Raw genomic sequence first — 70988 nt, 5'->3', positions numbered from 1 at the left:
CCTCGGAAGATAGTAGTGCTCCGCACCTCAGACACTCGGCAATAAATTGAGACTAATGTGCGACCGAAACTCTACAGTTATGCGAGATTCTGGCCCACAGTAAAGTGTAATTCAGAATAACATAACGGCACTACTACTCTTGAGATGGACAGATATTTTGATTACTTACCTAGCATATTATTATAATCTAACTAGCGCAACATCTTTCTATGCTATGGTACGATATATAGTCCGTTCAGACCAGATAAGTACACAGTTCATGCCTAAATCCTAAAGGCAAAGGAAGGCTAGGGCTTCGATGCGCCACTTCCATTCCTGCCATTAGGAGAAATCGGTCGCTTAATGTCAGTGAGGCCAATGAAAGGTATCTCAAAATATTTTAAGTGTCCGCGGGAGGTGCAGGGGTGCAGCGAGTCGTGTCCTTCGATTGCGTACCTATAAAAAGGTTTTTGACGCAATCCGTGGAATTTTATTAACCGCTAAAAGGGGTTCTATTCTTTTGGGTACAAGGCGCAATTCGAGTGGTCGAGACGCAGTTGGGCACCCGGTGCGCCGGGCAACCGGTTGCCGCGCCCCTCCCTCCCCCGCGTGGCCCGCACGCGGTTCCACAGCCTACTATTATAATAATACAATCAGGTGATCATTCCGTCTCCGCGTTCGTTAGCATCGCTTTTAAATTCCTCCGGAACGATGTAACGTGAGCTCGTGTTGCGCCCGTTGACGCCAGTTACACACGTGAACACAAAAGTTCTAACAACTTTCTTCTTTAATTATTCTGTATTTATGCCCCACAATATTTTATTAGTCTGAGGGCTAAGTGTGAGCTTACATCAAACGTCCTCACTAGTGAGCGCGTTAAAATAATATATGTATGAAAATTTTAGTTCTTTAAAGTTTCCGCTAGGGGCGCTGTACAACCCGACATACATTTAATATAATTTTTTTACGCGCTCCTAGTGAGCGCAGTGCGCAGAGCGTAGGACGTTTGATGTAAACTCACTTGTGTGAGTTGGCTTGTGCCCTCTGTTCATTTCATTTAATACTTCCACGACCATAGGTTAGTTAGTTTTGCAGGGCAATCGAAGCCGCACTTAGCCTCTTGATTGTGCTATTTTGCGCGATTTGTGGTTTAAATACGACCATAGGTTATGAAAAGCCTTCATCAAGAAAGCGCCCAAACATGGTAGGTAAATTATGGCCTCTGTGGCTTTTGAAGGCCTGTGTGCTCTGCAGCATTAGGTCCACAATGTCAAGAGTTGTAACTAATCTAGACCCGGTATGAGTGCCGGAGCTCATTGTAGGAGTTGCCCTGAGTTGCCCATCCTACTATTCATCACCTGTCAATCAATACGTGTCATGCAAATAAATTACATACTTATTCTGAAATAGATTATTTATCACCAGATCAGGGGCATCGTTGAAGAAAATAGTGATGACCGCTGGACGTTGTCACCGTTGTTGTTTAAACGGAAATCGACCACTAAGTGCATTGCAGAATAAACAATTTGCATTCGAATGTGCACCGTGTAATTACATCTATAACATTTTTTAGACGCGTCATCGTCGAACGAGGCGGTGCACCTGCAGCGACGGCTGCTGAGCCTCAGCTCGGAGCTGGTGACGCTCCGCAACCACCTGCACGTGGGCGCGGGCGCGGCAGCGGGAGCGGCAGCGGCAGCGGGCGCGGGCGCGGGCAAGGCGCAGCCCGCCGTGCCGCCGCGCGCGCCGCACCCGCCGCCCGCGCACCTCGCGCCGCCCGCCGCGCACCCGCACCCTCCGCCGCCCGGTCAGTACACGACGCCTCATCAGCTCGCACCTCAGCTCGTTTCCCGAACCCTCTCGGATGATCCCCGCTCAGGGGATTTCTGAGACTTTCGTGCGCGTACCCTCCGCGTTGCCGCAGGGGTGTTTCGAAGGGCTCGCTTCGCGAAGCTCCGCTTCTCGCCGGACGAGGCTGGGAATCGATCGGAAAGGGTTCCGTCGGATCAAAAGAGACGTTTGCTCGTTTGCAGAAGCGCGATGGCGCGGGAGCGGCGGCTGCGGCGGCGGGGGCGCGGGCGCCGACGTCGACGACCTCATCCACCTGCGCGGGCCGCTCACCGAGGACGCGGTCGTGCGCGCCCTGCAGGCTAGATTTTATCACAACAAATTTTACGTATGTATCTATTTCTGGTGCCCCGGATCGGATCGTTTCGATCGGTACGACGAGCGGACTGAACGTTTTGCAAAATGTACAACGTTCAGTCCACTCGTTGAAACTTGAGAAGAGCCGTTCTCGTATCGTCCGAACGAATGTGATTCCAGACGATGATCGGGCCGATCCTGGTGGCGGTGAACCCGTACACGGACGCGAGCAACTCGCTGACGCTGGCGGCGGCGCGCGCGCAGCGGCCCGAGCTGGCGCGCCTCGTGCACGACGCCGTGCGCCACCAGGCCGACACCGGCTACCCGCAGGCCATCATCCTCTCAGGTGACGCACCCCCCTCCCCACCCCACCCCCCGCATGACGACGATCACACTACCGCCATTATGACAAAATGCCACCTGCTGTGCGGGTAGGTGTGTGTGTCACCGTAAAATTGTGAATTCCGTCAGATTATAATTTGATGTCATATCAGTCACAATCACAATTTTAGAGATGTCCCTCGCATCGTGACCCGGTGAATGCCTCGACGGCCCTCGGTTCCCTCGATTGTAGGTTACCGGGTATGAGCAATTATGTTTCCAGCTGGATAACTATCCCGGCGTTCCTCGGGGATCTATCCTGGGCCTGTTGTTGTTTGTCATCTATAAATAAATAAATATCTGATATCACATATCTATAAAAGTTATCACAGCTGAGGTTGACCGCTCTGAACTTCTAGCTGGCTCTCTTTAACGATTCAAATATATATATATATATATATATAATATAGTGTATAATTACCCTAACATTGCAAAAAGAAATGCTGTGTATACCTGTAATTGAGGTCATATACGTATCATGTGTTAAACCATGTTAAAATGTATGAACTGTATTGTGTATGTGACTTTGTTGGTGTACCTAATAAATAAATAAATAAATAAATAAAAATAATTCTGCGTACCAGTGATCCGCTGCACATTCCCAAGGTAGACCTGAGGTGGAATCGTGTAAAGCAATCGTAAGCATTTGACAGTTCATAACGTACGATTATTCTGTCAAACGCTTTGTTTAACTTATCGTACTTATGAACTGTCAAATGATTACGATCGCTTTACACAATTCCACCTCAGGTAGAAACAATAGCTGTTTTAAGAATCGGCAACACCGAACAGGCGTTTCGGGTTCCGGGAAGACGTACGCGTCGATGGTGCTGCTGCGGCGGCTGTTCGACGTGGCGGGCGGCGGGCCCGAGACCGACGCCTTCAAGCACCTGGCCGCCGCCTTCACCGTGCTGCGCTCGCTCGGCGCCGCCGCCACCGCCGCCAACTCGCACTCCAGCCGCATCGTGAGTGCCCTTGCAGCCCCCGCCGGGGAACAGAGGGAATCGTTGCTCCTTCTCGTTACTTAGAGCGATACCGTGCATATTATTGATTCTATGCACAGTATCTGCCACTAAAATAGAACAGAACTCAAATATTATAATACAGGTTGGGTCAAAAACCTTTGCAAATAGCCACGCTTCATTCACATTCAAAACCGGTCCGAGGTAGGGACCGATGGGTGATGGAAAACTGTGCTTAATACTATACATTTTTAGTCACTATGAAGCACTTCATGAAACGACATCCTAGTTTTTGTGTAAAATCTCCCCTGAAACGCTGAAAACGGATTACGCTTAGTATACAAAAATAAAAATATATGAAATTATGCATAGTTTCCCATCACCCTCGTGTCCCTGCCTCGATCGTTTTCAAGAAATCAAGCGTTGCCATTTTCAAAAATTTTTGGCACACCCTGTATATTGCATTTATTCTCCTTCGTTTTCCCATCACAGACGTGACGCGTCACTCTGAATTTCGATCTCAACAGTAGTGCGACTGTCTAGGGTCACTTCATCGAAGTGCAAGTGACGGACGGCGCGCTGTACCGCACCAAGATCCACTGCTACTTCCTGGACCAGACGCGCGTCGTGCGGCCGCCGCCCGGCGAGCGCAACTACCACATCTTCTACCAGATGCTGGCCGGCCTGGCGCCCGACGAGCGCGCCCGCCTGCACCTGGACGGCTACGCGGCGCAGGACCTGCGCTACCTGGCCGCGCCGCAGCACCGCCGGCCCGAGCCCGAGGACGCCGCGCGCTTCCAGGCCTGGAAGACCTGCCTCGGCGTGCTCGGCATCCCCTTCCTCGACGTCGTGCGCGTGCTGGCCGCCGTGCTGCTGCTCGGCAACGTGGGCTTCGCCGAGGGCGGCGCCGGCGCCGAGCCCGCCGGCGAGGCCGAGCTGGCCGCCGCCGGCGCGCTGCTGGGCGTGCCCGCGCCGGCGCTGCTGCGCGGCCTCACCACGCGCGCCGCGCCCTCAACACGCGCGCCGCGCCCCGCGCGCCCGTCGCCGCGCCCGCCACCGCGCCCGCCGCCGCCGCCGCGCGCGACGCGCTGGCCAAGGCGCTGTACTGCCGCACCGTGGCCACCATCGTGCGCCGCGCCAACTCGCTCAAGCGCGGCTCCACGCTGGGCACGCTCAGCTCGGACTCCAACGAGTCCGTGCACCACCCCGAGCGCCGCGCCGCCGGGCGCTCGCGGGCCGGCGCGCGCTCCATGGCCGCGCTCAACGACGCCGTGCGCCACGCCACCGACGGCTTCGTGGGCATCCTGGACATGTTCGGCTTCGAGGACGCGGCGCCGTCGCGCCTGGAGCACCTGTGCGCCAACCTGTGCGCCGAGACCATGCAGCACTTCTACAACACGCACGTGTTCAAGTCGGCGGCCGAGTCGTGCCGCGAGGAGGGCGTGCAGTGCGCGCTGGAGGTGGACTACGTGGACAACGTGCCGTGCATCGACCTGGTGTCGTCGCTGCGCGGCGGGCTGCTGGCGGCGCTGGACGCCGAGTGCGCCGCGCGCGGCGAGCCCGAGCAGTACGTGGCGCGCATCAAGGCCGCTCACAGGTGACTCCGATCGGGCCCCGCTTCGGTCGTCGACGAACGCGGCGTTCCGACATTGTTTTGAATCCCACAACGTTCGATCCGAACTGACGATCCTCGTCGGTCTCGCAGGGGCCACCCGCGGCTGGCGGAGGCGCGGCCGCCGCACGCGCGGCGCTTCGCCGTGCGGCACTACGCGGGCGAGGTGGTGTACGACGCGGCCGAGTTCCTGGACGCCAACCGCGACGCCGTGCCCGACGAGCTGCTGGCCGCCTTCGACACGCGCACGTGCGAGTTCGGCTTCGCCACGCACCTGTTCGGCGCCGAGCTGAAGGCGCTGGCGGCGCACGGCGGGCCGGCCGGCGCCGCCTTCCGCGCCTCGCCCACCGCCGCCGCCGCCGCCGCGCCCGCCTCCACGCTCACGCAGGACTTCCACACGCGCCTCGACAACCTGCTGCGCACGCTGGTGCACGCGCGCCCGCACTTCGTGCGCTGCCTGCGCGCCAACGCCACCGAGACGCCCATGCTGTTCGAGCGCCACACCGTCGCCAAGCAGGTCGGCGTGTGACCCGGCGGCCGGGAGACCGACTTTCGCTCGGCCGACGGTCGGGCCCGATTCCGATTCGCGTGAAGATCGGCCGACACCGAATCGGTGTAACGTGCGCGCTTTCATACGTGTCCATGTTGATCATCGGCCCGACCCGACTGTCGGCCGGCAAAAAGTCGGTGGTCTGCGGCCGAGCTGGATGCTTATAAAATTTTGCTCAAATCACTTAAAATTCAAAATACATTTATTTGCTTCGAGACCATAAACAGTGAAACGGTCCGCACGAATGCCACATCACCACTGGCATTTATGTAAAATAGCTCACAACGGATTTCGTGTCGCAGGTGCGCGCGCTGCAGGTGCTGGAGACGGCGCAGCTGATGGCGAGCGGCTACCCGCACCGCATGCGCTTCCGCGCCTTCGGCGCCCGCTACCGCGCGCTGTACGGCCGGCGCGCCGCCGAGCGCGAGTGCGCCGACGCCTGCGCGCGCGTGCTGCGCTCCGTGGCCGCCGCCGCCGCGCCGCCCGCGCCCGCCTCGCCCGCCGCCGTGCGCTGGGCGCTGGGCAAGCGCCACGTGTTCCTCAGCGAGGGCATGCGGCAGGTGCTGGAGCGCGTGCGGCGCGCGCGGCGCCAGGCGCGCCCGCGCGCCCGCGGCCCGCGCCCATCGCCGGCACGCCGCCGCCCGAGCCGGCCGACGAGCGCGACCCGGCCGTGGTCGAGAAGACGTGCTCGCTGTTCGGCCTCGACCTGGTGAGTGGCGCCGCGAGCGGAGCGCCGCGCCGCGCGCGCCGCCCGACTGACCCGCGCGTGTTGCAGGAGCGGCCGCCGCCGCTGCCGCCGTCGCGCGCCTACACGGTGGCGGGCGGCGTGAAGCTGGGCTACCCGCAGCAGCGCGCGCTGGCGGCGGACTGGGAGGAGGCGGGCGTGCGGCTGCGCGCCGGCGACGCCGTGCTGGCCGTGGGCGCCGCGCGCCGCGGGCTGGTGGCCGTGCAGGTACGGGCCTAAAATTAATCGATCGCTCGTGTCACAAAATAGAAATGAACAGAAACAACATGTTGCTTCGCTTTGCGTACATATTAAGTTTTCATTTGTAAATTCTTTAAATATCTGCTCTGAGAACAACGGCGCAGCGTATGGTCTGTTTGCTTCTGTCTTCCATTTACGATTACCTGTAAATGGCTAAGCAGACACATAGTTAATTTAAGTTACATCAGTTATGTTGTTTGCTCTTGGGTTTCCAATGGCTAAGCAGACACATAATTTAAGTTTCATCAGTTATGTTGTTTGCTGTTGGGTTTCCTAATGTAAAATAAAATAAATAAATTTATGCTCGACGGTCGCGCTAGGGCTGACAACGGCCGCTGTGTGGACGGTCGGCTCGTCGACTAACTAGTCGTTTATAAAGTGGAAGATGACCGTTATTTTTTAGTATACATATACGTAAATTCGAACATGCATAGGTACATAGCATACAGCCTGAACCATTAACCAGCCAGCCTAACCACCTAAAACCATTTTGAACATATAAAAATTGGCCAAGTGCGTGTCGTGCTACGCGCAGTGTAGGGTTCCGTAGTTGTCCGTCGTTACCACAATATTTACATTAGGATTACAAACCAGTTTTACATTATCTTGTGTAGTTTTTAATATTATGTGGCTGTACCAAATGTATGGAAGCTTGAAACATTGAGGGAGGACAGATCCTGTTTATTCTGTAACCTATTATTGATGCCGTCTGAAAGAGCTCGTGTAGCACTTTCAGGATCAGTAATTAGATTTTTGATATCTTGTATAGTTTAGAAATAATCGAGTGAGATCACATCGTTTCCACCCTGTATAGATTTTGATGTGATCGTTTTGAATTTCAACTTTGCGACCTCGTACGGTTGCCGCTCGCGCCGCTACTTTGATTTTACTTCTTTCCTATTTGATACATGATAAAATTATTTTATACTAAAATAAAAGTAGACAAAATTCCCTACATTTGATGTTTACACAACTTTTTTGTAAGTCAAGTTTAGGAGCAGGAGCGCCGCAACGCAAAGTATTGATGTTGAACGCGAGTCGCGAGCGGTGTCTAAGTATGCGTTAGTCGAGGGCGCTTCGTATGTAGATTGTCTGTTCATTTCTATTTTGTACATACACTAGGTCGACTTCCGCAAGTGTATTTTTATGAATGAAATAAAAATGAGTGCATGGTATGGTAAAGCAGTCGCCACGTTGCAGGTGGGCGGGCGCCGCGTGTGCGTGCCGCACGCCGTGCTGGGCCCGCCGCGCGCGCCGGCCGCGCGCCCGCCGCCGCCGCCCGCGCCGCCCGCGCCCGACGCCTGAGCCGCGCCGCCCTCCACGCGACCGGTCACGTCCGTTGATTATGAAGCGTCTGTTTTCGTTCACGAATTCAGTTTTGGATTTTGTGACAGGTTTTGAATGTCCGTATCGGGCGACAGGACTCTACGTTCGATTCGATCGACGGCTGAAGTTAAAAAAACACACCGACCGAATTGAGAACCTCCTCCTTTTGTTGGAGTCGGTTAAAAAGCCAAAGACGAAAGCCTCCCGTTGCTTCTCGATTCTTCCGCTCTTCCCTTGATTTGAGTTCGTTGCCTGCTATTTGTTTAATCTGATCAGGGGGCTTAGTGTGAATACAAAATGTCGTCACTTAGCGAACACGTTAAAAATATTTTAGTTCTTGAAAGTTTCCACTAGGGGCGCTGTACAATCCGTCATACATTTAATGTCACTTTTTTACACAGTCGACATCGAATGCGTTTGACGTAAACTCGCACTACGCCCCCTGTGGGTCTAGTCAAAATGCCATCGCTAACCTTTCGATAATTTCAGTCGCCGCGTTACCAGTAATTCGATTCGATCGTAAAATGGCAGCCAAAATGCACGTTGAACCACGATCGACGCGTCGTTTTGTAGTTCAATAAAAGTTTTAAAATGTCTATGACTTTGCGATTGTTTTTACTTTTTTGAAGCTTTTTTTAAAATTAGTTTCTTCGGAACAGGCTAAGATCAAAGACTACGCTGCCTAGTTAGTGTATATTTTTTTTTACCAATTGTCAAATTAAGAAACTTAAATGTCAATATCTGTCTGAAAACTTTATTTTTTTTTATTTCGATCGAATCGAAACTTAAATCACCGGGGTTTTGGTAATCGCAAAAAAATGGCGGGTGTTTCGATTCGATTCGATTTTAATTGAGTCTTAAATGCATGTTGGGTTGGCTAAGCCTTTGTATGGGAAATTTCAATCCAGTCTTTCGATTATTGAGAGGTAGGGCTTTGCGATTCGTTTTTTTGCCATTTGGCTAAGCCTTTTTTGTTATCTACCACTTTTGCTATTTTTTTATTTGTTTGAGACTGGTTTGCGATTTTAAAGTGCATTTTGACTAGACCCACTGTTATGTCATTTGTCTATTTATTTTTACTGTCGTGGCGGTGGGTAGGGATTTACTACAACTTGACCCCGGAACAACTCAACTCTGACAAGTCGACCTCGTCAATGAACCCTTTTTTTGTCGGGGAGGAAATGCTTTGCGAACCGTCACCACTGTGCCGGGGGAAAGGGTGATGTGTGGGACTCCCGGCGCCCTGAAAAGGACGGGGTATACCCACTAAAACCTCCGCGGCTTTCCGTCATCGCCCGAGTGGGAGTGTCGCGAGTAACCGGCCGTAGTCTAAGACTTGCGCGACAGTCAATTCAATTCAACCCTACGACAATTCAACCAACTGCTATAAGTCGTAAATTACTTACTTTCCAGCATGACCTTTCGCCGTTTGAAGGTCTTCATATGGCCCTGTTTAGCGGTATATTGGTAGTAGGTACCTTTATTTTAAAACTTATCACAAATCCGTAACAAGTGGGTTAAGGAATTTTAATTTAACGTAAGGTTTTTTCTTAAGAATTGTCCTGATGGAAAATAATTTACGATTTCAATGTAGCAATAGGGGTTGCAGTAATATTATTTTACTGAAGTTAAACATGCGTCTACCTTCCAAATCATCGAATTAAGCGTAGGGTCCTGTCGCTCATACAGATAATAGGCTTTGAAGCATCCGGGGCTATTCTTCCCTGTTTCGACTGACGTCCGGCTAGCAGTTTAATTTGAAAAAACTTTACTTACCTACCTTTTTGTGAATTGCTAGTAGGTCGAGGATTTACGATATAAATTGGTGCCTTATATAAATAATAATCAAGTAATAATTGTAAATAATAGCTGTAAGTATTTATAAGTGATTCTGATGCAGCGGCCCGAAGCGGGCCGGCCCACAGTATTATTGTAAAAAATCGACTGATACCACAACGCCACTATAAAAATATACACAAACGAATTCATATTTCTTCATCTTTTAAGTGATGAAGGAGGTAGGTAATAGGTATATATCGTCAGTTGCAGGTTCACTTGGGGTAACTGACAAAATACGGTTTTTGAGTTAAATATACAGTTTTTCTTAGTTTTTTCTGCTCTTTCGAATGGTATAGGTAAAAAAATTCTAGCTTTAAAAAAATTACAATTACGCGGACATTTTCAGGTGTGAACTTTTCAGATTTCCTTCACAATTTTGGTGTAACTGACATTATTATAATTTTACCAGGTTGAATTGGTGTATCTGTAATAATGTAAAAATTTTGCTACAAAACTTTGCAATTACACTGATTTGCTAAGGTTTATAGCATGAAATAAAATAGGAATTTAGAAAGTTTTAAGGCATATTACATTATTATTATACCAGCAGTATCAGTTAAAGAAGTTAAAGTTAGCTCAACAAAAAAAAATTGAAATTGAGCAACAATCCAGCCAACCAGGCGTCACTGCGTGTTGTTACTCTGTTACTTTTACTGCTGTAGTACTCATGAACTTAAATCAACATTGCTATAAATAGGTGGGAAATTAAATCCATTTTGTTTTCAGTTTAAGTTGCCCCGTAGATCTAAATACGGTATTGGTAAGTAAAAAATATTGAAATTATTTAGTTTCACAGTAATACTTTAGTTATTTCAATATTTCTGTCTTAAAAAATTAAATACACATATTTTCTTGATTTTCATGGCTTTTTTAACATTTTTTGATTAACAAAATAAAAGTTACTACTAATAAAATTATAAAATAATAAAGAAAACGACAAAATGTTATTTTTTTCGTGAATTCTCTTATTTTTAAATACTTTTACATAAATTATACAGCAACTAAGTAAACGAACCTGCAACTGACGATATTATAAAAATGTATCTTTCAAAACAAGTGCCTGTTTTCAATGACGTTAGTAAATACATACAGATAATGTCAAATCCTAGAAACAGCAATATTAAACTTTGTCCAAATTTTACTTAGGGATGATAATTTCGACAGACCCAGGTACAGGTGGTGTAAAGTATTAGTCGTTAGTGAACCTATGTTACCATGTTTGACAACAATTGAAAGGGTAAGTGGACAAAGGTGTTATCTGACAAAACTGAAGAATCGACTTTTTTGCATGAATATAGGTTTTAAGTGATGATAAAATCGACTAATGAGCTCAAAACACGCAATTTTGTCACGTGTCAAACCTTAACAAAGGTTTTATCTGACAAGCATTCATACATTTCAGGATTTAACTGTGGTATGAGCAGATTAACATTTTCAAACACTCATAACTCATTTTGTTAGTTAAGACCTTTGTCCACTCAACCATTCAATTGTGACAACAATTATCAAGCCAGCAATTTAAGAAATAATGGTTACATTTGGAGCAATTTAAATATTTTTTAGGGTTCCGTACCCAAAGGCTGTAACTTTGTGTACGGAACCCTCTAACAGGCTTTAAGATTTCAGCTCGTTATTAATAACGGCAACAGGTACACGCTTGAAATATTAACAGAATATTTAAATACATTTTAAAAATAAATATGTAATTAAAATAATGTAAATATTAAAATTAAAATAAATACAACAACGCTTGTACAGAACTCTTCGTGTGCGAGTCCGACTCGTATTTAGCCTGTTTTAATCACTATTTAAACTTAAACATTCTTAAGAAAAGTAAGATAATAAGTAGTTGCGGTTTTATCGTTAGAACACCAGCAAGCAACCTCGCAGAACTACATAGATAACTTCATACTCTACACTACATTATTTTGTCGTAGAATAAACAGTTTTAACTTATTACGGCCGGTTCACACACGTCTCCGTTTTACTGTTCCGTTTTGTCGTGTACGTTTTTTTTTCGTCGTACGTTACTGTATACAGAATACTGTGTCATGTGTGAAGTCACTCATACAACTACATACGCCATCGACGAAAAAAAAACGTACACGATTAAACGGAACAGTAAAACGGAGACATGTGTGAACCGGCCGTTACATAAAAAAAAAAGTTTTTATGATATTTGGTACATTCGGGTTAACGTCTTTAAAATGACGACACGTAGGATGCGTATCATCATAATCATTTAGGTAGGCGTTTTATCGATTTTACGCCTTAAGCACATACATTTGACGTCTAAAATTATGGATATGATTTTGTCACGACACGCAACGCATCCTAGGCCCTAACCCGGCGAATAAATGCATTGGAGCGGTATACCCAAGACAAATCTTCGGAAAAAAACCTGTAACTATACATTTTAAAAATAAATTAAATACTGTACATTATCAGTAGTTCCAGAAAAAACCCGAAACTTAAGGACGTAAGCTGTCAAAATTATCATCCTATTTTAAAGCTGCCTGTCCCCCACCGGAACGGAGCGAGGAAGTAATGCGGAGTGGAGTTGCGCCGTGTGCGTACGCGGGGCTGAGCCGCGTTTGCGTCAGAATACTCAGAATGGACGGTCACTACCCATATTTTACATCGAAACAAATATTGAAAGTTGCTGCCCAGTTGTTACCAATCGTTAGATAGTTGCTACCCTCTATTTAAAGAAAATAATCTACTTTCTTGGAGCTTAAAAGCTATGAGCTCCAACACGATGTATTTGAAGGTAAAGATCACTCAGTCCACACGCACATTAGCAACTGTTGGTTAAAAACAAACTCTTAACTAGCGCAGTTTGTTCTCGCTGGATAGGTGACCAGCCAGGATGCCGCGTCACCTAAGAAAGTAGATTATTTTATTTAAATTGAGAGTAGCAACTATCTAACGATTAGTAGCAACTAGTAGCAACTGGGCAGCAACTTTCAATATTTGTTTCGATGTAAAATATGGTAAGTGACCGTCCATTCTGACGCACACTGAGCCACGAGCACGCGACTTGTCACTCGAGTTTACTTCCCTAGTTAATAAACTAGTTCGCAGCTCCCTGTTCACTGAAGAGGAGCGAAGTTTTTATGAAATTATGTTGTTAGATGTTTGCTTCCCCACTCACCACTCCGCTACTGTGGACAGCCAACCTTACACGAGGTAGTCACTTACCTTGTTCGCACTAGTCGAGTGGCGAGAAAGGACGATGTATCAAAACGTCCCCCCAAACAATAGAAAACTAACAACAAACACAAACAGAAGGTGACATGTCAGTGGCCAGGTCTCTCATACTAAAGGCGAGTTACTTACTAAATTACTTGCCTAGTGCGAATAAGGCTTTACTTCTAGTTCTATTGTCAGATGGCTCTACGACACTGTCAACACTGTAAGTGCCTTGCCACACTTTTGATTTTGAGTTGTGGCCCGCCCTTAGGGCTTGTTCCCACGGAGACATCCCGTTTTTTGCAAGATTCCTTTTAGTAGTGTACGTGTTTTAATACATATTAACATTCACACGAACATCTCGTTTGTAGTGTCCCGTAAAAAAACTATCCGTTCGAATTTGTCATTCGAATTTCAAACACACTTAACGTGTGTTCTTCTCCACACGACAGTCGTTTTGAAGGGTTCCCGTAATGCAGGGAGGGAATTGCCGTGGGAACGAGCCCTGTCTATTTTGATGTTATCCAACTGATACTAAAGTACGGCCAACGAGAAGCGATACAAAAGGTCGATTCGACTGTCGAACTGACAATCTATTCTTTCTCTTTCCGTCTTGTGTATTTGTCGTTATGTCTCGTTCTCCCACCAAAATATGTCAAAGTCAAACCTTTAGGCTGGGTTGCACCATCTTACTTTAACTTTGACAAACGTCAAAAATCTGTCAAATTCCATACAAAAAGCACCGATTATCGTCATAGTTACCGTTAAAGATAAGTGGTGCAACCTACCCCTACTATTCCAAATTACCATTAGACCATTACATTGGGTTTGTTTACATTTGATATCGCTTCTCGTTGGCCGATGTAGAATGCAAAATTATCAGCTAGTAATGGGGATTATTGAACTTTTTAGTTCATTATTCCCCATTATAAGCTCCAATTGGCGTTAACGGGGAATAGTGAACAAAAAGTTCACTGATCCCCGTTGACAATCCCCGTCAATGGGGGTAAAATAGTGGAATAAGCCCATTTTAGTAGCGAGTAAACATAACATGAAAAGATGCTTATGCACCTTATAAACGAATGATCCTCGCGCCCCGTGTGAGGGAGCCGCCGGCGCTCCCGAGCCCCCGTGTGCAATGTCTTCGCGGTATAATTACACACAATTATTTAAGAATTCGATTGCTACGAACTTGCCAACATGAGTCTGACTGTATCTTTTTTTACTTTATCTAAATCAAAACGATGAAATTATTATAAGAATATAAATATATAATAAGGTAGTAAATAAGTATACGATTTAAAATAGTTGTTTTATTCTACAGTAGTAAGATGTAGATACACAAAATATGTTTACTCTGGAATGTAAGAAGATGCTTAGCTGTAATGATTTAACGTGTGATTCATCTCCGGCAACTTCTTAATTTCGCCAATATAGATGAACTACACTGAACCCGTGACTGAACCGTCGCACTCGTTTCATTGACAGGGGGGCGCCACCGTCGATACCGGATCGCTGATTCAGATTTCAGATTTATGCCACGATGGTAGCGCCCCCTGTCAATGTGTTTGGTGGGACAGTTTAGTGTAGTTCGTCTTTATTATGGCAACTGTCTTTAAGGAATTGCCAAAAACGACAACTAGTATTTATTGCAAGCTACCGTATAGATGACCCACGCTGAACTGTCCCACAAAACTCAATGACAGGGGGGCGCTACCATCGTTCAACTATATGGTTTGGTTTCCAACATGGCAAAAATCGGAACCAGCGATCCGGTATTGACGGTGGCGCCCCACTGTCAATGTCATGCATAGGACAGTTCAGTATTTTGGAACTATATCAGTTGTGCTAACTAGTTTAGGTCACTCTAGTAAGAAGAGTGGCGCCAATCTAATGCCATGATGATGAGGAGTTCGAGGAGAAGCTTTATCTGCTAATCTTTCCTTTTTAATTTTTTTGGTTAGTCGATAGTGGCGCAAACTACACATTTTATTATATGGTAGCTCTCAATATGCACTTACCAATAACATAGATAAATAAGGAAGGATAGATTGCTAACGTTCATACATTAGTACAAACCTTGCGCAACAGAATCGCTAGATAGCGTGGCGTTACTAGGCTCGGAAAAAATAAAATTATGTCCAAATCGACAAAATGTCATATTTTAGTGTTCTGATTTATAATTTTTTTATATCATAAAAATACTAAATTGTCATAAAATTTTACTTGAAATATCCAATTTCATATTCAACAGGCTGTAGTTATAATAAATTCCGTTAGGTGGCGCATATTATCCCAATATCCCAACTAATATTATAAATGCGAAAGTAACTCTGTCTGTCTGTCTGTCTGTCTGTCTGTCTGTCTGTTACGCTTTCCCGCTTAAACCTCGCAACCGATTTTGATGAAATTTGGCATAGAGATAGTTTGAGTCCCGAGAAAGAACATAGGATAGTTTTTATCCCGGTTTTATGAAACAGGGACGCGCGCGATAAAGTTTTTCTGTGACAGACAAAATTCCACGCGTGCGAAGCCGCGGGCGGAAAGCTAGTGTAAATATAACTTGATAAAATATTACCAAAACAGCAGATTGTCTACTGATTTGTAACGATTGAATAATGGTTTTATTAGCACTCAGGTGACATTTCAAAATCGATCCCCTGTAGAAAATATTTTAAGTACATTCTAGTCGTCACATCAGATTTGTTTTTTTAACTGTTCGGTAGATGGCTCTAGTTATCTAACATTATAAGTCGGAGTACAAGGTACCGGCTACGATAATAAGTTTTACCCGACGCTTTTACCTATGTATGACGTTAGCAATCTATCCTACCTTATTTATCTGTCAATAAATGCGTAAAGACAGTTTAACAGTTATGTTACATAAGTTGAACGCATACCTTTCTATAATAATACAAAATGCATCATCAACAAGAGTCGAGCGAAAATGACAAAGAGGACAATAAGGCCCAAAACAGACGGTGAAACGCAACTGCAACGAAACTGCAACTGCTAGTTACTTTTGAGTTGCATCTAAGTTTCTGCCATAGCGTCCGTTGAGAGGCCACATATGACGCGACCAGTTTGAAACTTTCAGTTTCATTCATAAAAATCATCAGAAAGTTAGTTTCGTTGCAGTTGTGTTTCACCGTCTGTTCTGGGCCTAACAGTACAAATTAGCTCGCTCATCAGGGGGCGTACATTAGACGTTTAAAAAAACGCAAATAATATTGCCAGAAAACTGGGTTATTTTAAGTAAAAAATGTCATATTTATCTTCTTTGGCGGTGAAAATGAGCTTTATAAATAAAAGCTTATTAAACAGTACATTTTGTAGCCAATTCTAAATGGACCAAGTACGAACCTAATCAGAAATTGCGAAGAACAGGGCCCCGATTGCGCTAATTTGTAATGTTTCCAATTCATTCGTGTTTCATCTCTAGTCCACACTCCAATTTCATTCCACCTGATGTGCAATTCGGTATCGCGGTAAAGTTCACGCGCAAACAGAGACGAAACAACTGATTTAAGCACTTTCCATTAAAAGCCCGAACACCTTATTTTTTCACTAAAACACAGCAAATGTTCGTGAAGCGTTTGAATTACGTTTGAGAAAAAGTAGTTAGCTTTCTTTACGCTTTTACACAAAGAAGCAGTTGTATTTCGTTTTCGTTTGAACTAGCTGTCAAAGCGACACCGCGATACGAATTTGTGCAAACAGCAGATTTTCGTTCGTCATACCACGTCATACTACGCGTTCGTTTCGAGTTTACCGCTCCCACCCTCCCAGCCTCACAGCGTTCCTTTTGTGTTGTGATTCCTGACCCGACCACGACATGGAATGGAGTTTTTACTGTGGCACAAAATGGTAATTTTAATTGTGTTTTACTGTGCCACTTATCCCAAGAATTTGTGCCTTGTACTTTTTGAGTAATAAGAGTACGATTGTGGTCGGGCTGGAGATCACGGTTCCTGGCCCGACCACAAGCAGATCTAATAAAATATCAATAGTGTGAAGTTACTGATTATGCCAAAAATATGTGTCAAACTGTGCCTATAGGAAACGTAAAGCATTTTCTATTATTTCACAGAATAAATCTAGATTCGGATTAGTTAGTTTTTAGCATGCTCATTTGAACACTTTGATCGTGACAATTACGTCGTCTAGGTGGTCTAGGTAACTTTAAGTAATCGATGTTCACCGATTACTTAAAGATTTCTCGTCCGATTTGAGTGACTCTTTTTTGTTCAATATTAGATACTTGCCATTTGGTCCCATATACAATTTAATTTGGTTTTTTATTTTATGAGCAGTACGTTTCTTGAGACAGACTGGCACCGACTCCGAGAAATCAATCATGGTCATAATAATTGTCCTAATTAAATAAATAACGTAAAATTATTTTTCTACTTTTTAGTGTAGTACTTTTTTGGAGTCAGTTTAATTTTTAAAGTCGGTTTTTTTAAACGCAGTTTATTTTATTTTTGACTTTTCAGTGTTTGTAATTTGAGTCTTAAAAATTCTGTTCGAAAATCATGCTCATAAAATAACTATAAGGGTTCCGTTTTCTATTTTTAAAGTCGGTTTTTTTAAACGCAGTTTATTTTATTTTTGACTTTTTAGTGTTTGTAATTTGAGTCATAAAAATTCTGTTCGAAAATCATGCTTAAAGGCACTGGGTCTCTATCAGAAGGAACTCTAGGGGTGGAATCTCCATTGGCGTGGGTTAACGGGCAAGGAGATAATATCTTGGATTGTTTGACAATCACTTTTCCTACAATTTAACGTTCCACCAAACTCAACACGCTTTCAAAGATAACCTCGCAGCCGCCTGCTCACACTTGACATGACACAACTGATTGACAGTTATCTTTTTCTGCGCATCAGTCGGGTGTTACGTTTAGGAATCACAAACCTTCTGCTCTACAGATTTCTACAGATAACATGATATTAAGATTGGTACTATTAATCATCAATAATAATTTGCAGCATCTGTGTCCGGCGCCGACATGCTCATAAAATAACTATAAGGGGTCCGTTTTTTGCCATTTGGCTACGGAACCCTAAAAACGACTACATTAAACTAAATTAAATTGTGTATGGGACCAAATGGCAAGTATCTACTATCAAACAAAAAAGAGTCACTCAAATCGGAAGAGAAATCTTCAAATAGTCGGTGAACATCGATTACTTAAAGTTACCTAGACGACGTAATTGTCACGAACAAAGTGTTCAAATGAGCATGCCAAAAACTAACTATTAATCCGAATCAAGATTTATTCTGTGATATAATAGAAAATGCTTTACGTTTCCTATAGGCACAGTTTGACACATATTTTTGGCATAATCAGTAACTTCACACTATTGATATTTTATTAGATCAGCTTGTGGTCGGGCCAGGAACCGTGATCTCCAGCCCGACCACAATCGTACTCTTATTACTCAAAAAGTACAAGGCACAAATTCTTGGGATAAGTGGCACAGTAAAACACAATTAAAATTACCATTTTGTGCCACAGTAAAAACTCCATTCCATGTCGTGGTCGGGTCAGGAATCACAACACTTCCTTTTTTATATCTACGAACTTAATAAACCAGTATCGCTTGCTATCTTGGTTTAATGCAATAATAAAAAATATTGCTATAAAAATACATTATTTTTATAGACAGTACCAGTTGATGTGCCTGTGACGACATTTTTTAACGGCCATAGACAGCCAACTCGAAGCGAACGGGTAGTATATACACACGTACGACATCAGGTCGGTGAACAAGCAAGCGGCACAGCCCGCGGCAGGCCTTTTGAATGACCGCTTTACGTTCTTTATAACTATCCAATAATTGTCTCTACTTACTCTATTCTATTAATTCTCTCTCTGATCTAACAATATCATAATAATATGTATATATAAAAATGCGTTCACACAGATAACTAGGATAATAAATGCATAAATTTATCATTAATATATAAGGCGATATTAAAAATTTACACAACAAGATTCAACATTTAAGGTCCCGTTAATAAACACATGAAGTATTCACAAATATAAGTCAACATCATCAATCCTTCGTTGATTCGTATCACCGCAGGCTCCGTCACATTTGGGCTCGATTCCGCTACTCAAGGTGAATGTTACCATTCATCGCTCTTTAATAGTTTCATTATTTTAAATCAGATCGTCGGAATCGGACCCACTGAGCAGATTGAAACCAGCACTTTATATAACAATTTACAAAAATACTGTAACTTTTCCTGGTATTCAATAAGAATTACTGCGTTCAAGCAGACGAACAAGCGAACATTATACAGAAAAGAGGTAGATATATTCACGACACGACACAATCGGAACTTGATATCCGATAAAACTATACAAAATTTGGCAACAGTTAATCGTAAATATTTACATAGGTTACATTATATCTTAATATATTAATTAAAGCGCCTTCGGCGATCGTAATTCAATGATATAAGAGTCCCGTATTGTTGATAAACTCTTTACCAATTATGTATATGTTACGGTTAATGTGATTAATATTCATAGTTTTCACATTTATCACATTGACCGTAACATATACAGCACTGTCTGTAGTGCCAACTTCATAACAATTTTTATAATGTGAAGACTTAGGTTATTAAAGCTTAGATGGATAGTAAGCGAGGAAAAGTGAGGCAATTTTGAGTGGACCATTCTGGCTCATTCGAAACGTCGAAATCATTCGAAAAATTGCCTTTATTGTACATTTTTCACAGTTCATGACAGTGAATGACAATATTTTTGCCTCACTTTAGACGAAGCGCTACTATCCATCTAGGCTTGATTAAACTAAGTGTGAAGGCAGACATCCACTGTTATATTATACACCTTGTATGATATTATCGGCAGCGCGTCTGGCGCAGGAAGAAATATAGGTACAACATTGATGTGTATGCGCGTCTACGCACCTAATACTACTCGCTTATAGTGCACGTAATACTGCATAAAAGTAATACATAATAGTCGATAACACTAAACGAAACATACAGAACGCTCAGAGCACCGACGCAGCGGGCCCATAAGTAAGATGCGCGAACTTGTAAAAAGATCCAAAACTTATCGTCAGTGAACCAGCTCGCCGCGCTGAGGGCCGCGCGCGCGCAGTGGCCAGAGTAGTACTACGAAGCAAATGCTAATTGAGTTACACATAATGAGCTTTAATGTTGTGGTTAACGCCAGAAAATATAATAACCTTAATAGGCCTTTTGTCTTTTAACAGACATTTATTAAAATACTCGCTCGCCGTCCGGGGTTTTCCCGGAAATTATTCGATTTTTTCTTGCCGTAAAAACCATCCTTGGACTTGATTTCAACGAACATTTAAAAAAAGAATTAGTTAAATTGATCCAGGCGTTGTTGAGTTACTTATATGCGCTTTTACCAACACATTTTGCGATTCATTTTTAAATTACAGAATATGTTAAGAAAGTTATAGCAAGAAACTACTTAATATCTTGTATAGAAAACATTGAAATGTACCGCGTCTGCCATCGAGTGGTCTCCTGTCGGCTGTTGGTGACTCGGCAATACTCGGCATTGGCAATCTTCCGCCTGCACCCAACCCTTAGCGCGCCATAAACACAACAAGTACGCAGAAACATTATTTAAATTGTACAGTACAAAATCTTAGTTCATTATGTAAAAATAAAATAGGTAGGTATGTCATCTTAATTTGAATAATCCTAAGGCAAGATATAACACACATAAAAAGCATTATCTAAAACATTGCAATTTCATTTCTGGATCTTAAGTTTTTTTTTCTTAATACATAATAGCGTAGCCTTAAATCGTAACATCGATAAATACCTACGTAAAAATACGATAGCGACATGATTGGGCAGTTTGCGCAAATTGAACACACGCGATAAGGCAGTGCTGGGCACTCCGAGCTCGGCCTCCGGCGCCGCTCGCCGGACATAATAATCATCTCGAGCGTTGCGGCACTACATGCCCATCGATTACAAAATCATAAAACACAAGTCGAGGTCGCCGGTAGCGCCAGCTCGAACATCACAGGGGTCGTTTTATTTGTAGCTTAATTCACACATAGGCTGTATTCGAGAAAACGGCGAACAGTCGGTATCGCCACGCAGATGCGCTCAGCCGGCAGCGTTTCTCGCACATAAGATTTAAAACCAAAACCTACAGTCTTAGATTTAGATCTGTTAGATTCATACGTTCGGCGGCAGCCGCCGACGCCGTTAGTCGCGGGCGATGGGCGTGCTGCAGGCGGCCGAGGGCGCGCGGCGCTCGAGCGGCGAGCGAGGCGAGGCGGCGGCGGCGGCGGCGGGCGGCGCGTCGTCGGCGGTGCGCTCGGCGGCAGGCGGCGAGCCACTGGCCTCGCACATCGACGTGAATACGCTGGAGGAAGACACCTCGCGCACGCACCGCCGTTGTTCGGCTGTATGAATCGGTAGATTAAATTAAGACTTGATTTTTTATAAGTACCTAATTGGGTGACGGTATCTACGGGGACGTGGTCGCTTAGATCTCATGAGAACGTGCTATGCTCGAAGTATTCCAGGATAACCAAACCAAAGTAACCGACATAGCTCGCAGAATTACCAAACTTAAGTGGCACTGGCGGGGACCATGGCTCGTAGAGCTTAATGGATGGCGACCGGCCACAAGCCGGAAGACGTAGTGAGAGCAGACCTCCCACAGGGTGGACGGTCGATCTGGTGATGCTCGCGGGGAGTACCTGGATGAGGGCAGCACAGGATGGGTCGTTGTGGAAATCTTTGGGGGAGGCCTTAGTCCAGCAGTGGACGTCATATGGCTGAAACGAATGAATAAATGAAAATTGTTTGACATAATCAAACAATTATACTGGGTTGCACCATCTTACTTTTTTTTTATGTAACAGGAGGCAAACGAGCAGACGGATCATCATCATGCGCAAACAGAAAAAAAGAGGAATAAATTCCATGCGCGATACAAGCTTTCGGAATTATTTGAACTTTGCATACCTACCTACCTACTTACAATTTTTTTTTTTCGTTTTAGTACAACTGCATTTCAGAATAAAGCTTGTTTTTAAAAAAAAGTTTTTGTTTTAGGGCTGATTTTTCAATCGTCGGATAACTTTTAACTGAAGAATAAGTTTGTCATTTTGGCATATTTCCCATACTAACGGCCGAATACTGAAACACTACTCAAATCTGTCACTCAGCTGACGGGCTCCTAAATTTAAGTATCCTTCAATTTTAAATGGTATTCTCAAACGCCACTCAACGGATTTGAAGCCGTGATCAGCTAAGCAGCTCTCAAATGTTTACATAATGGCAACATTTACCAAAAAAAGTATGTTTTCATTTACACGCTCGGAATTGCATGTCATTATAATAATATTTTTCAATAGCGTTCAGCCTTATTGCGTTCCTGCGATTAGATCTAGGTATTTCCTCGAGGCTCGAAAGAAATGATAACGATGACACACATTATTTACCACTATTTAGGTCGTTTTAGGTATAACAATAGGATTTAAGATACCGCCCAAGCACTCTCAAATTTAACAGCTGCTTAAGACGATTTGACAGTTGTTTGAGTAATGCTTAGCGTTGAATGGCGTTTCAGTATGCGAAAATTCATTTAACCTTTGGCGTGCTATTGAGCCGCGCAAAACTGCATCCGCCAACTGCTACGGTTTTCAAATGATGTTTCAAAATCACAAAATAGTCTTGTCTTAGATCTGAGACATAGCAGTTGACAGAGGTTGCACAGATCTGAGACAAAGCATAGGAGAGGTTAAGTGGCGTTTGAGTGCAACTTAATTTGAGAGGTGCTTAAAAATTGAGAACTGCTCAGATATTGTTTTGAGTATGCGAAATGTAAGTTTAGGAGCTGCTTAACTATTTGAGAAGCCGTCAAATATTTAAATGGCGTTTCAGTATTCGGCCGTTATTCTTTAGTTAAAAGTTATCTGACGATTGAAAAATCAGTCCTTATTATAATTTTTTAAAATCGACATTATAAAGCCTAGATAAATGGTACGTAGGATCTGTTAAAAAGGTTTTACACAATTAAAATTGAATTAATCATAACATACCACTAGTCTGACCTACTTGAATAATAAAAAAGGTTTTAGAATAAAGTATTAATACCAGAATTTATTTTAATGTAATAAACAAATTTATTTTTATTTTATTTTTCTTTATTAGGAAAACATACAGCTTATATTATGATACAGGTTATTTTCGTTAAATTATTCTAGGTTTCTCGAGAACCCTGATATGTGTCAACCTCTAATAAAAGACTATTAATATTATAGTAATGGTTCTTCAACTTCGTAAAATAAAATAAGATTTGAAGTCTGTTCTTTATAAGATTTTAAATTTTGAGATAAAAACATTGATGCGGGTAGTTTATACAGGGTGGCCAAAACAGTGAGGTCTAAAAGAAAAATTTAGATTCCTTACCTCAAGCTAAGGAGTATCGTTTGGAAAAACAACATTTTCCAGTGTTCCAGTGCCATACTTCTTGCATTTTTTGCTTAATCTAGACCATTTTCCGCGCCGAAACCCTTTTTTACTTTTTTTCTAACTTAAACCAATCCCGTGAAACAATTCCTTAAAACCACCCAAGTTCCAAAATTTTGTGGCCCCGTAACTGCCAGTGTTGCCAGGTAATCGAGATGAAAATAGTAAAATGTCATTAGTTTGACTTATTTGCAGGAGGCGTCATCCAAATTTTGGAACAAAAGTCGTTATTTCCATTTTTTACATGTTTTGACCAAATCTTTCAAAGTATGGCAACACTGGAAAATGTTGTTTTTCCAAACGATACTCCTTAGCAAACTACGTAATCGCTCTATACAACTCGACTTTCCCAAATGTTGCAAACTGCCCAAAAATGCATTTGAAAAATCAGAAATCTGAAACTTTTTATAAAATGACCGCTCACTCGGTCGCCATCTTGATTTTCTGGATTTTCGGATTTTTCCCATAATATGGGTCGTATAACCGACCAAACCCCATTTTTGGATTTTTTCTGCCATATCTCCTTCTGTCCGTCCTTAACTTTAAAGACACCCATGTCGAAAAAAAATACTTTTCCCCATAGCTGCAAGTGTTGCCAGGTGATCGAGATGAAAATGGTCAAATGTCATTTGTACGGGAAGTCGTTATTTCCACTTTCGACATTTTTGGACCAAATCTCCGAAAGCATGGCAACACTGGAGAAATTTCTTCACCCAAGCGACACCTCTTGACAAGACACACAAACGCCTCATACAACTCGTCTTTCCCAAATGTTGCCAACTACTCGAAAAATGTCACCTTTCAGTTTTAATTTCACTTTACAAAATTCGACAACCGTCATTCAGGACTCATTTTTCGTAGGCAACCCTATACCAACGTGTTCATAATGAAATAATCTTTATTTTCATTTAAATTTGATTAAATTATCAGACCGGTGCAAAATGCTCTATCAATTTACCTGTTTATACCTGGCAACCCGAGAGTTATGACTGGAAAAGAATAGGCAACCTAACGTTTGCATATTCTATGGGCTTCATACTTTCGATTGGTATGGAGTTTGTTTAATTTATAGTCAAACCGATGAAATATTAAAAAAATATATCTTTTTTTAATGATTAATTAATCATATCCTGGACTAAAATTTATTAGGGAACCCTTAAGCAATATAATTATTGACATGTTAAATTGAATATAAAATATGTTTCATCAAATAAGCATCTCGGTGAAGGTCGTTGTATAGCGGGATCTTATACTATGGTAAGTCGGAGATTCCGTTACATGTTTTTGACTTTCTTAGAGTGAATTAATATTGGGAATCCTCTAAGTTAACATTACGTAGAACAGATTTAGAGCAGTAACTGGACAGAACATGTTTTTATTCTCAACGAGGAAGCTCTTGCCCTTCATTTGTAAAATTTCAGAAAATTTCACCTCCACTGGGAATCAAACCCGGGACCTCTGAAGCTTACCTCTTACCACTTGAAGACAGAGGCAGGTTTGGTTGGAGGGACCAAATATCCCTCCTTCTTATTCTCACTGTAGTAGGTATTTCAAGGGTAATAGTAAAATGTAACAACTGCCTCTATCTTCAAGTGGTAAGAGGTAAGCTTCAGAGGTCCCGGGTTTGATTCCCAGTGGAGGTGAAATTTTCTGCTCGATTTGGTTGGTGGTAGGGTTTGATCTAAGTCTGCCTGGCTAGCAACTCTATTTTCCTAAGTTTGTCACTATAAAAATAATGTTAATATTACTGTATTAAGGCATTTGGAGGTAGGAAGCCATAGTTCCTTAGTAGTTGAAGTTCCCTTCCACCTTCAGCCTAATCATAAAATTTTAAAATATCACAAAATTAACTCTATCTCCTAAACTAAGCACAATCGTATTATAAACATGGGGGCGATTTAGGTACACCTTGATGTAAGGAATTTAAATTTTTCTTTTAGACCTCACTGTTTTGGCCACCCTGTATATTGGATATAAGCTTACACACAAAAAAAACTCACAGTTATAAAGTTGTAGTGGCTTTAAATAAATGACTGAGACGTTTGATGACTCTTAATTAGGCCTTTAATTATGGCTCTTAGAATTGCTTTAGGGCCTTTGAGAAAGCTGGAGACAGCTGGAGACTTGTACATTGTACATACATTGAGAACGCCTGAAAAGCGAAAGTGACAATGTGCGTGACAGTGACAACCTGCACGCGTAGTGGTCGCGGCAGTGTAAAACAACTTTTGTACGCGCAGTGCACGCCGGCGGCACGCGTTGGTTTGAATGAACCTTAACTGACCAGAATTAAATAGATATATGAATCAGATACAACACATAAGTTGAAGATTCCATTGATGTCTTGGTGATAAGAAAAGAACAAGGTCGTAGTCTGAATTTTGAATCTGACTTTTGACTGAATATCGGCCAGAGACGCCCGCCACTTCCACAGACAGGGCTTCCCGAATATTGTCATTTTCAGGGATGCAAGGATGAGGGATGAAAGTAATGTAAATGTGAGCACTGACCGATCATGTTGTGGAGATTGTCGATGACCACCTCGGTGCTGTAGGTGGCGTCCACGGCGCGCTGCAGGAACGCCGTCCACGTGCTCAGCTCCGCCTCCTGCCGGCACAAGGAATACTTTAAGCGCCTTTTGTCATCAAACTTTTTATTTTTAAGTTAAGACGACAGAACACGTTCACAGAATTTTATTATTTTTTCCGAAAGGACATCATCCACGTTTCATATATTTTTGGTCCAAAATCAAAAGTGCCGGCCAACAAAAAAAAAGTGCTGTATTCTGACAGAATACGTCTGCCTTAGCATTTGTTACTATGGCACCAAAGCCGTAGCTCCACTGTGCGTCGAGTACTTCAGATCTAAAAGTCATCGACTATTCATACATTTTTTGTTCAAAATCAAAAGTGTCGGCCAATAAAAAAAAAGTGCTGTATTCTGTCAGAATACGTCCGCCTTAGCATTTGTTACTATGGCACCAAAGCTGTAGCACCACTATGCGTCGAGTATTTGAGATCTAAAATTCATCGACTATTCATACATTTTTTGTTCAAAATCAAAAATGTCGGCCAATAAAAAAAAAGTGCTGTATTCTGACAGAATACGTCCGCCTTAGCATTTGTTACTATGACACCAAAGTTGTAGCACCACTGTGCGTCGTAGTATTTGAGATCAAAGTCAGTCGTTTCATATATTTTTAGAACTCAAATACTACGATGCACAGTGGTGCTACAGCTTTGGTGCCATAGTAATAAATGCTAAGGCGGACGTATTCTATCAGAATACAGCACTTTTATTTTTTGGCCGGCACTTTTGATTTTGGACCAAAATGGATGATGTCCTTTGATCGATTACACTACCTTTTGCGTAGTCTGCGTATATCTACATGAGTTACCGCTCTAAAACCGGTACGTTACTGGTGAATGCAGTGACCAACGTAGGGTGCCATTATCGGGTTCTCTATAGTGTGAGTGAACCATATAATATGTGTAGCTTAGCCCTATCACACTTGCAGGACAGTGATAGCACTGTCCTGCAAGTTGCTGCGTAGCTCCAGTGTGCAAGGCTCCAATGTGTAAATCCCACAGATGACAGAAACTAAAGGGAGATGTGAAAAGGGGGCGGGGCCGGTGTCGCAGCAATAAGCTAAAAAAAGAACACATTGCTCGCGAGCCACGACAGCAATGATGACAGCAGTGACATCATATAGGTATGTCAAACAGTTTACATTACTTACGTAGTAGGTAGTACTAAAGATTATTCGAACGTTGAGTACTGATACCGCAGTGGATAATGAGCACATTCACACTAACATTCATTCTAATTCATTCAATCGCACGTCACTGCGTAAGTGCGTATATGTAAACTAAGTATGTAGTGGTAGTGGTGGTGGTAGTATTACTTAACTAGTGGTATTATGTAGTATGCGAACGAATAGTAGCACTGAATGCAAAGTGTGCATGACAGCATGATACACATTCTTCGCGACATATTGTTTGATAAATCGCTTGGAGGATTGTTCGTGTAGGTAGGTACTAGTAGATAGGGTTGCAAGGCAGAATGTGTCGTCGGACGTATCTCCATCTACCCAGTAATGGACAACAACTACTGGGTAGATAGAGATACGTCCTACATCAAGTGGCAGCAGACAAGGCAACATACAAAAATATTAAAACCTGACATTAGCAGAATCACTGCGTGGCGCAATACCTAAACAAGAAAATACTATTTAAAATCGTTTCAAAATAGTATGTTCTGACTTCTGGGTGGGTTTAGAGTTTGATCAAACTAGGTAAGTATCTAATATAGTAGTATAACTAACTATTCACAACATAATATAAAGTGTATTTGTAATCCCCATGTAAAATCGTACACATACCATTCCGTTAGTGTAATTTAATACCTATATCGATCACACCAACACGCTGACGCCGTGCCATGAGGCCTTGTAAGGAAGCCGCATAAATAAGTTCTCTCCCAGATTCGCAGGACAACTAGGGCACACTTGTGTCCTAACCTTCGAATATTTTGCTCATTTATCGAAATGATGGCCTAGCAGGTGTCGTCGTGTGAGCGGTTACTAATCGCAATCATTGTCTTACGTAACACTTATATTACGTACGAGCGAGCCCCTATATAAAATAGTTCGTCTAGTATTAAAACCGCGAAGAAAGATTTCGTTACGCTTCCCAATATTTTTACAGCTACGTTTCGTTTTGTTGATTTTGAAGAAATGGTTTGATGAGTATTATTGCCATTACAAATTTCTTAAAACTCAGCCTAAATATGAAAACACTCTAATGAATAAGATAGCTGCGCGGAAAAGACTTATGATGTAAAAGTGGGTACCTTGGAAGCCATGCGGTTTGTAAGCCACGAACGTTCCTCTCTTCTTCTGGGTTCCAACGGGTCTCGCACACTCTCAGGCCACAAGCGGCATCTTCCACGTCCTCAAGCGTGCAGCGCCAGAATAAGCATGTCCATTTGCTACATTTGCAAGTAATGCGAAGAGATCATAGCACACGAAGTCAAACAATGCCAACCAGACTATTGCCTTAATTTATGGCATTTTTAAAGAAGAAAAGCAAAGAAAAGTACGTATTAATAAATCCCGCATCTGAAACGAAAAATGGTTGTGTGAGCAACACGTCAACAGGAGGATCGCGTCAACAGGTTATGAAAACACCACCTATGGGATCCAAATACTTACGAAAACTCCTCGCTTATTAGACTTCACTCGCAGTTTTCAGCATCCCAAACCCTCAGCCAAAACAACAATTAGGGAATTCCTGAAAGAAACGATCACATGGAAGTACCACGTACGGAAATACCAAAAATATCAATCCCCGAAAATAAATAAATTTTCTGCCGGGAACTCACCTCATGTGTGTTTAAATTATTGACTCATTATAAAATATTCATGGATGCATGTTGCATCGCACGATGAAATTAATACGGGATTATGTCAATATTGCGGCTGCGCACCACGACCAAATAAAATCCAAAGTGATTTGACAGATCATCTGACAATCGCGAGACGACGTTTCGTTTCACCAGCGTAATAAATAAATGGTATCAAAAACCATACTGCAAAACAATTCCTGTACCGTGAGAGAAGTACATCTAAAGAATGCTAAATGAAATACTGGAGATTGAGATAGTTAAGAGTTTATTGCTATATGTCGTAAATTACAATGTTATGCTAATGCTAAGAATGACGTGTGATTGCTATGAATGCGATGAAAGCACTGATTTATTGAACGGAATTAGAACGCACAAACGGCGGAATTGCTGACGGAATGATTTGAGTGTAATACAATATGTACACCGTACAATGAAGAATGTTCACTAATTTTGTTTTTTAGCTTTCTGTATTCTCTGTTAAAAATAAAAAATACACGTGAAAGAATTATTTCGATACGTCAATTAGTTTCCAAGATATTGAATTTTAAAAGTGCGGGCGGCGGCCGGCCCGCCATTTTATGCGTGTGACGTCATATTACAGTGACTGGCTCATATTTGTATGGGTGGAATCTTGCAAGCTGAATTAAGACCCACTTCCAGGCAACCGATTAAGCTGAAATTTCGCAAACACATGTGATTTGGATGACCATGCAATATTATGATGACATGAAGCTGATCTGATGATGGAGCTGGAAGGTGGTCATAGGAACTCTATAATAAAACGACTTAAATGCATCGAGTTTGGGCTCGTTCGTTTTGTATTGATGAGTATTTTAATTCTATATAGTAATCAGGGTCTAATCATCATCGAATTATGGCAGCTTGATGGAGCTGGAAGGTAATTCGCAATAAAACGACACAATCGCATCAAGTTTGGGTTTGGTTCAATTTTAATTTCTGTGATGGGTCTGGGTGTTAATATGTATAATAAGTTTGTATTTACAAAAAAAAAATGTATTTAAGTATGTTTATATCCGTTTTCTAGTGAGCGGACACTGTGAATGTACGTCACGCGGGGTCACGTGACCGTCGGCGGGACTCAATATTTAAGCGAACTTTGAATGCCTATAAAATCATAACTACTGGGTATTTTTGAATGAAATAAAAACTAATGTATTTGTAAATGTAAAAGCTTAACTGTAACATAGGTTTCAAGTGATTTTGCATACCTAGTAACATTCTCTCAATTCCCAAAACAATGAAAATAACCTGTTTAAAAATAGAATTAGAAAAATAAAAACATAAGGAAATATTTAATTAAAAATACTTTGAATCGATATCTCAACGATACCGACCGAATTACCGAACCACAAAGCAATGAGCGCAATTTATTAGAAATTATTTTCCAATCATACCAATAGATGTCATTAGTGGTATGGTATCTGAAAACCTAATAGGTATCTAGTAAGGAAATCAATTCACAAAAAACAGCTGAGCTGCAACGTTACACCATACCCCACGTTGGGCGCCACTGCGCGGTTGAATTTTTACCTGGCGGCTTGGTGACCGGAGTTGAACCGAAACGATGCAAACGGAAAAGGTGGTTAGTGGTGCCAATCTCGAGGGACTCAGAGTCGTATAATTTAGGTTCGGTTTGGTAAATATTACCTATTTATTCATCATCATCCTTTCATCCATAGGACGTCCACTGCTGAATGAGCTAGTGTCTCAGTTCATCTCCCCGAGTAGGCATCGAAAAACAAAACACGCGTGGCGTACCCGCCGGCGCGGGTTTAATCCATAAGGGATTCACATATTCTTTACCCATTGTAAAAAAATATTTAGTATGGAAAGAAGAAAAGATACGCGTGTGGTGCGCTAGATGGTGAGTGACACAGTAACTTCTTGTAGAAGTCAGTCCTATCGCTTCGGCACCTACTGATTACTGACGAAGCTGCGAAGGTATGTATGTAAACGAAACAGTACTTGACTCTTGAGACAGGCTAAATTACACCATATTGTTGACAAAATTGCGTTTAAATATTTTCGCGAAGAAAACTCTCTGTGCTAGTAGTTTTGGCTCCAAGCATCGATCAATGATCAATAGGTCAATGGTATCTTAAGCTCATGGTCCCCGACCGCACCGAGTGTTCACGACACGACAGTCTAGACAGCACGGGATCAGAGGCGCGTGCGATGTGGTGATGCGTATTGCGTACGGTCGGTTGTAGCACGCGCGCTTATTTATAGAGATGATGGTCACGGCCACGGCGCGGGTCGCTGCACGCGCGCGAGCCTGCCAGACCGCGCGGACCCTGCCCTAGCGCCCGTCTCTGATAGCACGAATAAATATAGCTATGACCGCGCGGGCTTCCGAGCCGTGACCTCCCGGGGTAATTGAGACATCCCATAAACTTCTACTATTCATTTGATTACCTTACACTTGCCTTGACCGGAAGTAAACAACTTCAAATAATCTACATTATGTAATTATATCACCACTATTTTCTAATAAATAAGCAACTAATATGCTTGTGTTAAAATGGGTACAACTGCATGAGGATTTGTGATGAGTGCTGCTGACAACGCCACTCTTGTGGCGGAGTTTTGAGCTGATACTGTGTAGATTTGTTGTCGACACGTTAAGAAGAAAAATGAGTGCTAGCTTAACGGATATACTACTTATACACGGTGTTACTTTGCATTCTTGCCATATTTACAGAGGNTATTGTTACCTACTTTTATCTCTGTGAATATGGCAAGAATGGAAAGTAACACGGTGTATACTTTTTAAATACATACTTAACATAGGTACATAGTAACACTCAGACCTGTCAATGAAATGAACCACTACTACACCAAACGGCCGATATTAGCCGATATTATGTTACTCACCTATTCGTAAGCGTGATTAAAGTGTCCGACCGAAAATTGATTTTTTTAGCCGAAAACGTAAAAGATTTAGGTCGGGTTGCTACATAATAATATCTCTCCAAATGTGTCCCATATCTGCCAAATTTCAATTTGTTTTTGATGAAATATCAACAACAACTTTTCCGTGTGAGGAAAAGGACAACAAATCGCAAATGCGCTGCGTAATAAAAAACGTAAGCGACAAGTCGGATATCATTTAGTTATTGAAAAACCAAAACTACTTAAATATAATAATTTTAACAATATTTAGAATCGGTTATTACCTTACCAATACACAACATTTGGGATTTAAATATTAGCCTATCTGCTTATACGAGTAAAACGAAAGAAAAGAGTATTAGAAGGATCATTTTTTTCTATCGAGAATATTGTTTCCATTTATGTTTCGGCTTTAGTGAAACACTTTATTTATTGGTCAACTATGACGTATAAGAAAAAAAAACAAAAGTTAAAAGAAAAGTAGGATTAGAGGTTTTTTAAAACGATAAATATTCGCGAGGCATCGCTTTAAGTAAAATCTTCTAAAACCGTAGATATTTTAACCAAAATCATATTTAAATTTTGACAGTTGATGGACTGATTTGGATAAGGATTGATTATACAGATGTTAAGGTAAAATGGGCGAACTTGTATTTTTAAAATGATCTTACCTATACACCCACGAAGTTTGTCTAACCTTCCGGCAAACACCCTGTATAAATAATATTTTCCTAGAGAAAACTTTATATTTATCATAAGCTATATTACCAATGTGATTTTAAATCGGCGAGGTGACGGTAGTCCATTAAAGTAAGGCGCATTATAGTGAGATTGTATGATAATGATGATGACAGCGCGTAATATGATCATAACGAGTGAAAACATTGTAACCTTGAGGCTTCAGCACTCTACTCTCACTTCCCGAGTTTGGAAATAATAAGCTTAATGCAAAAATATTTTTTATATTGTAGGTACGAAAGTCCAAATTTGACAAGTGGCTCATCCCCGCGCACATTTTTTATGTTTTTGATTTAGGTAATCCAGTCACAGCCTGGAATTATGCCTCGCTCTTTCAAGAACACGACATCTCCTTCAGCCACCCCGGCCCCCCGCTATATACGCGCCTGACTACATTATTCGAGACTTGTTGCTAAAATTTAGCAACTAAATTTAAGAATATTTAACAGCTAACTCTTAGTGTAAATAAGATTCACTATACCTATCACAGCAAAACTTAACTTTCTAATACAGTTTTAGCAGGTCCTTGGCCTATGAGAAAGCGAGGCGAGAACCCAAAAAGAATCAAATATGATCTGAACCGGATAGATAATAATATGATCATCACCATCATCATCATCATTTCAGCCACAGGACGTCAGCAGTGGACGTAGACCTCCTCCCCCAATGATTTCCACAATGGCCGGTCGGTGGCGGCCTGCATCCAGCGCCTTCTCACTAATAATATAAACATCTCATTACCTGCTTCGTTAATTAACACATACATTATTTTAGACTAAGAGCTAGTGAACGCCAGACCTACGTCATTTTACAATAGCTGAAAGTTTGTCAGCATATGCTCCCAATGTAGGATAGAATGTTGGTGAATCATGAAGTTTGGGTCATCGTGGCTTTGGCAGCTATCCTAAAAAAACTGTCTGGCAAGGAGTTGGAACTGTCAAATCTATCTGGCTGATGTGGAAACAACTTCTAACCAATACCCAAACATTATACAAAAAAATCAGATTTTATGCTATAACGTAAGTAGAATTACAGTCTATTGAATATACAGAAAAAGCCACCGTAAAAGTTAGGATTACGTTATACGTTATAAAAGCTGATTTTTATATAAAATATTAGGACAATAATTAGACTAGCTCTTAGTCTATTTGGTTGGAAGTGGAACGCAAACATTAACTCACGCGTCCGCGTCGCAGCAGACAGCGCATCGAGTCACACATTTACGCAAAATCAATACGTGTCATAAGGTACAACAAATCAGTGACGATCGCGAGCGATATCGCCGACACACTTCTCATCGCTCAATTTTGACACAGTATATTTATCTACTGTGGTTTTGAGGACAACGCCGATGATAATATATCGACTGTTATTGGAGCAGTATATGTATTGCTTTATGAGGCACATTATAATAGAATAGAAAATCAAGTGGACTATCATCATACTTTTTGTAGTGACTTGGTGGAATACATCGGTGTGCAGACAGCGCGGGCGGGCGCAGCCCCTACGCGCTTTCACTCTCACGCGCAGCCCGCGCCGTCCCTGCACCATGCTTAATCCATCATTATTAGAAAGTAAATTTCCATTTATACCTATGCAAAATCCTGATCAAAGTACTTTTTACGTGCCATTGTCTGCGCTCGTGTACTAGGCATTGTTACACATTTTCCGTTATATTCTGCAATGTTGAACAATGTGTGGCCTTTGTGCTTGTGGACGAAAACTGTACAAGGTACCCAATCTTTATGTTTAAAACTGTATTTCATAACCTACTAGTCTGTTGATATAATTAATTATGTATGATTCAACAAAAACCTATTGAAAATACTCGAAACTCGAAAAAAAAGGTTACTTTTTTAAAGCGACACAAGCTTTGCTTAGTGCGGTATCCGCTAGATATAAACTGGCAATAAACGTTTTATTTATTTATTACTAGCTGACCCGGCGAACTTCGTACCGCCTTAGCGTAGAGATTTTCTTAATATTTTTTTCCGTAAGAACCATCCTTGGACTTCCACAAACATTTAAAAAAAAGAATTATCGAAATCGGTTCAGCCGTTCACACGTGATGCCGTGACAACGCGAAACGGGTTTCATTTTTATATATATAGATTATTATTAAAAACAATGATAAATTTTAAAAAAATCTATGATTTATACAATACAGGTTAAAATTGCAAACAGGTGCCAACAATTTTAAATTACATAGTTCTAAGTACAGAACAATAATAACTTTATTGTAATTATTTTTAATCGTTGTATTTTACCTTACGTTTTAAAGGATAAAGGCTTATTTGTGCGCACCATCCTACTAATATTATAAATGCGAAAGTTTGGATGTCTGGCAGACATAAAGGCCTATTCAGACCTAAGCGGTATTCGCTACCGTCTGCGGCAGAGAAAACCCAGTGGGTATGCGGTAATAATACTGTTCAGACCTAAGCGGTATTCGCTACCGTCTGCGGCAGAGAAAACGCTCTAGCCGCGGTACTTGATACTAAATACCTGAGCGAAACCCGCGCGGTATGTACCTCTACCCACAGCGGCAGCGAATATCGCTCAGGTCGCTCTAGCCGCGATACTTGATACTAAATACCTGAGTGAAACCCGCGCGGTATGTACCTCTACCCACAGCGGCAGCGAATATCGATCAGGTTTGAATAGGCCTTCGGTACTTTCGCTCAAAATAGGTGAAACTAGACCTATTTTTATTGACAAAAAAGAGAGCAAAAAATTTTTGACATTTTTTTTTATAGAATGTTTTTTCTTCCAATTTCTTCTTGTAAAGAAAACGTAATAACTTTTAAACTAAGAGGTAGGATTTATTGCAACAATATCTATTTTAACGGTATTGTTGCAATAAATCCCATGAAGTGATAATTTTATAGTAAAAATGCAACATAATAGTTTAAAATATTAAATCTGCATTTTAATTCGTGATTTTTGGTTATTTGATAAATTTCTCCAAATAATGCCCCCATAACAGGTGGTTTTTATTACTTTGTGTTATTCTTTATCGTATTACCTATGTAAAACCAAAAATCGCATGTCTCTATCCCTATCACAACGTTTGCAATGCAAAAAAACGTTCACTAAATTGCGAAAGCAAATTTAATAATTGAAGAAGAAAAATATGTAGCAGCAAGAGGGCATCGACATGTGTAGCGGCCGGGGCGGCGGGCATCGGTATCCATCACAGGCCGCCGCGCCGCCGCGGAGAGCCGGGCGCGTGACCACGCGCGGCACGCACCGCGGTCGTCGACTCTACCAGCGACAACGTCCGTCAAATGCAACAAAAAGCGCAAAACCCCATTCAGTCGACTATTAGAACTTCGAGCAAGTCTGGCGAGGGACACTAAAATAACTCGCATAAACGAAAGTCGAAACCAATGACGATTATGGTAGTACTATTATTACTCGCGGCGGGTAGAATGCGAGAGACCTACCTATTACAGAAGTATATTACCACAAAATATTACGGACACATTTTCTTTAGTCTTTAACAAACTGGGGAGCTAGAACTAGCCTGTACGATCCTATTAATATTATTAATGCGAAAGTTTGGATGTCTGGATGTTTGTTACTCTTTCACGCAAAAAGTACTGAACGGATTTTGATGAAACTTTACAGTGTTATTGTTTATAACCCTGATTAACATACAGGGTGGAAACGATAAGTGATCTCACTCGATTATTTCTAAACTATACAAGATATCCAAAAACTGGTTACTGATCCTGAAAGTGCTTCACGAGCTATTTCAAACGATATCAGTAATAAGTTACAGAATTAACTGGATCTATCCGAAAATTCAATGTTTTCAGCCTCCATACTAAATGTATGCCAGCCGAACAATATTAGAAGTGTTATTTTTTTTATTAAATAAAAAAGTTTAAAGAGAGAGAGTCTTAAAGAGAACTTGTTGTGCATTCTTATTTAAAATTATTCATGGAAAACATTGATTTTAGGCTTTACTTGCTATAATATTATCAAGACATGAGTGCCATGACTGTGGCAGTACTAAATGTTTGGAAACTGGAAACCTTAAATTTTCGGATAGATCCAGTTTATTTTGTAACCTATTATTGGTATCGTTGGATAGAGCTCGTAAAGCACTTTCAGGATCAGTAACCAGCTTTTGGATATCATGTATGTACTATAGTTTAGAAATAATCGAGTGAGATCACTTATCGTTTCTACCCTGTATTGGCTATAATTTGTGACGATATGTGACCAACTAAATTTCAATAAATAAATAAATAAGACGTGGGTAAAAAGCGCCATCTATCGTCATTGGTAAAAAATAAAAATCTACAGCGCTGGACAAACAATTTTGACGTTTGGGAAGCCGTGAAACGCCATCTATCAACATCATTAGTAATTAAACGAGAATCACGCGTACGAAGTCGCGGGCGGCCGCTAGTTTATTATAATTTTGATGCATTATAATTTTGATGCACATCTTCATATTATTAGAAACGTGTTAGTTTAGATTGAGATTTATTAAGTTTATTTTTATGTATCGAGCGGAAATTACGTTTTTAGGGTTCCGTAGTCCTGACAAGGAACCCTTATAGTTTTCGATATGTCTGTCTGTCCGATCCGAGGTTTTGCTTGGAAACTTTTAGCACTAGGAGGTATGTATATTAATCACGCCGACAAAACGGTAAAATAAAATTTTGGAAAAAAAATTTCTTTGGGTAGCTCCCCTACATGTAAAGAGTGGATGAATTTTTTTTTTCATCTTCTACCCCATCGAGTGGGATATCGTTGGATAGGTCTTTTAAAATGGCTTAGGGGTTTCTAAGACTATTTTTCCATTTTAGGGATATGTTTGCAAATTATTAAAGTTTAAAGTGCCAATTTTTGTTCGAGTAGGGCGTCCCCCCCTCTAAAAACTAAACTGTTGGCTTGAAAAATCTAAACTGTTGGCTGTAAAAATTCGTAATAATACTGCTTTTCATGAACTTTCAAGGAAAACTATAACGGTTAAAATACACCTGTTAGTTTAAGAGTAAAAGTCATTTAACTCATGTATTATAAAATTCCTTAACTATACAAGGTGTTAGGTAAATGTGTATATGAGCCGACACTAGCCCATGTTAACATGGTCATATAAATGGTATGGTGAAGTCAGAAAATGGATTAATGGATATCTTCATTTTAATTATTTTAATTTTCATACAAATCGGATTTTATAAAGTTTATTTTGTATGAAAATTAAAAAAAATAAAATGATGATATCAAATTTCTGACTTCACCATACCATTTATATGCCCATGTTAACGTGGGCTAGTGCCGGCTCATATACCCATTTACCTAACACCCTGTATAGTAAAAATTCCTTAGAAGAAAATATTAAAAGTGACTAGATGAAGTAATTGCTTGCTTCTGAAATACAGTGTGAGTCACGTTAAAGTGTACATATGAAAATAGATGAAACTAGACCTATTTCTATCGACAAAAAAGTGGTCAAAAAATTTTTGAGATTTTTTTTTAATTTTTTATAGAATTTTTTTTCTTCCAATTACTTATTGTAAAGAAAACGTAATAACTTTTAAACTAAGCGGTATATCCTGATAAAATAAAAACAGTTATAATGCTAAATAACAGGCAATACTAAAAAAATACATAAAATATACAAAAAATGCCAACAAATAATAAAAAATGATACTTTTTGAATAAAATCTGCTTTAAAATTCGTGTTTTTTTGGTTATTTGATAAATTTCTCTAAAAAATGCCCCTATAACCGGTAGTTTTCATTACTTTGTATTATTCTCTATCGTATTACCTTCGTAAAACCAAAAATCGCATGTCTCTATCCCTATCACAACGTTTGCAATGATCGTTTGAACTAAGCCCCTCCGGGCGCGGAATTCAACGCTTCGTTAACAACGAAACTGAAAATGGCTCTAGATTTGTAATTTTGATAAAGACAAGTTAGATTTCAAATAAAAACAAAATATTTCGAAGTAAAATAATCATTTTAGTTAAAATTAAAATTGTCTCTACCTGTAGCGGATAATAATGTTGTGGCAGGCCTTTGTTCAAACGATCATAGCAAATGTTGTGATAGGGATACAGTCATGCGATATTTGGTTTTACAAAGATAATACGATAGAGAATAATACAAAGTAATAAAAATTACCTGTTATAGGGGCATTTTTTTTAGAAATTTATCAAATTACCAAAAAAACACAAAGGACAATGACCAAAAATGTATGGAGTGTGGTCCAAATGTCCACCACTAATGAGACCTATATTGGCTTATAGTCCATTAAATAGAGATTAACTTTCAGTGTGGGACGAAAAAAAAAAAGCTGTCAGTAAAAAGTTATGACTGAATGAAAAGTCATGTTTTTTTACTGACAGCTTTTTTTTTTTCGTCCCACACTGAAAGTTAATCTCTATTTAATGGACTATAAGCCAATATAGGTCTCATTAGTGGTGGACATTTGGACCACTTTTGGTCATTGTCCTTTAAAAGCAATTTTTTTCAAAAAGTATCATTTTTTATTGTTCGTTGGCATTTTTTGTGTATTTTATGTATTTTTTTAGTATCGCCTGTTATTTAGCATCATTATTGTTTTTATTTTATCAGAATATACCGCTCAGTTTAAAAGTTATTACATTTTCTTTACAATAAGTAATTGGAAGAAAAAAAATTCTATAAAAAATTAAAAAAAAATCTCTAAAAATTTTTGACCTCTTTTTTGTCGATAAAAATAGGTCTAATTTCATCTATTTTCATATGTACACTTTAACGTGACTCACACTGTATATTGTGTTAACGACGGACAACTACGGAACCCTACACTGCGCGTGGCACGACACGCACTTGGCCAATTTTTTTTATGCATAACAAGGCAGTGTTTGACCACAATCGCAACTGATGTTAAGTGGGATGCAGTCGATGGCGTTACGATGATTGTAGCTTAGCTGTTTCTATAACTGTCATTAAAATGAAAATGAATGAAATATTTTATTCCTACATACCTACCTACCTATTAAGTTTATGTCGTTTTTGTATACTTCATTTTTTGAATATTTACATTTAAATTATTGCAACTTACCTATTCTAGTACTGCAGACAAGACAAGGCAGTGTTATGTTACGGTAAATGATAAATGTGAAAAATATGAATAATCGCCGGTCATTATGAATAATTACCTCATGATTTAGTAAATGTGACTAATATGAGATCATTTACATATTATGTGTGTATAAAACTAAATAGGCGGCAGGGCCACCCCCGCCGCACCTGAACCTATTTTTCACTTTAAATCAAAACGATGTGTTATAGGCATTATGGCAAAGTAATGTCAGCAAGAAACAGTCCAAACTCCTTATATTAATATATGATATCAAAACGTTCAAAATGTGAGGCTGTACCTACATGAGCGCTGTACACGAGCCGGTGTTCTCTTTTATGATATTTGTTAGTATTAAGGTTACATTTTATTTTTTTACGGATCACCTGATGGTGATACATTATGAAATAATCACTGATATATGTGATTAATTTATCACTTTTACCTCGCCTGTCGGTAATTATTCATAATAACCGGCGATTATTCATAATTTTCATTTATCACTTTAACCGTAACATTTATATTATTTTTCACTGAGATTCAAGTAGGTGGTACTAATTTTTCGAAAGTTACTCATTTAAAGAGTCATAGGTTACGTCACGCTTATGTAGATTTTTTACTTAGAAGTAACGTCACGCGACATTTCAACTCAATTTAGTATTGTAATTATTGGATTATGAAAGAAATGAAAAAAAAAAACGTGTCCATTATTTTTTTATTAAACAAGGTCCACGCGTACGAAGTCGCGGGTGGCTGCTAGTTATTAATATTATAAAGTGAATATTTATAAAATGAAGAGTAACTTATTATAATTTGCCACAAAAGTAAATATTTTCGTGTTTCAAAACACGCTGTGTGTCGTCCGTTACCATCTAGAAGCCGCTCCCCGCGTTGAGCTCCGTTAATTACATGTCTGGGTATAGGTTCGGCAGTGGTCAAGGGTCAAGGAGGTGCAATGCGTCGCCGCGCCGCTGTAATTGATGTCGCGCTAATCAGAGGTGCGCCACGAACGGGAGACGCAGGCGATGAAATCACACGGCCGCCGCCAATTATCCCTCATCGTCCAATTGAGCCTGCCGGCCTTAATGTCTTAATGTGATCCGCCTCCGTCCCTCTGGCCTCTCCGTCAGATTATTAAGTTCTTTCACTAAGTGTTTGTCATTGTCCACATTAACGCACACGGATGATGACTGGGTAATGAAATCGAAATTATATTTAGTCCGTTAGACTGATAATTACTAATGATGTTCATAGATGGCGTTTCACGGCTTCCCCCGCATTAATAATTTACGAACGTCAAAATGTTTTGTCCAGCGCTGTAGATTTTAACCAATGACGTGAAAGCAAACCGGCTTCCTGATCCTCCGATCCCTCACAACTCACGTTACGCAGCAGGCACTGAGCAAGTAATCACTTGACAGCAGGTAATCTCACGTTCGGGCAAGTAGGTAACCGTTATCATTCCAAACAAAAGAATACTTATTCTCCAAATTTAATCGGCAATAACAAACACAGTCGATAACAAGCATTAACAAGTTTCACACCATCAACGCGCGGAAAAAAGTAATGTCATCTGTCAAAACGTTATGTCAAAAAAGAAAATAAATATTGCCAATGATAATATTCTCCATAGACTATGTAACATTATCTTATAGACGATAGATGGCGCTTTTTACTTATTTATTTATTGAAATTTAGTTTGTCACATATCGTCATAATTTATAGCCTATACATACAGTGTGTCCGGGCATGTAGTGATCAAACTTTAAGGGCGTAATCTATGGACCATTTTATCGATGAAAATGCTTCAAATTTGGGGCTTGACCCATTTCTCGCAAAATTACGAGAATTTAAGTTTTTAATTTTCAGTTTTCACCTCTTCCTTCATAAACAAGTGATAGCGTGGGTAGCTTAAACACTAATAAGCAAAAATTTCATATCATGCGATAGCCAGTAAAATTATCTAATAGTAGAAGTAGAAAACTTTTATGTTTTCTACCCGGGTGTAAGAATGGATTTAATAAGAAATAAACATGATTTTTTTCACTTATTTTTCAGTTATTTCCCAACACAAGAAAAACCAGGTCGTTAAGGTATATTTTATTTGCATTGTATTATTAGTATTTGAGCTATTCTACAAAACGAATGTTTTATTAGTCTACGTCAATTAGTTTCGACGTAATTGTTGAACAAAGATACCCCTTCCCAGCGGTTTCCATAGCGCACGCGACATGCGAAAATGCACTGCCTGAAAGAATCACACAACCTGTTCCGATTACAAACTAGTAGTAGAATAGTGACGTAGACTAATAAATTTACATTCGTTTTGTAGAATAGCTCAAATACTAATAATACAATGCAAATAAACCATACCTTAACGACCTGGTTTTTCTTGTGTTGGAAAATAACTGAAAAAGAAGTGAAAAAAGTCATGTTTTTTTAAAATTAAATCCATTCTTACTCCCTTAAAATGTATGAAACTTGTGTCTGTTTTCTACTTCTACTAGTAGATAATTTTATTGGCTATCGCGTGATATAAAATATTTGCTTATTAATGTTAAGTTACCCACGTTTTCACTTGTTTTTTAAGGAAGAGGTGAAAACTAAAAATTAAAAACTTAAATCCTCGTAATTTTGCGAGAAATGGGTGAAGCCCCTTTGGTGACACTTTGGACCCCGACATCCAGAGGGCCCTGATTGATTTCCGGCTTGCCTTGACGGGCCAGGTAGGAGTGGAGTTGCAAGAGCAGACCCTATGCTCCAGGTTGGAAGTGTAAAATGTCATAACACCAGGGGCATGATCTTGCGTCCCGCAGTCTCACTTCTCGACAACCTTAGCCGTTCACACCAATGTTGCTGTCCTCACTGCCATCCAGTAGCTTATAATGGGCCGCCCCATTATAAACTACCGGATGGTGAGCGGCAAGTCTCTGTCTGCCGTTATTATCAAGATGAGACATTTGATGTGGCAGGCGTCCCGGAGTCTCATCAATATCCCGGCAACCAGTCCAGCAATTTCCTACCCATAGACCCGGTTTAGTTCCCACCTCTTTGCAATAGTCCTTACACTTAGCGGATGCTGTGTTTAGCTGAAAAGGATGCCTTGCAAAAGGATCGGCCTACGGGCCGTGATTATCCATAGGAGAGATACAATTAATAATTTTCACACAACTTATAACAAGTAATAAATAACTTTTTGCTTCCGTAGAGGAGACGTTGTTCTAAAAAAAGACTGCGGTGTGCATGCATAATTAGTCAATTTAATGCGACATGGATTCAGAATTTCAGTCAGTCAACAAAGTTATGGATTCGTTGAGACAGTTTGATAGGTTTGACCGCCAGTAGCAGCTAAATTCGCAAGTTCAGTGAGTCATCGTGAAACTTGGAAATTGACCCTGATATGCGCTGCCGTGGCCCGAGCTCGCTGGAGCACGGTAATCAGCGGATAGTGTAATGAGGGTCAGCGCTCGGCGTAACCCGGTCATCGGCTGCGCCGCGCCGGTCGGTGCTGTCCGCGCCGGCACACCACCGACTCAATCCCTCGACACCTGATTACAGGCGCTGTCTACACGCACGCGCACTGTTTGGTGATCAGCGCGACGCAATGTCATTATTACCACTTTACACTAGTGCTTCCAGTGTCTGGTTTATACATATAGTCAAGTCACTACATAATTTATTAAGCGCCAGAAAGAAGATTACTAATTTCAAGTGTAACATAAATACGCTTTTTCACCTAGAGCATTCGCCTGTTGTAATGTAACAATTCATGACTTGACGATCATTTTCATTTGCCTATAATGTAACATTAATTCAGATTCGATTGTTACAAGTTGTATCAAAATATACTCAACATCAAATATACCGCACCTTCCGCGACGCGAACTTTAACGATTTTCTTCTGACACAATCATAGTGCCCCAATAATATTGGTGTTATTTGAAAGCCCAATAAATATCCTTAAAGAAAAACACATTTAATTTCTTAATAAATGATTAACATATACCATAAATGTGACTTGAAAAAATACCTCACTTTGGGCCCACCTATGGGATCAATTAGACCATTTTTTATGGTTATAAAACCAAATAATGATTTCACGTGTTCTCTTTAACAGATGGATAGCGATTAATCCCAACTTAACAGCTTTAAAGCCATAAAAGTTGACTCAAGCGTAACTACCTATTTTTTGAAGAAGTGACTCTGGATCCTTCTAAAGACACATTTCTGGGGTAAAAACCTTTCCTTTAATGAAATGAAGGTTAGAACTAGGCTTTTAAATGGTGCCAATATTGGTGGGAAGTGGGGATGCATACGTTTGAAAATGCTTGTCGCGGGAGGTGCGATTTATTTGATGTCGAGTGTATTACACACGGCCCGCCTCAGTTTTGCACGGGAAGATAATTTAATAAGTATTTAACAAAAATCGTAAAAAATATAAGTTCTTAAATAGGTTCAGTGGTTTCGGAGCTTATTCAATATAAAATAAACATACAAAAAATAAACTGCGTTTAAAAAACCGACTTCAAAAATTAAACTACTCCAAAAAGTTTAAAGTAGAAGTACGCACTATAAAGTAGAAAAAAAATTACGTTATTTATTTAATTAGAACAACCATATGACCATGATTGATATTCTCGGAGTCGGTGCCAGTTTGCGAAATGCCAAGCTCAAAAAACGTACTTTACTGGACCACAAATCTTTCAAGTACATAATTGGTGAACATCGAATACTTAAAGATAACTAGACGACGTATTGGAGAAGTTTCGTGATGTTGAAAACATTCTACAGTGTGAGTCACGATAAAGTGCACATATGAAAATAGATAAAACTAGACCTATTTTTATCGACAAAAAAGAGGTCAAAAAATTTTTTGTTTTATTTTTTTATTTTTTATAGATTTTTTTTCCAATTAGTTACTTATTGTAAAGAAAACGTAATAACTTTTAAACTAAGATGTATATCCTGATAAAATTTAAATTTAACAATTTTGATAGATAGGAGAAAGAGATAAGAGATATTGGTGTCCGTGGTGCATATCTTCTCTAAAAGTTTACAAATTCGCTTTGCAATGGAGAAGTCGAACCTTAACTTCGGCTTCTGATTAATTTCGTTGCGGGTCAAATGACAGTTTAACTATCCTCTGGGATAAACTTGACCTTCACTGGTTGGGGTTTTATTGGCGGTCAAGCTGTAGATCCTGGCTACACAGGAGCGGGAACAGTCCCGTTTTTTGGTTGTGCAAATAAATATTGCTAAGTGCTGATAGATAATAAGGGTTTATTTTAGTCGCAGGAAGTCATAATATACGAGTATATACCTATACCTACACACACACATAATAGCCACAGTACACCAAAACAATAGGAAGTAACAGAAAAATATCTCACAATAGTTGGCGACGTTCAAGATTATTTAATCGGCAATGCATAGTGCATACTCATATTCAATGTGAAGCTTTCCCACGAACATGAAAGTCACCGTTTCCACGTACAGCTTATGCGGTAGGAAACCTTAGACTAATAAAACCTAAACTCCGATTTTTAATTCGACGGAATTTTGACATTTCAGAAGTGTTGTCAACATTGAAACATTCCCATTTTGAATGGAGAGCATTTTCACAAATTAAAAAATAATCCTTTCTTGAATTTAAGGTTTCACTTGAAAAACTAAGGCTTAAAAATGTACTGATCATTTCAAAATGGTTACTTGAATTTTTATTATCATATTTTGGAAGTTACAAAAAAAGTTGGGAAATTATTTTTCTATTACTGGACTCCCTGGCTAATAATCCATGGGTTACAAACCTTTTTTATGAAAATCCTTTTGTTAATAAAATCTTAGCTTCATAAAATAACCAATTTAACAAGATGCCAATTTTATAATCCAAGTTGATTATGACGACGATAAAGATTATTGATGATCAATACATATTTTCGTTTATGATAATATGTTGTTTTACTGTGTTGAAACACGTTTTTTTCTATTTAATCTCTAAAATGTACATAATAATTAGTGTACATTGAATTGACAAAACAAACAATACCTAGTTCATTCTTGTAAGTTGTACTTGATGAAATTTCATTTCATATTATTTATTAATAATTCAAAGCAAAAAAGGCTTATTACATCTGAATTGTCAAAAAATGACAGCTGTCAGAATTCCGTCGAATTAAAAATCGGACTATAGGTGGATAGTCTTCATACAAACGCTTCGTCAAGAGTGAGGAAAAAATCTTATGTCATTAGTGTCAATTTTGTTGGGGAGTGTAGACAGTGAAGGCGATTTTCCCGAAAGTAGGGAAATTTTTAATACGTTTTTAATTATTTTATAATTAACAAAAACAAAACGCATCATGTACTTACTTATTTATTGAATTCAAAGTACCTACCTAATAACAATAAGATAAATCGACTTAAAAGTCTCGATTTCATAAAAAAGAAAGTGTATTTGTACGGCGAACAATTGGGAAATAAATTTTCTTGTTACTGGTATCATTCCCGTATTTAATTTTTGAAAGCCAAATTCAAGCAAAATACGCGTCGAATTGTAGTACTTACTTATGAAATGTAACTCTTGTCACTTTCTTTCGTTTTTCTGATGTATTTTAGACACCCTTTCACAGCACAAACCGTTTTAATTAATTAAAATTCGTCGGACGTGTTTACCAATTTTTCACTTTGACAGTTCATGTGACGTTTACGGGTGAGCCGTGCCGGCTCCCTAAAAACTGCCTCACCTTTCGTGCACTGACTATCTATCTAGGTTTTATTAATCTAAGTAGGAAACGTTACCGTCGTATGACATTAACATTAACTATGAATAAATAACATTTTATTCACAATCTTTTCACACCAGGAATGAATGAATGAATGAAGTAACGCGTCAACGGTTTCCTAGAATGTAGAATGTGCAACAGCACTTACCATTTTGGCGAGCATAGTATCCATTTGAGGCTGGTGCGTGGCCGTCAGCAGCTGGCGGATGCGCGAGGCGTTGGCTACGCACTGCGCCATGCAGCGCTGCAGCGCGGCGGCCTGGCGCACCAGCGCGGCGCTGAGCGGCACGCCCTCGCCGCCGCCGCCGCCGCCGCCGCCGCCGCCGCCGCCGCCGCGCAGCACCGACTCCAGCACGTGCGCATGCTGCGACACGTAGTCCAGGCAGCGCCGCAGCTCCACCGCCTCGCGCCGCTGCCTCTCTGCAACCGTTATAGCTACGATAGCCTAGTGATGACTCGAGATCCGAGGAACGCGGGTTCGAATCCCACCGCCGCTCGTCTATTGTTTAGCTTACCACTGCAATATAAATTTCTAATAATCTTTTAAAAAAAATAAAATGGTAGGTGTGACATCCAGTCTGTGCTTAGTATGGTGCGGTCAGTTATGATGTCTGGATTCCAGTACAGTTTTGTAGTTGTTTTCCAGGACGTTTCAGGGTTTGTATTTATAGTAGGCGGTGTGTGTGTGTCGAGAAATTTGTATTTGAGATTATTATTAATTCTATTAAATCTTTCCTTGCACAAAGGCTTAGTATTGCCATTCAGCGAGGAAATGCAGCCAGCATCCTCACCTCTTTGCCTCACGGACACACTTTTATTTATGAGTAAAAAAGTTTATATTTTAATTTTGTTTATAGAGTTAAGTTTGCCTTAGTTTTAAACAAATTCTGTTTATTGTAAATAAAGTCTCAGCATTAAATAGTAAATAATAAATATCCTTGGACATTTTACATTGCGCCTCTACTGCCAAACTAAGCAAAGATTGCATGATTTAAATGACGATTTTTATTGCATGACTTTTTTAATAAAAATCATTGATTTATATCAATATCCGTGCTTTACAGTCAGTCTTGTACTTAGAATGAAATAAAATTTGAATTTTATTGGAATATAAAAATATAATACTTGTGTGTTAAAGACATAGTCCAGTAGAATTAGCTTTTAAATCGGAAATAATTCCTACAAAAGATTTGATTATTTTAATGGCTTCATTGGTTGCCCATTAAGACTCTCCTAAGTTTTCGACTTCGACGGAGTTGTGCTTAAGTGGTGGGGGCCCCCGAAAGAGGCATTTTTTCGGTTTTCCAGTTATACCGCGTAAAGGACTTACCCTATCAAAAAGTGTTCTTCATGACGGTTGAAGGGCACTTAATTTTGCATTGAGTAAGACCAAATTCATATGTTTTGGACAAACCGTTCTCGCGCTAATGTTCGGCAAAGTAGAAAATATACGTATAATTAATGACCCTCTCCACGTCCAATGGTTTGTTACCCACAGGCTTCCAACTCCGTCGAAGTCGAAAACTTAGGAGAGTCTTAATGGGCAACCAATGAAGCCATTAAAGCCATTAAATCTTTTGTAGGAATTATTTCCGATTTAATCAATTTTTGTGTTTAATTCTACTGGCCTAACATAACAAGTAGGTATAATTGGTTTATTAACTACGATAATAATAATACAAAAAGTAAGTAGGTAAGAACTTTTTAGAAAAAAAATAAGATTATCACTCTTATTTTACAGAAAAAATAAANAAGTCCAGGCCAGGAAATCTTTAACGTTTTACATAAATATATTGACTTGGCCATCGCATGAAAACACGTGTAAATTAAATTATTTAGGGCGATGGCCATGTTTTTGATGGGATTACTATATTACTGATACTGAACACAAATCCGTAAAAAAATAATGGCCGAAAAAAGTGATCGCCCCGGGTGCCAACCCATGCTACGCCGCCACTGCAGCACTGTGCGCAGAAGAGATAAGTGTAAACGCGTTAAATGAAAGGATTGTTTTAGTGAAACTGTGATACAAAACGTTTATGTGTTGCGAAAACTAAAGCGAAAAACCTACGCTTCGCCGTGCTAGACTGTGCCTTCATCAGAACGGAGGAGACTTTGAACACTTGCTTCGCAGTACGTAAACTTTGTAAGTAGAAACTTATAGTAAATAAATAATTAATTGTGAAAAAGGTGATTNTAAAATTGTTAAAGTCTTTACCTCTTTGAGTAACATTTTCACCCGTCTTGACAAAATCCGCCATAACTGTTTTTTTTAAGTGTTTCCTATTGTAAATTTTAAATCTACTGTACATTGATCTCGGAGCCATCTATTAGTAAATTCAAATCTAACTAGAGGGATTCAAAGTCAGCACCTGACAATATTATTCTTAAAGCGGGCAATCACTACCAGTGGGCAATCACTCTCTGGTTTACCCTACTTAGTTTTACTTTTGAGAGAATTTATCTAATTATTTGTAAACAATTATGTACTTAGTTCAAAATTCAAATAAATATGGGTCATTCCACAAAAATATGTCAACTCTTAGTCCGCGCCACATTTCACATGGAATATTTGTTAATATTTTATTCCAAAATTGTTAAATAACAGCTCGCAATGTGTTTTATTCATCACCCATTTATATTTTTAAAACTATTTTTAAAACATCTTAAATTCCTTTTAAATTACCCAAAACGTCATTCCCTAGGCATGTCCGTACTCCAAAAGTTTGTGTTTTAGAACCCAAAATCAAAATCAAAATCAAAATTATCTTTATTTGTTTAGACTAATTAAATTAGTTCTTGCAAATCGTCAAATGCTCTTAAGGAGCCTATACATGTCTCATTCTTTTTTTGCCCTACCAGCGCTTCGAGACAAACATTTGGCAAGTGCTGAGAAGAAGCGCCGCAACAAACTCAGTCACCACTGTCTGCCGGTTTAAAAATATAAAAAAGTAGGAAGTTACATACATTCAGAAGCAAGTTACTTACCACGCGCTCCCGTTGATAGAAGGTGGCCTTTAAGACGCCCATCTAGCACGAGACCGCGTGGCAGTTTTGAATATATTTCTTTAGTGCCGTGCTAATTTCTAGGTTAATTGTTGCGTTTTGATACATATATTTTATGTCAGGTATATCTTTCCTTGACCAGTCCCCGAAGGCAGCGCCTGTTCACAGACATGACGTGTGAACCAGCCATCGCTTCACTCGACCATATTATAGGGAATGTAGCGACCCGCCTCACACGCCACTACCCCAAAGACATTTTAGTGAGCATGACAAGTCCAAGATACCCTTCTGACTAAGTGCCAGATATAAAACTATTTAGTAGACAAGGTATGAAAACTCCAGACAGAAAAGCAAGGCACCATAATATAATAGAAAGAGATGGCAACTAATGTATCTATACAATTAATTAGGTACATTGTGAGAGCCTGAGAGACTTATTTCCAAGGTAATTTATCATTAAGGTAATCATTTGTAGTGTAATAAGCTTTTTTTAGTAAGTGTTCTTTAACTATACTTTTAAATTTATTAATGGGTAGTTTTTTATAGTCTTCAGGAACTTTGTTATAATAGTGAATACTCTGTCCCATAAAAGTACCATATACTTTTTGAAGTCTAAGATTAGGTATAGCTAATTTATTTTTGTTTCTCGTGTTAAAGTTGTGAACGTCGCTATTTTTCAAGTATTTATTTATATTTTGGTGAACAAATATAATACAATTTAAGATGTATTGTGAGGCGGCCGTGAGAATACCAATTTCTTTAAACTTCTCCCTGAGGGATGCTCTTGGTTTCAATTTATAAACCCATACCCATATTTATAGAAACATCAACTTGATCCTTTGTTTTAATTAACGAATAATCTATTTAAGCGTATATTACACCAAATTCTATTAATATTTTGCGGTTTCAATAAACAATAATTTGATTTTCTTTAGTTGGAAAAGAGTCCACAGCTTTTAGCGTCATTCCCTCGCCACGCACTGATTTTATAATTTTGCGCTTTAATATGTATTTAGAGTTAATGACATTTAGTTGAGTTTAAAGTACGATACGAAGGTATCCTCATACCATACTGGCTTTGCGGCAGCCGTTTTTTGAATTAGTGCAAACGTGCCAGTTGTTGCGGAAACATGTGTTGATTCAGTCACTTCGTCAGTCCCTAGTTGAGTAGCTTTATTGATTACAATAGGAAATTGTATATAATTTAAATAGTATTTACGTGTGGTTTTTTGGCTATTTTCGGTACATCGTATTAAGAATCTTATAATATAAAGTTAATATGCGTTTGTGTTAAGTTTTACTCCCAATCATCAGTCCCTAGACCATCAGGCCCTAGCTTTAAACGGCGCTAGGGACTAAGTTACTAATTAGGGAATGTCATTTTTTATAAAAGTCATATAGGAGTAATGTAGTATGAAAAAATTGTAAATTATTATTTCTCCTAAAATAAAGCATAAAGTGACTGGCCCTTTTAGACATAACATAATTAATTAATAAACTATAATTTACACTAATAAAGTATTCAAAAGCATCTAAAAAAAGTTTAGGACAAAATGACGTTGAAAATATACAGATTTTTATGGAATGACCCATATAAGTAAAACAAAGTCAGGTTTGTTTAAACCACTGGTTAACCTTTAAGTAATGAGGGACCATTTTACCAAATTTCTGTCTTGTCAGGGACCACCTCTTAATCATAATCAGTCAAAAGTAAACCAGTTTGACTGTAAAAATTAGTTAAAAGTGGTTTTGACCAAGGCGTGCAAGTGCACTTCGTGGACTTGGAATGCCTCCAGGGACCACCGGTTAAGAACCACTGGTTTAAACACTTAGAACCCAAACCTGGCTAGACCGATATTCATGGTTTTTGATTTGATGTATTTGTCTCCATCTCAAATAGCAGAACTACTACAACTACTAAAAATTGGAATTGATGAAAAAATAAAAGAAAAGCATTTTCCCATAGTGTAGGTACGAAATGTTCATGGATTTCGTAATTTATGTTAAATATCTAACTACATTATCAGCGGCGGGGGCGCGGAGCGGGCCAACAGGTTTTTAGATTCAAATTGAATCGGACCCACTTCCACATCAATAAAAAAAATATATACCTTGTAGGTACTTTTAGAATCATCTATAAAATAATTATTAAACGTCTAAGGTATAATAAAATTCGTAACATTATTGTTTAAATAAAACTCACCATGAAAATCATAAATTCTTTGAGTCCTCCTCAAGTACTTCTCTTCTTGAACTTGCCGATCAGCTTGTGCTTGTTTCTCTCGTGCTTCTAGAACCTCGAGAAACGAGGAAAATAACGATTTTCTTTCGCTTGTATTTGTAACGGTTTCTTGCATTTTAATGACAGAAAATTTGGACGAGATCAAAAGAAAATTAAAAACGTAAAGTTTTGACGATCTTAATTTAAAAGAAGAGAGACGGTTTCGCTTAACAAATAAAAGTAGTAATCTAGCAGAATCAGGATAATTATTCGGCGAAATTAATTTCAAAAGCGCACAGGCAACCACCTATTACCCTCGCTCGGAATACTTTACTAACTGTCAGCACGGGGTGGAAACGCCATAGAGTTTGACAGCTCCATAGAGAGTGAATTTTTTTGACAGTTCCGAGAGGAAGTGACTTTTTTTATAGTTGTCTTCTGTATGCGACAGTGGTCTTTTGCATGTTAGAAACCTTAGAAACCTTTTCGAATTACAACTTCAGCTTTTATTCATAAATTATTTTATTGAATCTATGTGATTTCTATAAATTAAATGGTTATTTAAAAGTATAATAATTCAAAGTCGTAATTTTCACTTTAATCACTTTAGTTCCGTCTCAAGTCTACAACTGTGACATTATTAAAAAAAAATAAACGTCAAAAATTTTTCATCGAAAAAACGTGTTTTTCTACGATTTTTAATTGTTTCTAATTGAAATCAATAATTTCTCAGTCATTATTAATAAGAACTACATGTGNCATACAAATGTCAATCCGTGAGTACATAATGTAAAAACTAAAACAATGTACTGTTATCACAACAGTAACTGTAATCTTTTAAAATCCAGTAGTTTTATTGCTTATTGATTTTCGTAGACAAAATATTTCATGTTATATTTCATCAATAAAGTTTTATTTTATACTTCAATAGTTTTATTTTTAAACACATTACATGAAACGGAACGGATCATAAAAAAAGTATGAGAGGTATATATTTAATCTGTGGGCGGCAGACGCCATATTGTTTACAGCGCCACCTACTGGACAATCTAGCTCGGTACCAGTTTGTTTATCGTTCAACAAATACTAGGGCCGTTTCCTATCTGTCTTTAGACATACTCTCTAATCTGTGACTGTCAGTCAGTGACCCTGACTACTCGGTCGTTGGGTTGTGCTGTCAGTGTCAGTTGACTGTCATCCATCAGTGACATTTAAACTATGGACCGACTAAAACTAAATGTGCTGCTCGGTACCAAATTACCAAACATGAAGCTAAAGATAAAATGGAGGCCACACACTTCGAATTCCTACTTGAAGCACAACCTATGTATCACTATCTCGCTCTCTGTGGGCAGACTCTCTCTTTCTAAATAAACAAAAAATTAAATTTGCTCAAAGTCAATGAAACTAAATGTAAAATCTTTATTTGTTGACATAGGTATCATGAAAAATAATAAGTGTAAATACTGGTATAGCCTGACCAGGAACATAAAAACCTTGGCATAGAGGCGCGTCAGTTGCATGTGATAGTGCAACACTGAGTACAGTCGTACCTGTGTTAAATTAATAGACTAACTTTATGTATCAGGATTCAGAATTACGGGCTATTTTGTTATTTTCATAAATTAACGAATAAATATTATTATAGGTAACCTGGTTTAAATAAATTACATAAATGAAACCATCAATCGAGCTAGTACGATTTATTTTATTATTCATCAATAATCAAATTCAGAACTTGAATATTCAACTGCAATGTCTGCTCATGAACGCTTCAAACTCGGTACTTCTTTCCCAATTCCATAAAATTCAACACTTAGAAAGTGACAAAAATCTTTAAAATAGGTAAGTAGTTGAAACAAACCACAGCTAATTTTCATAGTGGACTGTACTATACGATAAACATGTCAGTCAATTTGACAACCTTTGTCGGAAACATTATTCAATGAAAATATTGTCCGAACCCTTAGTATTTCTCTTCGACAAATACTTTGACACAATGCAAACCACTTTTCTTTCACGACTATAAAAAGATTTTAGCAATTTAATTCACAAAATCAATTGCGCACATTTAAAATAAAGTTTGTTTACACTTTGACAGCAATAGACTGACATGCAAGGTGACATGTCAATGAAGTTTTCAGTTACTGTTGCCATTAAAAGAAATTAGTACCATTAGTTTTCCGCAACATGGCGAGGGTTTTTATGTTCCTGGTCAGGCTATAAAACGTTTTAGGAAGAAATTACTGTGAAAAATGTTTACAATGATCCAATGTCGCAAATCACGAAATAAACACTTACGCGTGGAATCTTAAGTCAATTCTGAGCCACCACGTACTACCGCAACCACGTACTACAAAATTTTGCACCATTTCTTGTGATAAAACAATGATTAAGTCCTGTAAAAATCTCAAACGAAATTAACTGCAGTTAATTTTGTTTACTATGCATAGTAAACAAAATAGTAAACAACCGCCATGATGGGCTGGATTGTTACGTGCTCTGTGCTGGATTGGGCCGATGTTGCCAAATGGTACCGATTCCTCAGGAATTGGGATTGTAATTCCCTGATTCGCCAACACATTAAGCCTAAACGGCCGACAATTTTGTGATTTTTAATTTAACTAGGTAATCGTAGTTCAAATATTTAATTATTTATTTGTTTAACTTCTGATTTGGTTAGTGAATTGGCTATTTCGAAGAATTTACTAGGAGATTTAAATAAGGAGATAGCAATACTACAGTCCACACTAAAAAGAGAGGTCGGCCCACAGAGAGCGAGATAGAGATAAGTAGGTATTTGACTCAAGTTTTTGTTCCATTCCAAGTGTGGCCTCCATTTTTATCTCTAGCTTCATGGTACCAAAACACGATTTGAAAAAGGAACATGGTCGTAATATAGGCGTATAGGCAATCAGTGAGCTTTTTTTTATAGACAAGTGGCAGTTTTTGATCGAATCGGAAATCGAATTATCAAAATCGAAACTCCGTACAAAAACAAATCAAAGAGTCTTTTTTTGCCATTCCAGCACAGATTATCTGTGCATTCCAGACAATTTTTTTTCTTAAATCTCATTAAAGTTTTGGTGATCGTGATCATCGAGATGTAGTATAGTGTAAACTTGCACTTCAGTTATAAAAGTTTTTTTTTTATAGTTTCGGTGTGAAGGCTCGCGCTTCGTCTCAATCAATTTTCTGAGTGTACTTGCGCCATAACACTGTTTTATACACTTTTAATCTGTGGAAATGACAAGCTTGATTTTCGTCTGGGAACGAACGACCGACCGTCAATTTGTCAAGCAAGCCGCAAGCGTCTGTCAACCCAGTTTTTCTTTCAGTTTTCCGAGTTAGTTATAAGATTTAACTAATAATACGCATTTTTTGCCATTATATATTCATAATGGCACGGGAAAGCAGTGCAGGATTTGATAGACATATTACCATCTTTTCTCCTGAAGGAAGGCTTTATCAAGTTGGTAAGTTCTGCAAGTTGTTTTTGTGGTTAAACTCAGTTCAATTCAATGCAATACATCAGTAAGGCTTTCAGTTGTGTAAAAAATACCAAGCTATATTGTTTTGGCTTTCGATCAACTCAGATGGATCTATACGTATATAAATGATTGAAGTAATATTAAGGTTAGAGGCAAAAGTTGTAATGTCATCCTCAGTGTTAGTGTATGAATTCGATTCGCAGAGTACGCACTGAAGGCCATCAACCAGGGCGGGCTGACGTCGGTGGCGCTGCGCGGCGCGGACGCGGCCGTGGTGGCGGCGCAGCGCAAGGTGCCGGACCGGCTGCTGGACGCCGCGTCCGTCACGCACCTGTTCCGCCTCACCAGCCGCATCGGCTGCGTCATGACCGGCATGATAGGTCTCCATTTCCTACTGTTGTTAATCCTAATCATTAGGGATGTACTCATTCCGATACAACCCATTAAACGGTTCAAAGTCAGTAGTGTTTGTTTCGCGCTTAATGTTTTACATTTCGTCACTGCAATTCATATTTTTCACTTAAGACTACCTAAGAAATTTTAGTTTCTGATTATACATTTCTTCATTAATTATTCTGGTTAGCTGGAAGAGAATGCCACTCGGCATTAAGCTCGCCTGTTGTACCATTGTTTATTATGTGTGCAATAAAGATTTTAAATAAATAAATACATACAGGGTGTTTGGCTTCCGCCAAGGAAGGTTAGACAAACTTCGTGGGTGTATAGATAAGGTCATTTTAAAAATACAAGTTCGTCCATTTGACCCTATGTGAGCTACTTTTTTTTAATTGATATTTTTGTTTTTATTTATTTATTTCCGAAATTTAACCTGAAAACTGCTTAAATTTTTTCTCTCTCATGTTTTCAACTGTTTTTTTTATTTAATATTAATCTCAAATATGTGTTTAGTCAAATAAAATAAATTTCAGATCCAGATAAGGATTGGATAGCTAGTTACGAGCTGTCAAAGTTTAACAAAAGTATAAACCACGATAAAAATTTCAACTCTTGCTATTGCTATTGATTGCCAATGATTTTAAAAACATCTCTAGCTTCTCTTCTTTCCAATGAAATATCACAAGTTGTATTTAGAAATTGAAATTCGTCAAAAAATCTAAATTTAGGGAAGAAAATCCCAACTAATATTATAAATGCGAAAGTAACTCTGTCTGTCTGTCTGTCTGTCTGTCTGTCTGTCTGTCTGTCTGTCTGTTACGCTTTCCCGCTTAAACCTCGCAACCGATTTTGATGAAATTTGGCATAGAGATAGTTTGAGTCCCGGGAAAGAACATAGGATAGTTTTTATCCCGGTTTTTGAAACAGGGACGCGCGCGATAAAGTTTTTCTGTGACAGACAAAATTCCACGCGGGCGAAGCCGCGGGCGGAAAGCTAGTGGAATAATAATACAAAAATTATCCATACAAAGTTTCTTCAAACATATTTAAATTTTTTGCTACACTCCTTTTAATCACCACTTTATTTATTTTTTATTTATCACTGCACACTTCTCAAAGTTGATTCTGTATACATTTTGATTTATTATCTACTAAACCTTGAATATCACCAATAAAATTATTGGTATTGTATTGGCAAAATTATGTATTGTTACATCCCTAATCCTAATGTTTAATTAATTACTTCTTTAATCTAAACTAAAAGTAGTTTTTTAAAATTATACTATAGCATCCATATTATTATTTTTCAGCGGACAGTAGATCTCAAGTTCAAAGGGCTCGATATGAAGCTGCCAATTGGCAATACAAATATGGCACAGAGATTCCGGTTCATATACTGTGTCGTCGTATTGCTGATATCTCCCAAGTCTACACACAAAATGCTGAAATGCGACCTCTTGGATGCAGTAAGTTTATCAATATGATTGTGAACTTAATCCATGTTGAAGTAAAACATAATGATAGCTAGTTTGATTAATGTAAAACTAGCAGCCCGCTCTGGCTTTGCTTGGGTACATTTGTATAGGTATTTAACAAAAAATACAAAATCCTTGAACATTTTGAATGGGAAAATGTTTTTTCTTTTATTTATTTTTTCGTCAATTTTCCGGTTTTTAATAGTTATTCTGGTCGGAGACAAGTACAACAAATCAAAAAGCCATGAAAATCGGTACAGCCATTCTCAAGTTATAAATTTTTGATAAAACCAAATTTTTTTTATTTATATTATGACGTAGGATTTAGTTTATTGGCCAATTTCTGATGTAACATAAAAGTGACAAACTGATTATCATACAGGTGAAGCTGCCGACAAATACTAGTAGATCGTAAATGGAACTGTTGTTCTCGGCAGGTATGATGCTGATCGCATACGACGACGAGTCCGGCCCCTGCGTGTACAAGACGGACCCGTCGGGCTACTACTGCTCGTACAAAGCTGTGGCTGCCGGGGCAAAGACCACGGATGCTAATGCTTATCTTGAGAAAAAGGTATTTATTGTTAAAAACGAAAGTTTTATTAGATCCTATAAGATTAGAAGAATTAGGTAGTAGTCGTTTTTACTACTGATTTAGGGCTGATTTTTCAATCGTCGGCTAACTTTTAACTGAAGAATAAGTTTGACACATTGACAGTTTCAACAATATATTAAAGTGACAAGTTTATTCTTCAGTAAAAGCTAACTGACGATAGAAAAATCAGCCCTTAGTTAATAACAGCTATAATAACAACACCAACTAATGATCAAATCAAAGAACAATGGGACATTTTGTATGAACTACTACTCCCCAGAAATGTAGCACTTTAATACCTACCCTATATGATAGTACATGCTAATACTAATAAAATCACTACAGCCAATAGGGGCAGAGCAGTAAAGAAAAACGTTGCAAAAACAAGTAATATTATTGAAACAATTTTCACGCGTATGAAGTCGTGGGCACAGCTAGTGAACCATATAAAGTTGATCCACGAGCTGTGAGCACTTGTTGCAGCTGAAGAAGCGCGGCGAGCTGGCGGCCGCCGACGCCGTGCAGCTGGCCATCGCCTGCCTCAGCCAGGTGCTGTCCGTGGACTTCAAGGCGTCCGAGGTCGAGGTCGGCATCGTCACCAAGGACAACCCCGACTTCCAGTGAGTGCCGCGACCGTGTTATATTCCGTACCTCGGAAGGAAAGAACGGAACTCTTATGGTGCGTCCACACTGGGCGAATTGGTTCGCGCGGCAAACTCGAAATAATCGAGTGAAATCACTTACGTAGAATTTTGTCCAATGATCCCAAGCTACCCATCCTTATCGCTCGCGCGTAATTATATTGCTGTCGCGACTGTGCGACGCGCGCCCGCAGTGAGTGTGCGAGCGCGACAGCAACATGCTCATGAACACGTAGAGGTATTAAATTGAAATTCATATCAAATACTAAGGTCTATAGTACCTTTAAGCTGTAACAAAATTTAAGTTATATACCTATAGGTTTGTACGGAACCCTTGGTGCGCGAGTCCGACTCGCACTTGACCGGTTTTTATTGTACCAAGTCAGTATGGAAACGCATCGCCCGCCTCGAGTTTATTTATGGAGTAGAAACATTAGACGAATTATCGGATAGGGTCGTTTTCGTATTTATAATATTGTTATGTGATTCAATAAATGTCTTTTACTTTTCCAGCATGCTCACCGAGAGTGAAATCGACAGGCACCTCACTGCCCTCGCTGAAAAGGATTAGGTGAATGAACAACAAAAAATTGCTTGTATCTTTTTTTTAAATAAAGTATCTATGATAAAAAAACAACTATAATTTATTTCCAATTACGAAAACCACTTTAATATTATCTGCATTACAAAAACTCATAAGTCAAATTAAGGGTCGCATTCAAAAGTCTGATTCGATCAACATGCCCTCGGCCCCTCGCGTGACATCCTCGACGATATCACGGGGCATTTCCGTCACGACACTCGAGAAGTCGCCGAGACTGCAGCAAAACACGAGTCCGTATAAGGGAGTCTCGTAGTTGCGATTCCTGCGCAGCTCGCGGAGCCACGGCACCCGCGCGCACGCGCTCTCGCAGAACACCGCCTCGCGGATCTCGCTCACCGCCACGAAGGGGTCGTTGAGCACCGCCAGCGCCAGCCCGCGGCGCCGCGCGGCGTCCAGCACCGCCGTCCACACGTAGCGCGGCGCCGGGAAGCGGCCGGCGCCCAGCCACACCGCCCGCCGCCCGCCGCCCGCGCGCAGCGACGCCACGCCGTGCGTGCCCGCCACCACGCGCAGCGCCCGCGGCCGCGCCGTCCGCAGCAGCGCCGCCACGTCGCGCTGCAGCGCCCGCAGGTTGCCCTCGGCCACGCTGCGCCACACGCCCACCTTGTTGGACGCGAGGGCCGCCACGCGCGCGCTCTGCTCGTCGAAGTACAGGCCGCTCAGCAGCTCGGCGGCCGCCAGCTCCTGGTGCGCGAACGCGACGCCGTCGGGCTCGAACAGCGCGCGCAGGCGGCGGTTGAGGCGCGCCGCGTCGGCGTACAGGCGCTCGGCGTCGAGGCGCGTGCGCGCGTCGAACAGGTGGTTGAAGTTGCCGAGCAGGCTGAGCGGCGCGGCGGCGTCGGCCGGCACCGGCGCCGGCCGGGCGTTGGAGGCGCGCGCGTGCAGCGCCACGCCGCGGTCGGCGTCGAAGCACACCGTGGCCAGCCGCCGCACGCCGCGCGCGCCGTCCTGCACCTGGTACGCGCGCCCCTGCGACGGCGGCGCGCAGTGTTCCACCTGAACGGAGATCGCACACATGGAGATTGTGAACGAAACGCACGCTTTGTCGTCCAGTAATTTCATAAAATATAGTTCCCGGCCTTCCGACCGTTCGTCCCGGTCGGCGCGTTCACCTGGTGCAGCACGTCCTCGAACACGCTCTCCTGGCAGCCCAGCTCCAGCAGGTGGCGCAGCGCGCGGTCGTGGCGCACGCGCAGCCGGCCGGCCTCGCACGCGGCCGCCAGCGCGCCGTGCAGCGGGTAGGCCGCGAACTTGCCGCGCGCGCCGCACGACAGCGCCAGCTCGTCGCCGCTGGCCGCCACCAGCGAGCCGTTGGCCGCGCGGTGCGACGTCACCAGCGGCATGTTGTCCGGGATGCACTCCTCACACTGCAGGTCTATTATGCATGGCGCTGGAACAGGGGACACGACAGCGTTCAACCTTCGAAGCGGTACACGACACCTCAGAGTAGATTGGCAGACACCAAAAATGCCACAACGTGATCATCGGAGTATTGATACTTTAAGAGTGCTAATTTCGAAGTCGCGTAGAAGTATTATGATTTACAACGATTGCAATAGACAAAAAATAATAGATAAGTACTCACGATCAGTGGTGACCGCTAACTTAACCCAGGACACAACAATAATAAGTCGACACACGAGAACAAACATGGCGAGAATGATGATAACACTTCATCGCGGGCGACACTGGGGCGGGCTGCGAGCGCGCCGTGTCCCGCTGACTCCGCCTGACCCGAGATAAAACCGACAACGTCGCGCTCAACAAGGAATAACAACTCATTATTATGTATAGTCTAATGAACATCGCTCAGGCAAGTACCGCATTAGTTAATTTTCCGGTCAAAATAAAAGGCAGTTATTTACGACAATAGTTTAATATGAACATAATATACAATGCCGATGTGTTTATTTATTTATAAAAGCAGGTAAAAAACGACGGCACACGCCGTACGTTAAAATAGTATTTCTGTTAATTCCATTTATCAAAGTTATTATTAGAGTACACCGTAAATTAATCTAAATGAAGGATACAGGGATCAAGGTTATGTCAGCATACTTTTAATATTGAATTGAGAAATATAACCCTAAACACTACCAACCAAAATAAATTTTGACTTAAGTCTACTACACCAATATAATAGAATGGGTAAATGCTGGTTGGGGGGCTTTCTATTGCTTCGCAGATATGTCACTGTTCACCGCCAGCCACCAAGTAAGCTTATACATACCCCGCACAAGGTTGAATATAAAACAGTACATATGATGCGAGTAAATAAACTATTTATCGACTAATAAAAAAAATCTGAATAAAGTTAAGGAAAAGTTAAAGAGTAATCGAGCCTGCACGCGACAGCCGTAGTGTCGTTGCGCTTGCGTAAGTAGCAATAGAATAATAATGTAAGTAAATAAATGAATTAACACTAACAATAAGTAAAAAACACATTTGCCTCTCATTTAAGTATGAAAATTGGTGTTTTTTCTGAACTGCATCAAGTATAGGTACATACATACATTGAATCTCAATAGTTTTACTTTAAAAGTTTACTTAAATCCTTTTCACCACGATACTAACTTGAAAAGTTTTTATACAGAAGACCCATTAAGTAATTAAACACTAATGACTCGACATTCAGATGAAACACGCCACAAATTCGGCGATCGATCAGACGCTCCCGCGTCCCGGAACGTTCTCCTTTAAAATATGAACGTTCGCGGGGACCTAAAGCGATTTTCGCGTGTCGGGCGGCGCGAGTTAGGAGCAGCAGGCGCGCGCGGGCGGCGCGCGCGAGGGCCGGCGCTCCACGGCGATGCGCGCGTGGTCGGCGTCGGCCTCGCGCCCCGCCGTCTTGTCCAGGATCGCCTCCGCCAGCTCCGAGAAGGCGCGGTCGATGTTGATGTTCGCCTTCGCCGACGTTTCCATGAACCGGATGCCGTGCTCGCGCGCTATCTGTTGGCGACGAGAGGCGGGATCGCTTTAAGATAATGTATGTTGCCGTTTCCAAAATACTAAACATTCGAATTTCAATTTGCACAACGTTGGTAGGGAAAAGGGGCGCAGTGTAGATATTAAGGCGACTTTATAGGCAGATATCACTGGGGAGGTCTCTGTTAGCCGTAAAATAAGACGCATGAAGCAATAAATGGTTATTACATTAAAATACGCCAGGTCGCCAGGCTCAAGTGACTCATTCAAAACTTAATGAAATGTGATTGTTAATTCAAAACATTTCTCTACTTCGCCTTGGTGGATAATTTTTCATGAATATAAAGAATATTTTGGGTGGTCACTTGGGCCTGGACGACAATGTAAAACAAATGGTGATAATGTCATCCTATTTCTAGTCAATAAATAAGCGATTGTATGTATTTTATGTATAGACCGCATCTTATTTAGTGGTAACAGGTGCTATTCTGTATAGCCTGAAGTGCTGTTGTCTTTACACAGATTTTGATTGATAAGACTGGATAAAACAAAAGTAAGTGTGTGTTTAAGACCTGACAAGAAAAATATCTAAATCAAGAGATAGAAAACTAAGTGTTGTGATTGGAAGTGACTTTGGCTTGTGTCAAGATACTATTGCTTACTCACCGCCTCACCACGGTCCTTACTGACCACACGTTTTTCCTCCATGTCACACTTGTTACCCAGTATCATCTTTTCTACATCTTCATTAGCATGCTGCCAAAAAAGACAATAAATTTTTATTTAGGTGTTTTAAAGATTCTAAATCTGCATCTTGCAGTCTACACAGCTTATGACCGCAGTGTTTGGAGGAACACTATAGACAAGTTGTGATACCAACAAACTGACCTCGTCAATGTTCCGGAGCCACTTGACGATGTCGTCGAAGGTCTTCTCGTTAGTGATGTCGTACACGAGCATGATGCCCATGGCGCCGCGGTAGTACGACGTGGTGATGGTGTGGAACCGCTCCTGCCCGGCTGTGTCCCAGATTTGGAGCTTTATTTTCTTGCCACGCAGTTCTACTGTCTTTATTTTGAAGTCAATACCTGTAAAAACAAACATAGATTAGTGCACTACCCTACCGCCTTTTATGGTAAACATCCTGACGTCTGCACCGAGAAGACTAGAAACTTTTCCATAAATCTAATTTTCCAAAATCGCTCAGTGACCCAATGTTACGTTCCATCAAATCAGAAATGGAAAGCGGGCATTCAGTCACAAAACTAAATTCTATCACAAAAGGTGTTCCTTACCGATAGTAGATATAAAAGTTGTTGTAAAATGATTATCTGAAAATCTAAACAATATGCAAGTTTTGCCTACACCAGAGTCACCGATGAGGAGTAATTTAAATAACAAATCGTAAGTTTTCTTAGCCATTTCGTCGTAATTTACAATAGAAATGTAAAAAATGAGAATCCAAAATCATCCGACAGATGATGTACCACGGGGTGGAAACGCCATAGAGTTTGACAGCTCCATAGAGAGTGAATTTTTTTGACAGTTCCGAGAGGAAGTGACTTTTTTTATAGTTGTCTTCTGTATGCGACAGTGGTCTTTTGCATGTTAGAAACCTTAGAAACCTTTTCGAATTACAACTTCAGCTTTTATTCATAAATTATTTTATTGAATCTATGTGATTTCTATAAATTAAATGGTTATTTAAAAGTATAATAATTCAAAGTCGTAATTTTCACTTTAATCACTTTAGTTCCGTCTCAAGTCTACAACTGTGACATTATTAAAAAAAAATAAACGTCAAAAATTTTTCATCGAAAAAACGTGTTTTTCTACGATTTTTAATTGTTTCTAATTGAAATCAATAATTTCTCAGTCATTATTAATAAGAACTACATGTGCATGGATTGCCTGTTGGATTGATGTTTGTTTACGAAAAAAATTCTCTCAAGTAAGTTAACAAGTAAGTTATTTCACTCGAGATAGGTTATTACTTGCAGCAACATCATGTTTTAAGTATTGAACCACACAAAGGATTAAATCTTCATTACAAAATCATTCATAACTCCATTTAAATCAATGGAAACCAAATATGGATAGTTTCATGGAGTAACAACATACTTTGGATTTTGGACATAAAATACAATACAAGTAGGTACATTGCAGGCATAGATTGCAGGATACAGTGAATGATACGTGTTTTATACAATGAATCTAAGTACCTATTTGTTTCAGGTTAATATCGAACTTCGAACTTATAAAGTGTTAAGCAGCAATTACAATAAAAGTGCTTGCTGTGGAATCACTGGTGCTGCTCATTATTGTCAACTGTTACTTAAAAAGGTCCAGATGAACCAACATATTCAATGAAGTTTAAAAGTTTCAACAAAATCCGTTTATTAGTTTTTGCGTGAAAGAGGAACAAACATCCAGACATCCAGACAAAAAGGTTACAGTGAGCCAACCATAAAAGATAGACATACTCGTATGCTGTCGCGGAAGTTTTTGTAGAACTTTTAAAGGGGAAAATCCTATCATACATAATTTATGCGAAACTTTAACCGTTTACGCAGCGTCAGCTCTCAAACGGAAAAAAATCACTGATTTGAAACATTCTTCATTGGTGCTCCGCTCCTAGTGGTCTTAGCGTGATAATATATAGCCTAAAGCCTTCAGGGATTAACGGACTATCCAACACAAAAAGAATTTTTCAAATTGGTCCTGTAGTTCCTGAGATTAGCGCGTTCAACCAAATAAACAAACTGTGATTAATAAATTGCGCCACTACAAACCGTACCAACAGATGGCGCTGTTACGATCTTACTATGGCAAACTCCACCGCGCATACAATCCTGCATCGCGGTGACGAAGTTTTTTACCCTGCCCAGTATATATAGACAAACCAAGGTTATGCAAATCAGATGCACTAACACCTTTGCTCTTTATGGTGGTAGAGCGTCTTATTCCACAACTTCAGCTTTATAATATTAGTATAGAGTATAGATTCGGTAAGTACCTATAAAATTGAAAAGACCCTCAAAATCATTCTTACCCGTATCTTCTGACGCTTTTCATTTAGGATCTAACAGAAAGACCTAAAAGTTAATTATTTGATTACAGATTGGTGGAATCCAGATTCTGTGAATATATATTAAGTAATTGATTGACAAGTACACATTTGACAAGGTAAATTAATTTTCATTTAACAAAGTAGTATGAATCTAGAAACAAAACAGACAATAGGCATGGTAGATAGACAGATCAATCATTTGTTTATATGCTGTACTCTTAAAATATTAGTGTAGAATGTAGATGTAGAAGATTACAGACTTACGGTGACTTTTTGCTCTAAATATTTCATATATTTTACAGGTGGTGAGAAACATGTAGATCTGGCCTGCTTACAGTGGAGTGGACAGAACCAACGTGAGAGTGAACGTGTGAATTTATGGAGAACATTAAACTATTTTACTATAACATATTTTATATGAATCACATACAAATGTCAATCCGTGAGTACATAATGTAAAAACTAAAACAATGTACTGTTATCACAACAGTAACTGTAATCTTTTAAAATCCAGTAGTTTTATTGCTTATTGATTTTCGTAAACAAAATATTTCATGTTATATTTCATCAATAAAGTTTTATTTTATACTTCAATAGTTTTATTTTTAAACACATTACATGAAACGGAACGGATCATAAAAAAAGTATGAGAGGTATATATTTAATCTGTGGGCGGCAGACGCCATATTGTTTACAGCGCCACCTACTGGACAATCTAGCTCGGTACCAGTTTGTTTATCGTTCAACAAATACTAGGGCCGTTTCCTATCTGTCTTTAGACATACTCTCTAATCTGTGTTAGGAAGATTTGTGTTGGATGAATTACCCAGATAACAATTAAAACAACTTCTATTTATAAGAACATTCGGTAAGTACCTATAAAATTGAAAAGACCCTCAAAATCATTCTTACCCGTATCTTCTGACGCTTTTCATCTAGGATCTAATAGAAAGACCTAAAAGTTAATTATTTGATTACAGATTGGTGGAATCCAGATTCTGTGAATATATATTAAGTAATTGATTGACAAGTACACATTTGACAAGGTAAATTAATTTTCATTTAACAAAGTAGTATGAATCTAGAAACAAAACAGACAGTAGGCATGGTAGATAGATAGATCGATCACTTGTTTATATGCTGTACTCTTTATAATATTAGTGTAGAATGTAGATGTAGAAGATTACAGACTTACGGTGACTTTTTGCTCTAAATATTTCATATATTTTACAGGTGGTGAGAAACATGTAGATCTGGCCTGCTTACAGTGGAGTGGACAGAACCAACGTGAGAGTGAACGTGTGAATTTATGGAGAACATTAAACTATTTTACTATAACATATTTTATATGAGTTACATACAAATGTCAATCCGTGAGTACATAATGTAAAAACTAAAACAATGTACTGTTATCACAACAGTAACTGTAATCTTTTAAAATCCAGTAGTTTTATTGCTTATTGATTTTCGTAAACAAAATATTTCATGTTATATTTCATCAATAAAGTTTTATTTTATACTTCAATAGTTTTATTTTTAAACACATTACATGAAACGGAACGGATCATAAAAAAAGTATGAGAGGTATATATTTAATCTGTGGGCGGCAGACGCCATATTGTTTACAGCGCCACCTACTGGACAATCTAGCTCGGTACCAGTTTGTTTATCGTTCAACAAATACTAGGGCCGTTTCCTATCTGTCTTTAGACATACTCTCTAATCTGTGTGATGTACGACGAACCAAAATATGACAACGACAAGCACACAGATATGGATTAGAGGACAAGCATGACAAGTTCTTTTTTCATTCATTCATTCGATTTTCCATGACATCAATGTTACCAGAGTTTAAAAATATAATAATGCAATGGTTAAAGTCCAGCGAAGCGACTGAAACGTAAAATTAACCAATATTGATAGTAGCGCCCTCCTGTAATAAATGTCACTCTTATTGTTATTTGAAAGCTTACTGTTATTTGAACTAAAACCCAATTATGACGAAAAACGACACTGAAAAAGTATAAACAAGATTTTCAGAATACTGAACTGAACAAAGTTGCTAATGTAGTTGCATAGACAGTAATTTTCATGTTTGGAAAACCGGTCACACGTTGTCAAAGTGCTACGGTAGGTAGGTATATGTAACGTGTGACTAGTGTGACTACGCCTACGCGTGTTCACATCTCGGGTTCACATTAACTTGACTTGGCTAATTCCCGCGCAGTGTAAAAGCAGCATCAGTTTTTTCCGGTTTTTCGTTTTTTTACTTTGCTCTATGGTCAGTTTGCTGTCAGGTCCAGTCTGTCAGAGTCAGTTGTTGTCTTGTCTGTGGTTGTTGTACTTGTTGTTGTAGTATAATTTTTCATCGTGCTCTGTGATCTCGATTTTGTTTTGAAAATTATGAGGTTGCTTTACAATTTTACGTATATATGAGTATTGGCGTAAAGCCTACTTGCGGCTATGTATAGTAGCAATGAGTGCTGTGTTGCCGAGATGTAGAGTGAGCCCGGAACAATTGGATATTCTGTTGACCTTTATGGAAGAGCATCCCGACTTCGCAGCGGGCAAGCACTCGGTGTACTCCAGGTTCAGCTCGAGCAAGCTGTGGCGGTTGCTGGCGGAGCGGCTCAACGCTGCGGCTGCGGACTCCGGCGGAGCGCGAAAGTCGCCAGACAGGTGGTGCCGTGTAAGGATAAACACGTCCTACCGTATCAGTAAACAAAGTTCAGAGGATCCATACATACATTAATAAATTCTTAGTTTTGTTTTTTGGAGTTGTAATAGCAGTTGCGATACAGGCAATAGCTTAGTGCAGAAGTTGCTGCAAATGTCTGTTGTGAGATGTTGGAAATAAAAGGTTTTATTATTAGTTTTATGTACGGACTGTCAGTGTAAAAAAGAGAAAAGATAAATTTAAATTTGTCAACTTAATAAATATAAACAAGTTACTTTGTTTATCAGATTTGTGGAACTAAAAAAATGTTAGAATTTTTTTGCTTTATTGATAAACACTTCAATTTGAATTTCAGTACTGGGCAGATATTAAATACAAAGCTCGAAAGAAGTCTGCTGCTGGCGGAGCACTTGGAGAATTGTCTAGTGCAGAGGAGCGGCTGCAACATATACTCAATAGCTCCGGCAACAAAGATTGTGAGTACTGAGTAGGTACTAATTATTAGTACTTAAGTATTTGTAACCCAGTAAAAGTCATTATGTTAAATGTTCAATAAATACTGAATACTCATTAATTTAACTAATGGTTTTACTGGTTTTTTGTTTTAATTAATATTTACAAATGGTATTTTTTTGTTGTTATTGTATTGCATTGTAACACAAAACAAAAGAATACTTGTACAATTGACCTATGCTTTTGACTGTCAAATTCCGGAAGAGAATTTGCTTACTATGTTTCTGTGCAAATAAATGAATTTGAATTTACTACTTTGTTACATACTGACCGGTGCTTTCTCGTCATGTCGTTGTGGCTGTAGTGTTACAATTTTTCACAGTAGAAGACGGAAGAACTGAGTTGTGGGACTTATGCCCGTTTTCACCATCAATCCCTAATTTTTAAGTGACCCCTATGCAAACAAAATGCCTATTATGTGTTATCATAGGAGTCACTTAAAAATTTGGGATTGATGGTGAAAATGGGCATAAGTGTTTTGAAAGTTATGTTTTTGATGGCATACCTCCAATTCTTACTGCATGTACTTGTTGACTGCTGACATTTAATGTGCTGACTTATTTTTTTTCTATTGTATTCTAGGTGGTGGCGGTGGACGCGGTGCTAACTCAGACGACGACCGAAAACCGAATTTAGACGAGGACATGTGTTCAGAAGGATCTGCAGCGGGAATGACGTCTGACGGTCCCCGTATCGGTACCGAAGAACTCCTAGCGGAAGCTGCCATGAGAAGTGCTTTAGCAGCAGAGAAACAGGCCGAGGCCATGGCTCAAGCGGTAGACTTGCTGCGAGACCTGGTGTCCATCCTGCGCGAGCGCCCGCCCGCCCACATGGCCCAGCCCGCGCCGCCGCCGCCCTTGCAGCACCATCATCATCGTCTTTGATGTCTGCTAATCTGCATTAAGTATTTTGAAGACAGAAAACGTTGTAGTTGGTTATGTAGGCGAGACGTCCTTTTTCATTATTGCCTTATAGATACCTAGGACATAAGTAAATCAATTTGTTTGAAGTCCCAAACTGATATACATAAAGTTAATATACCTACATATACTTTGCGCACATACCCTCTGTGCTGCTTATAGCTGACTTACTCTGATTCGATAGTTAGGTCGTTGTAATGTTATTATTCTAAGTTCATATCGTTGTCAGACCACATTACATACTACTGTAGAAATAGATACCCTACATAAATAATTAATTTGCGACAATATTAGTTTTGTATCCAGGCTTATTTATAGTGAAAAAATATTACCTAGTTATGAAATGAAAATTTAGATTTCGATAGAAGACTATGTATCTATCATTACTTTTAAATAAACAAAAAAATACCAGTTTGTTATGATTTTATTGGCCCAAATACTTACATAGTGAGTTACCCCAGCAAACATTTTATTTCATTTCAGATTCTGTGGAGGGAAGTCGAACAGAGAGCCGGCCAAGTGCGAGTTGGACTCGCGCATGAAGGGTTCCGTACGAAAATTTTCGCATTTTTAAGTAGAATGTTGGGAAGCAAACAACGCGCGGGAGGAGACGTGCGGGTGGCGTGAATGACAGCACCTATTTTTATACAGTCCGCTATTTCATGTAATTACTAAAATTCGTTAGGATACTAACTATAGAATACTAGGTTTTGCCCGCGGCTTCACCCGCGTGAAATCGTTTATCACATCGTTTCGATCGTCATAAATTATAGTTATTCTGGGTTATAATATTATAAACAATAATAGGTACTGCAAAGTTTCATCAAAGTCCGTTCACTAGTTTTTGCGTGAAAGAGTAACAAACATCCAGACATCCAAACTTTCGCATTTATAATATTAGTAGGATGTTATTATTTTTATATTGTGTTACTGTATAAAATTAAATGTTTTTGTGTATGAAAATAAAGAATTTTGAAAATTAAAGTAAACGTTTAATAATAAGTAACAATAATATAAAAGCTACTAGAAAACCTAAACTTTAAATAACCTAATTATAAAAAAATATACATTTTGTTATTTTGGAATAGGTCCATTTATCACATTGACACAATTTAAAAAGATGAACTCATACAAAATTACATGCTTTGAAGGAACCCCGGCCCGTGACAAACGAGAACCGCCCCGAGCGTGCGCGCACCTGCGGGGTCGGGGCGGGGGGGGGGCGCGGCGCTGACTAGCTAGGCAGAAATAACACTGATCACCCGAAACGCTCGCGCGTGCTCTGCACGCGCTCGCGCTTTGGTTAGGTTCTTTTCAGAACCTAACCCATTTTCAGGATGGTCCCAGGAACCTAACTGCAATTTTTCAGGAATTTCAGACGTGGGTTTTCAGGAACCTAACGTGGGTTGAGTTGGGTTTTTTAAAGTTAGGTTCTTTTCAGAACCTAACCCATTTTCAGGATGGTCCCAGGAACCTAACTGCAATTTTTCAGGAATTTCAGACGTGGGTTTTCAGGAATATTCTGGTTGCGAAGAGCCTTCAGGACGTCCTCATCGCTGTTGAGCAACAGGACGTCCTTCAGGACCAGAAGCGGGTCTTTATTTTTCATGTCCTCCGCGACTAGGAGGCCCCCGTCCTCTATTCTGGCCTTTACCTTTCTCCTTTCTTCTTCTGTGCTACACCCCATGATGATCTTTTGGTCCTTTGCTTTCCGTATCCTGTCCACCTTGACCCATCCCTCCTTGGCGTTGACGGCGTCCCTGACCTTCCGCAGCACCTCCTCCCCTGTCTCCATCGCGTCCTTAGAAGTGACCACGATGGAGTGCAGGGCCGACCTAACAGGCAGGCGCTGCTGTCCGGGCACGGACGCCGCGACGCTGGCATAGGTAGGTAGACCACTATTAGCTTTCTGTTTTTCTGCCTCTTCCTTTATTTCGTCTAACTTTCTATTGTTTTCCAGCAGGAGTCTCCTGTTTTCTCTGATCTCAGCTAGTATTCTTTCTTCATCTACACTGCTTCCCTTCTCCCTTTCCGTTTCCTTCTCT

General features: G+C 40.0%; 6 protein-coding genes and 2 long non-coding RNA genes across 8 annotated transcripts in view; 5 read left to right on the top strand and 3 right to left on the bottom strand.

Moving 5' to 3' along the window:
- Window positions 1-6593, top strand: part of dachs (unconventional myosin-IXb-like dachs) — a 17281-nt gene extending 10688 nt beyond the window's left edge. The window contains 10 exon segments of the mRNA XM_028304740.1: window positions 1553-1786; window positions 2013-2155; window positions 2305-2470; window positions 3298-3470; window positions 4011-4481; window positions 4484-5064; window positions 5173-5596; window positions 5932-6217; window positions 6220-6338; window positions 6405-6593. Of these exon segments, the coding sequence (XP_028160541.1) occupies window positions 1553-1786; window positions 2013-2155; window positions 2305-2470; window positions 3298-3470; window positions 4011-4481; window positions 4484-5064; window positions 5173-5596; window positions 5932-6217; window positions 6220-6338; window positions 6405-6593 (2786 nt within the window).
- Window positions 6594-19691: 13098 nt separating this feature from the next.
- Window positions 19692-51974, bottom strand: LOC114352965 (uncharacterized). The gene is made up of 4 exons (XM_028304744.1): window positions 51619-51974; window positions 46558-46829; window positions 25995-26091; window positions 19692-21407 (listed from the first exon to the last, which is right to left on the bottom strand). Exons 1-4 carry the CDS (start codon window positions 51770-51772, stop codon window positions 21208-21210), a joined length of 723 nt encoding a protein of 240 aa, XP_028160545.1. The 5' UTR covers window positions 51773-51974; the 3' UTR covers window positions 19692-21207.
- Window positions 51975-54850: 2876 nt separating this feature from the next.
- LOC114352964 (proteasome subunit alpha type-6) lies at window positions 54851-58871 on the top strand. The gene is made up of 6 exons (XM_028304742.1): window positions 54851-55112; window positions 55331-55507; window positions 56834-56989; window positions 57436-57572; window positions 58077-58213; window positions 58748-58871. Exons 1-6 carry the CDS (start codon window positions 55037-55039, stop codon window positions 58803-58805), a joined length of 741 nt encoding a protein of 246 aa, XP_028160543.1. The 5' UTR covers window positions 54851-55036; the 3' UTR covers window positions 58806-58871.
- LOC114352963 (uncharacterized) lies at window positions 58862-60595 on the bottom strand. The gene is made up of 3 exons (XM_028304741.1): window positions 60424-60595; window positions 59951-60228; window positions 58862-59834 (listed from the first exon to the last, which is right to left on the bottom strand). Exons 1-3 carry the CDS (start codon window positions 60488-60490, stop codon window positions 58953-58955), a joined length of 1227 nt encoding a protein of 408 aa, XP_028160542.1. The 5' UTR covers window positions 60491-60595; the 3' UTR covers window positions 58862-58952.
- Window positions 60596-60838: 243 nt separating this feature from the next.
- Rab10 (RAS oncogene family member Rab10) lies at window positions 60839-63246 on the bottom strand. Its single transcript, XM_028304745.1, has 4 exons — window positions 63059-63246; window positions 62652-62851; window positions 62430-62519; window positions 60839-61787 (listed from the first exon to the last, which is right to left on the bottom strand). Exons 1-4 carry the CDS (start codon window positions 63183-63185, stop codon window positions 61593-61595), a joined length of 612 nt encoding a protein of 203 aa, XP_028160546.1. The 5' UTR covers window positions 63186-63246; the 3' UTR covers window positions 60839-61592.
- Window positions 63247-64837: 1591 nt separating this feature from the next.
- LOC114352968 (uncharacterized) lies at window positions 64838-65421 on the top strand. Its single transcript, XR_003655902.1, has 2 exons — window positions 64838-64949; window positions 65136-65421. It is a non-coding gene; the product is annotated as an uncharacterized LOC114352968 (long non-coding RNA).
- A 210-nt stretch (window positions 65422-65631) lies between these two features.
- On the top strand, window positions 65632-66352 carry LOC114352967 (uncharacterized). Its single transcript, XR_003655901.1, has 3 exons — window positions 65632-65701; window positions 65814-65879; window positions 66067-66352. It is a non-coding gene; the product is annotated as an uncharacterized LOC114352967 (long non-coding RNA).
- Window positions 66353-67153: 801 nt separating this feature from the next.
- On the top strand, window positions 67154-69354 carry LOC114352974 (uncharacterized). The gene is made up of 3 exons (XM_028304752.1): window positions 67154-67522; window positions 67866-67986; window positions 68606-69354. The coding sequence occupies exons 1-3, from the start codon at window positions 67310-67312 to the stop codon at window positions 68905-68907; spliced, it is 636 nt and encodes a 211-aa protein (XP_028160553.1). The 5' UTR covers window positions 67154-67309; the 3' UTR covers window positions 68908-69354.
- Window positions 69355-70988: the final 1634 nt, after the last annotated feature.

Source organism: Ostrinia furnacalis, unplaced genomic scaffold (assembly GCF_004193835.3).
Source record: "Ostrinia furnacalis isolate ACB-3 unplaced genomic scaffold, ASM419383v2 OfSCF1491, whole genome shotgun sequence".
NCBI classification, from domain to species: Eukaryota; Metazoa; Arthropoda; class Insecta; order Lepidoptera; family Crambidae; genus Ostrinia; species Ostrinia furnacalis.
The sequence above is the reverse complement of the archived record's forward strand: the minus strand, read 5'-3'. Positions and strand labels throughout refer to the sequence as shown.

Coding starts and splice junctions, on each gene's coding strand:
- LOC114352965 (XM_028304744.1), bottom strand. CDS start 51,772: ATGCAAGAAACCGTTACAAATACAAGCGAAAGAAAATCGTTATTTTCC. Junction 26,092..46,557: donor ATACTATGCTCGCCAAAATG/GTAAGTGCTGTT, acceptor TTGTGCCGGCAG/GAGGCGGAGCTGAGCACGTG. Junction 21,408..25,994: donor CAATCTCCACAACATGATCG/GTCAGTGCTCAC, acceptor CGATTCATACAG/CCGAACAACGGCGGTGCGTG.
- LOC114352964 (XM_028304742.1), top strand. CDS start 55,037: ATGGCACGGGAAAGCAGTGCAGGATTTGATAGACATATTACCATCTTT. Junction 55,508..56,833: donor CGTCATGACCGGCATGATAG/GTCTCCATTTCC, acceptor ATTATTTTTCAG/CGGACAGTAGATCTCAAGTT. Junction 56,990..57,435: donor AATGCGACCTCTTGGATGCA/GTAAGTTTATCA, acceptor TGTTCTCGGCAG/GTATGATGCTGATCGCATAC.
- LOC114352974 (XM_028304752.1), top strand. CDS start 67,310: ATGAGTGCTGTGTTGCCGAGATGTAGAGTGAGCCCGGAACAATTGGAT. Junction 67,523..67,865: donor CGCCAGACAGGTGGTGCCGT/GTAAGGATAAAC, acceptor TTTGAATTTCAG/TACTGGGCAGATATTAAATA. Junction 67,987..68,605: donor TAGCTCCGGCAACAAAGATT/GTGAGTACTGAG, acceptor ATTGTATTCTAG/GTGGTGGCGGTGGACGCGGT.
- LOC114352963 (XM_028304741.1), bottom strand. CDS start 60,490: ATGTTTGTTCTCGTGTGTCGACTTATTATTGTTGTGTCCTGGGTTAAG. Junction 60,229..60,423: donor GTTAGCGGTCACCACTGATC/GTGAGTACTTAT, acceptor CCCCTGTTCCAG/CGCCATGCATAATAGACCTG. Junction 59,835..59,950: donor TCGAGGACGTGCTGCACCAG/GTGAACGCGCCG, acceptor ATCTCCGTTCAG/GTGGAACACTGCGCGCCGCC.
- Rab10 (XM_028304745.1), bottom strand. CDS start 63,185: ATGGCTAAGAAAACTTACGATTTGTTATTTAAATTACTCCTCATCGGT. Junction 62,520..62,651: donor GGCTCCGGAACATTGACGAG/GTCAGTTTGTTG, acceptor CTTTTTTGGCAG/CATGCTAATGAAGATGTAGA. Junction 61,788..62,429: donor GTAAGGACCGTGGTGAGGCG/GTGAGTAAGCAA, acceptor CGTCGCCAACAG/ATAGCGCGCGAGCACGGCAT.